Source organism: Eriocheir sinensis, unplaced genomic scaffold (genome assembly GCF_024679095.1).
Source record: "Eriocheir sinensis breed Jianghai 21 unplaced genomic scaffold, ASM2467909v1 Scaffold1118, whole genome shotgun sequence".
Lineage (NCBI taxonomy): Eukaryota > Metazoa > Arthropoda > Malacostraca > Decapoda > Varunidae > Eriocheir > Eriocheir sinensis.
This window is the reverse complement of record NW_026110428.1, coordinates 1-58024: the sequence shown is the minus strand read 5'-3', so window position 1 is coordinate 58024 and position 58024 is coordinate 1. Positions and strand designations below refer to the sequence as shown.

Below are 58024 nucleotides of genomic sequence, written 5' to 3'. Positions count from 1 at the left end.
CGTTTTGCTTCTGAACAGTAGATTACAAGTACAAATACTTTATAGACATATAAATATAAACATAAGACTCAAATAATGTTACAATTTCTATTACTAGTATACCAATTAGATTTACAATTACCTAATCCGAACCTAAAAAAATAACTGAATTGTAATTAGAATTACTCCAAGCCTCAGAGTCGGCTCCCTGCTCCCTGCTACGGGCTGGACACATGGATGGGCGAAACTTTTATTCTCTCTCTCAGTGCACGGCGATCAGGAGTGAAGCAGAGCAGCCATCGGCATGAGTGGATAGAACAGTTTGTCTGGGGAAGAGCATCGATGACAAGTAGAGATACAGAGAGTGGTACAAGTAAGGTTGTGTGCATAAGCCATAGCTACGCGTGGCTCCGGCGCTGAACTCCGTCGCGTTGACCCTTTGGTGGGAAAACCATCACCGCGGGACACCACCAGGCCGCGGTGACGTCCGGGATTACCATAATTTACTTTCCCAAGGTCTTCCCAGGTACGCATTGAACTACCAGCCCGCAAGGGATTATGGAGAGCTGGGTGAGCTGCACGCTGACTGACCCGGCCTGGATTCGAACCCGGGCCCACGGTTTCGTAACTTGGCACGCTATCCCGGAGGAGGTAGAAGAAAGCCCTGCGGAACGCCACTGCTTATTCAACTTAAAAGGGGAAAAAACTGGCCATCTAAAAAAACGACATCGGACCCTTTAACCCTTTTGGATCCGAAGGGGCACATATCTGGCCTCCCCTCACTTTTTATACCCCCTTTTTTTTCACTTTCCACTTGCTTCTTTTCACTCATTATTCATTATTGTTTTACACTGTTGATTCGGTACCAGTACTTAAGTGTTCGTGAGCGTTACCGTTGTTCGGATAAATGAGTACGACGCTAGGTGTTACAGGCGCGAAAATTTGAAAACGTCGGATCGGATAGGGTTAAGGGAGGAGCTGCTGCTGGGAGGGTGCTCAAAGGGGTAAGGGTCGGCAACAGGCGCGGGCGTGGCCGGGAGGGAGGGTCCATATCATCAAACGGATCGGACGCCCATGACGACTGTTTCCCAAGGCCACAGAGAAGATTAACCAGACTTTCATGGGTGATTTTCCAGTTTAGGTCGTGTAAAACTATCACTGGGATCACAAAGTAGTCCATGAAAATCCCGGCAACTACTACAAGGGGCTTTTGAAACAGACGAACTGAGACGCCGACTCGTTAAGAATGCTGGTCCAGGTGCAGGGACAGGCAGGTAGGCAGGGTAAGGGAGGGGCGCGGCGAGGGTCCCAGATGGTCCCAACCAGGCACAGTCCCACAATCACAATGAGAGTCTGGATGAGGAAAAATTGATGTTGGATTGGTTGCGGGGATGTTTCTGTTGATCTTGTCCTATTGTTTTCCTCCTCCTGTTCTGTTCTCCTTTTCTGCTTTCTTCTACTCCTGTTTTGTTCTCCTTTTCTGTTTTCTTCTACTCTTACTATTTTGTTCTCCTTTTCTGCTTTCTTCTACTCCTGTTCTGTTCTTCTTTACTATTTTCTTCTACTCCTTCTGTTCTTCTTTACTATTTTCTTCTACTCCTACTGTTTTGTTCTCCTTTTCTGCTTTCTTCTACTCCTACTGTTTTGTTCTCCTTTTCTGCTTTCCTCTACTCCTACTGTTCTGTTCTCCTTTTCTGCTTTCTTCTACTCCTACTGTTTTGTTCTCCTTTTCTGTTTTCTTCTACTCCTACTGTTTTGTTCTCCTTTTCTGTTTTCTTCTACTCCTACTGTTTTGTTCTCCTTTTCTGTTTTCTTCTACTCCTACTGTTTTGTTCTCCTTTTCTGCTTTCCTCTACTCCTACTGTTCTGTTCTCCTTTACTTCTCTCTTTTATTCGCACCATTTTGTTCTCCTTTTCTGCTTTCTTCTACTTCTACTGTTCTGTTCTCCTTCTTTCTTCTACTCCCACTGTTCTGTTCTCCTATTCTGCTCCGGCACCGTAGCAAGGCCGTCGAGAGGGGCCCCTTCGATGGCCTTGACGGTATAGGTGGGACGATACTAAATATTCAGGTGGCATTCTCGGATGTTAATGGTAAAGATAAAACAAACCCCTTCATCTCCACTCGAGGGCTCAGGGCAGCGCCAAATACTTGAAGTAGACTCTGTGTCGCCTTCCGCCTCCCGCTGGGCTCAGGAAGAAAGTGACTCATCTAAATCCCCAGAAAACACTGCCGAGAGAGAGAGAGAGAGAGAGAGAGAGAGAGAGAGAGAGAGAGAGAGAGAGAGAGAGAGAGCTTGAATAATGTCATCATCTGAAAATCCCCGGAGAGAGAGAGAGAATGCTTAGGAATAATGTGTCATCTGAAAATCCCCGGAAAATACTGCCGAGAGAGAGAGAGAGGCTATGTGCCGAGCCTATGGAAAGTAGCTAATGTGACGCCGATTTTTAAAAAGGGGGACAGGTCAGTTGCTTCAAACTATCGCCCAATTAGCTTAACATCGGTTATAGGGAAGATGCTGGAGTCCATAATAGCCAGGAACATTCAGGAGCATTTAGAAACATAGCTTAATTCACGACTCGCAGCATGGGTTCACAAAAGGTAGGTCATGCCTCACGAATCTCTTGTCCTTCTACAATAAAGTATTTGAGGCGGTTGACAGAGATGAAAATTATGATGTAATCTATCTTGATTTTAGTAAAGCGTTTGACAAAGTTCCTCACCAACGACTGTTGCTTAAATTACAGGCTCACGGAGTAGAGGGTAAAGTTTTGAACTGGGTCAAGGCGTGGCTTAGCAATAGGAAACAAAGAGTGCAAATCAATGGTAAAAGATCTGACTGGGGATGTGTTGAGTGGGGTCCCACAAGGTTCGGTATTAGGTCCACTTTTGTTTATTATTTATATCAATGACTTAGACACAGGAATTAGTAGTGATGTTAGTAAATTTGCAGATGATACCAAGATCGGTAGAGTAATTGAATCGGATCAGGACGCTAGTATTCTCCAAGGTGAACTCAACAGATTATATGACTGGGCGGATAAATGGCAGATGGAGTTCAATGTAGGAAGTGCAGTATTCTGAGTGTAGGTAGGAACAACCCTCACATAACTATTGCTTAAATGACACTCTCATAAGCAGGTCTGGGTGCGAGAGAGATTTAGGGTCTTAGTGAGCTCTGATCTCCGTCCAAGGGCACAATGCATTCAAGCTAGGAATCGAGCAAATAGGGTACTGGGATTTATTTCAAGGAACGTAAGCAACAGAAGCAACCGAAGTCTTCCTCAAACTATATTTTGCATTAGTTAGACCTCATCTTGACTATGCGGTTCAGTTCTGGTCACCTTACTATAGAATGGATATCAAAATGTTAGAATCGGTGAAGAGGAGGATGACTAAGATGATTCAGGGTTGAGAAACTTGCCTTACGAGGAAAGACTCAAACAGTTAAACTTGCATTCTCTAGAAAGCCGAAGGGTGCGTGGAGACATGATCGAGGTTTATAAATGGATGAAGGGCTTTAATAAGAGGGATATTCATAAGGTTTTGTTGGTAAGAGAACCGGGTAGGACACGAAGTAATGGGTTTAAACTGGATAAATTCAGATTCAACAGGGACATAGGCAAAAATTGGTTTACTAACAGGGTGGTGGATGAGTGGAATAGGCTTAGCAGTCATGTGGTGAGTGCCAATACAATTGTCACATTAAAAAATAAATTAGATAAATTCATGGACAGCGATATTAAGTGGGGTTAGATACACGGGAGCTTAGGTTCAAAGGAGCTGCCTTGTACAGGCCTACCGGCCTCATGCAGACTCCTGCGTTCTTATGTCCTTATGTTCTTATGAGAGAGAGAGAGAGAGAATGCTTAGGAATAATGTGTCATCTGAAAATCCCGGAAAATACTGCCGAGAGAGAGAGAATGCTTAGGAATAATGTGTCATCTGAAAATCCCCGGAAAATACTGCTTAGGAATAATGTGTCATCTGAAAATCCCCGGAGAGAGAGAGAGAGAGAAGTAAAAGTAGTAACGATCATATTCTCAAAACACTTCGGCGCCTAAGCACACACGCATATGACAAGGCTTTCGTAAGAGGGTCGGGCCTTTCCAGGGGCAGTTGTATGAGCCTGGTGGTAGTGTGATGAAGTCTTCGCGCCATGAATGTGAAGAAAAGACGCATCAGAACCCGATTACTCTCTTTTCGACCTTTGGAAATAATTAAGGTGAATGGTGGAAGCGTCTTATACTTCCGACGTAAATCCACAAGAACATGTTAGTTTAGTTTAGTTTAGTTTAGTCCAGTCCAGTCCAGTCCAGTCCAGTCCAGTCCAGTCCAGTCCAGTCCAGTCCAGTCCAGTCCAGTCCAGTCCAGTCCAGTCCAGTCCAGTCCAGTCCAGTCCAGTCCAGTCCAGTCCAGTCCAGTCCAGTCCAGTCAGTCAGTTTAGTTATTTCATTGTTTAAATATTACGTGTCACCATGATTTGTAGGTAGAGAAAAACGTGTAGGAGTTTATTTGTAAGTAGACTGTAGACAAAAAAGAGGATATAGGCTACATACGTTTGTTAATAAAAGAAAAATGAAGAATATAAATATAAAAAGGAGAATAGAATGAAAAACAAAAGAGAGTGCTTAGTTGTAAGTAGAAAGTTGGCAAAAGAAAATGCGTATAGCTACGTTTGTTTGTCACTAAAGAAAATGAAAGGTATAGAAGTTTTGTGTCTGAAAATGTAAAACTGAAAATAACAAACGAGGAGGAGGAAGAAGAAGAAGAAGACTATGAAGATGAAGAAGATGAAGAAAAATAAAGATGAAAAAAAGGAAAAAAAGGAAAAAGAAAAAAGAAGAAAAGATGAAAAAAAGGAAAAAAAGGAAAAAAGAAGATGATGAAGAAGAACAGATGAAAAAAAAGGAAAAATAAGAAAGAAAAATGAAGAAGAAAAAAAAGATAATTAAGAAGAAAAGAAGAAAAAAAGAGAAAAAAGAAAAGGTTTGGGAAACAGGAGGGTAGGATAGATGTTGCTCGTACTTAAAAACAAACCAGAAAAAAGCAGGTTAATTTAGGCATTGATATAAAAACAAAACAAAAACAAAAACAAAAACGAAAAAATCAAAGCGCGGTGCAGTTTGTAGCCATTAAGAAGAAACTCAAAAAAAGACAACAGGTTAGATTACTCTGAGCCCAAGCTGAGTAAAAAGAAAGTTGAGTGTTTGTTTGTTTATAGGAAAGAAGGCTTAGACGAGAAGGAACCATCCGCTATTCTGGGGCTAAGAATAAAGAAAAAAGAAAGTAAAGAAAATGATAATGAAAAAAATAATAATAATAATAAAAAAGAAAATAAAGAAAATAATAATGAAAAGAAGAAAGACAATAGTTAAGGAAAAGAAAGAAAAGACGCTAATCTGTGACTGAAAATAAAGAAAAAAGAAAGTAAAGGAAGAAAATAAAGAAAATGATCATGAAAAAAAGAAAGAAAATAGTAAAGGAAAGGAAAGAAAAGCCGCTAATCTGACTGAAAATAAAAAAAGAAAAAAAAAAGAACATAAGAAAATAATGAAAGAAAATAGAGAATGAAAGTAATAAAGAAAATAAAGATAGAAACTAATAAAGAAAAAGGAAATAATAAAGAAAATAAAGAATGAAAATAAAGAAGAAGAAAATTCAGAAAATAAAGAAAGAACATAGTAAAGAAAGAAAATAATAAATAAAAGAAAGAAAGAACATGATAAAGAAAATAATAAAGAAAATCAAGAAAATAACAAAGAAAAAGAAAAACAAAGAAAACAAAAAAGAAAATAAAGAAAAATTAAAATAAAGAAAAAGAAAATGATCAAGAAAATAGTAAAGAAAATAATAAAGACAACGTTAAAAGATATTGATTTACGAAGGTTATTTTACGTTGTACAGTAGAAACAAACCAACAAACAAACAAACAAACGATAAATAAATAAATAAATAGAAAAATATAACACCACAAACGAGAGAGAGAGAGGTGAATAGGCGCTGCGTAGTTGAAAAGCGGCCTCACAACACACACACACACACACACACACACACACACACACACACACACACACACACACATTCTTCGGGTCAGCCACCTTGCCTGTACTTCTTTTTTTTATGGTTCACCCAAGAATTACCTCCTCCTCCTCTTCCTCCCCCTCCTCCTCCTCCTCCTCCTCCTCTTCCTCTTCCTTCAACTTCTTATGCACCTGTTTCTCTCTTCTTCCTTATATGTTTTTGTTGTTGTTTTTGTTCCTCTTCTTCATCTCCTCTTTATCTTCTTTTTATCTCCTTTACTGTCCTCTTTTCTTACCTTATTCTTCCTCTTAACTTCGTTTGTCTTGTTCCTCTTATTCCTCTGTTCTGCCGCCTCTTCCTCTTTCTTCAGTTTCTTCTTCATTCTTCTTCTTTAACTTTATTTTACTTTCTTACTCTATTTTCTTGTTCCTCCTCTTCATTTCGTCTCCTCTTGGTCCCTTCTTTTATCCCTCCTCTGCCTCTTCCTCTTTCTTCCATTGCTTCTTCTTCATTCTTCTTCTTTTACTTTATTTTACTTTCTTAGACTATTTTCTTGTTCTTCCTCTTCATTTCCTTTTCTTGTTCCTCTTATTCTCCTCTCCTCTTATTCCTCTGTTCTTCCGCCTCTTCGTCTTCCTTTATTTGCTTCTTCTTTATTCATTCTTCTTTTTAACTTTATTTTCTTTTTTATGTTTTCTTTATTTTCTTTATTATTTTTCTTCTTTATTTTCATTCTTTATTTTCTTTATTATTTCCGTTAGTTTTCTTTTTCTTTATTATTTTCTATCTTTATTTTCTTTATTTATTTTCTTTATTACTTTCATTCTCTATTTTCTTTCATTATTTTCTTATTTTCTTTCTTATTTTTCTCTTTATTTTCATTTTATATTTTCAGTCACAGATTAGCGGCTTTTTTTTTCCTTTACTATTTTCTTTCTTCTTTTCATTATTCTTTTCATTCTTCTCTGTTTTCTTTCTCTTTTTCATTATTATTTTCTTCTTTTCTTTTTTTCATTATCATTTTCTTTATTTTCTTCCTTTACTTTTTTTCTTTATTTTTAGCCCCAGAATAGCGGATGGTTCCTTCTCGTCTAAGCCTTCTTTCCTATAAACAAACAAACACTCAACTTTCTTTTTACTCAGCTTGGGCTCAGAGTAATCTAACCTGTTGTCTTCTTTTTTTTTGCCTTCTCTATCTTCTTTTCATTTATCCCTTTGTTTCTTCTTCCTTATCCATTATTTTCCTTAATTGACCTTTCTCTCCTCTCTCTCCTTTCCTTCCCTGTTCCTCTTCCTCTCTTCTAGTTTTACCTTCTCTATCTCCTTTTCTTTTATTTCCATCTTCTTTTATCTCTTCTATTATCTCTGTCCCCTTTTCTTTTCTTCCTTTGTTTCTTCTTCCTCATCCATTCTTTTCCTTAATTGACCTTTCTCTCCTCTCTCTCCTTTCCTTCCCTGTTCCTCTTCCTCTCTTCTAGTTTTACCTTCTCTATCTCCTTTTCTTTTATTTCCATCTTCTTTTATCTCTTCTATTATCTCTGTCCCCTTTTCTTTTCTTCCTTTGTTTCTTCTTCCTCATCCATTCTTTTCCTTTATTTACCTTTCTCTCCTCTCTCTCCTTTCCTTCCCTGTTCCTCTTCCTCCCTTTTAGCTTTACCTTCTCTATCTTCTTTTCTTTCATTCCTTTGTTTCCTCCTCCTCATCCATTATTTTCCCTCTCCTTTCCTTCGCATCTGTTACCTTTCTTCTTCTCTCCTTTCACTCCTTTCTTTATTTCCTTCCTCTTCCTTACCCATTCTCCTTTATCAACCTTCCTCTCGTCTCCTCTTTCCTTCCCTCCTGTTATTCTCTTTCTCTTTCTTTCTCTTATCTATATTTACCTTAGTTCTCTTCCTTATCCATTATTTTCCTTACTTTATCTTTCTCTCGTCTCCTTTCCTCCCTTTTTTACTCTCTTTCTCTTTTCTCCTCTCTTCTATATTTACTTTTTCCTTTTTCTTTCATCCCTTTCTTTATTTCCTCTTCCTTAACTTTATCTTCATCTCTCCTCTCCTCTCCTCCTCTCTTACTCTCTCTTTCTTTTCTCCTTCCTTCCATCTCTACCTTTCTTCTCTTCATTTCATTCCTTTGTTTTCTCTTCCTTATCCATTCCTTCTTTCTTCTTTCCTTCCCTACTGTTACCTCTCTTCTCCTTTTCCTTCATCCCTTTGTTTCTTCTTTATCCAGTGTTTTCCTTAGTCAGCCTTCGTCTCCTGTCCCTTTTCCTTCCTACCTGTTACCTCTCTTCTCCTTTTCCTTCATCCCTTTGTTTCTTCTTTATCCAGTGTTTTCCTTAGTCAGCCTTCGTCTCCTCTCCCTTTTCCTTCCTACCTGTACTCTCCCTTTTCTTCCTCCTTCCTGTTCCTTTTTCCAACCCACCTGACGGGGAAGACCCAAAACGAACAGGTAACCAACCCGCTGCATACGAGTCACATTTATAACACACACACACACACACACACACACACACACACACACACACACACACTCTCTCTCTCTCTCTCTCTCTCTCTCTCTCTCTCTCTCTCTCTCTCTCTCTCTCTCTCTCTCTCTCTCTCTCTCTCTCTCTCTCTCTCTCAACTACGAAAGGCGAATGAAATGAAGAGCAGAAATTCAGAGATAGAAGAGAGGAGAGAAGAAAAAGAGAGTAAGAGAGGAGGAGAGGAGAGGAGAGATGAAGATAAGGTTAAGGAAGAGGAAATAAAGAAAGGGATGAAAGAAAAAAGAACCCACAAAGTTAGCAACATGAGCGGGTTTCATAGCTTAGAGCGAAGGGGATTCCCGGGGTATTTCGCAGGGCTTGGGGAGGAGGAAGAGTAAGAGGAGGAGGAGGAAAGGTTTGGGGGAATACAGAGGAGGGGAGAAAGGTGGTTACTTGTGGGGCAGGAGAAGAAGAAGAGGAAAGGAAGCAGGAGGAAGAAGAGGAGGAGGAGGAGGAGGAAAGGTTTGGGGGAATACTGAGGAGGGGAGGTGGTTGCTTATGGGGAAGAAGAAGAAGAATAGGAAAGTAAGGAGAAGGAGGAGGAGGCGGTAGAAGAGGAGTTACGTGATGAATATAGCTAAAAGGAGGTATCTAGGCGGGGGGGTAAAGAAGGAGGAGGAGGAGGAGGAGATGAATGAATAGACGGTGAAGGAAGAAGAGGAGGAGGATGGGCTGGGAAGAGCGAGAAGCGGTGGACGACGAAGAGGAGGAGGAGGAGGAGGAGGAGGAGGAGGAGGAGATGAATGGTAGAGGGTGAAGGAAGAGGAGGAGGAGGAGGATGGGCTGGGAAGAGCGAGAACCGGTGGACGACGAAGAGGAGGAGGAGGAGGAGGAGGAGGGGGAGGAAGAGGAGATGAATGGATAGACGGTGAAGGAAGAGGAGGAGGAGGATGGGCTGGGAAGAGCGAGAAGCGGTGGACGAGGAAGAGGAGGAGGAGGAGGAGGAGGAGGAGGGGGAGGAAGAGGAGATGAATGGATAGACGGTGAAGGAAGAGGAGGAGGAGGATGGGCTGGGAAGAGCAAGAAGCGGTGGACGACGAAGAGGAGGAGGAGGAGGAGGAGGAGGAGGAGGTGTCAAAACTATCTTACTTTCTCCTCCGATTTCATTCCTGTTTATTTCTCGTCTTCACTCAGCTTACAAATCCTTTCTATCATGACAACGATTTTTTTTCTGTTCCTCCGATTTTCTTCATTATTTTCCCTCGCTTTCATTCCTCGTTTACTTTCCTGTTTACTAATTTGCTTGTTTTCCTTTCGTTTTTACTCTTCGACTTTCATTTCCATTCTCGTTTACTACTTCCATCAGTGTGTGTGTGAGAGAGAGAGAGAGCTTGTGGGGGGGGAACGTGAACTCTTGCCTCCTAAATGTTTAAAAATGCTCGTAAAATGCTCGACGTAAATGTACTTTGAAGATGACAGAAACACTTCGGCGCAGCGAGGAAGAAAAAAAAAAAGTATCTCATCATTTATTTTATTTATGTTGTAAAGGAAGAAAGATACCGAAGAAAATAGAGAGAAAATACCAAAGAAAAAGCAAGAGAGAGAGAGAGAGAGAGAGAGAGAGAGAATTTTTTGTTAGGGTACAGTGAGTAGTTGGGTTTTTTTGTCCCCTCCCCTCTCTCTCTCTCTCTCTCTCTCTCTCTCTCTCTCTCTCTCTCTCTCTCTCTCTCTCTCTCTCTCTCTCTCTCTCTCTCTCTTTCATTGTACCACTCCTGGATAACGCGTCATCTCCTCCTCCTCCTCCTCCTCCTCCCCCTCCCCCTCTTCCTCCTCCTCCTCTTCCTCCTCCTCCTCCCCCTCCTCCTCCTCCTCCTCCTCCTAATACTAAGCTGCTAATGGTTGGGCTTTCAATCAATGTCATACACTTCCCTATTTCATCGTCCTCCTCCTCCTCCTCCTCTTCCTAGCTCCTCCTCCTTCTCCTCCTCCTCCTCCTCCTCCTCCTCCAAATCACAATAATCTCTCAGCATAACGTTACTGCATTGTCTTTTGAAGCTCAGTTACTTCATAAAAAGTGAGACAAAAAGCGAATCAGCTGCCCGGGCCCCATAAAACTCTTCTTGTTATGACGAGAGGAACTTTTTTTCATGCTTTTCTTCAGCTGCAACCTTTCGCTGATCGAGTTTCTCTTTGACCTCTTGACGCTCTTATATATATTCGGTTTTCATAGTTGCAGGTGGGAGAATATCGGTATGTTTGAGTGATGATATCGATGAGTGTGACCGTACGTTGCAATTAGCGGTCTTTCAGTTTTGGACATGTTGCAAGTTAAAGTCATTCGCTGGGAAGTTGAAGTTGATTTTTTATTTTGAGTTTGACTGAAGAAAAAGACGAAGAGCATGATGATGGAGGAGGAGGAGGAGAAGGAGATATATGAAGAAGAGCAAGAGGAGGAGGAGAGAGAGAGAGAGAGAGAGAGAGAGAGAGAGAGAGAAGAAGAAAAAGAAGAAGAAAAAGATGATGATAATTATGAGGAGGAGGAGGAGGAGGAGGAGGAGAAGAAGGAGGAGACATATGAAGAAGAGCAAGAGTTGGAGAGAGAGAGAGAGAGAAAAAAAAAATTGGAGTTTGAATAGCGGGCTTTTTTGTTCCCATTTCTTTTTGCCCTTGAACCGCTTTCTTTCCTATTAAAAAAAAAAAAAAGCATTCCTCGCTGCCCATATAGAAGAACTCGATGACTTGGAAAACCACTGACAGGCGTATACGATGGCAAGTAAACGTTAACTTCCTACCAGTGTATCAGGACGCCTCTCTTCCCGAAATTGACCTCTCTTTCGGCCGCCTCTTTTAATTCTTTTTTGGAGCAGCGAGTAGCGGGCTTTTATTATTGTTTCCTTTATTATGTGCGCTTGAGCTGTCTCCTTTGTTGTAAAAAAAAAAAGTAAAAATATTATCTTGGAAGTTAAATACCTCGCTCGCCGTAGAAAACTCGATCGCTCAGAAAACCGTTGATATTAGGCACCCCACAATAATGGCCTAACACGGGTACATACAAGATCTAAGTACACAAGTATATCTATAAGAGGTGTTAAGTAATTTTTTTTATAACAAAGGAGACAGCTCAAGGGCACACAAAAAAGGAAACAATAATAAAAAAAAAGTCCGCTACTCGCTGCTCCCAAAAAGAATCCAAAGAGGTGGCCGAAAGAGGGGTCAATTTCGGGAATGTTCCAATAGTAATGTATATTTTTAAGTAGTGTTAATGTAAGTGTAAGTATATATCATAGCATAAATGTGTGCTTAAATAGCAGGGTATATGTATAAGCTGTATAATTATTGTAAGTATATTTAATAATGGTATTTGTAATATTTTGTGTGGGTGAGAAACTAGCAAATAAAAAAGGAAGACGAAAACGAAGAAGGAAAAGAAGACGAAGAAGCAGAAGATGAAGAACAAGAAAAAGAAGAAAACAAAAACAAAAACATCAATAATAAGAAACAAAAACAATAATGGCTGTAAAAAATAAAAATAAGAATAAAAATAACAGCGCGAAAAACCTGTACTTTCCCGAATATCCGTGCACTGTACGCACATGCATGTAGAGTACAATCAAAGAAGAACAAGTTTTCTTAAAGAGTACAAATGAAATATATCTATTGGATGCAAGAAGCGAAAACTGCAAGGAAAGGTTGTGTGAAAAGCTGAAACCCGCACCGGACCTCGGAGCGCGCGGAACCCTGCTCTATCCAACCTCTTGCCGGTCCGCGCGTGACGTTCACTGCGCAGACTGGGCTCGCATATACATTAATTAGGTATGCCGCTCATATTCATTCCAAGAAACACGCCAGTCCTCGTCGACAGACCGGCTTGGTCGGCTCTGTCTGTCGGCAACGTGCAAAGGGGCGCAGTTGGCAAAGGCCCGTGCTCCCCCCTCTATAGGGAGGAAACAATCTTTGAACAACAACATTCGTCCCCACGCCGCGCGCCGACCTTGTATATCCATATCTTGGGTACAAACTGGTGGAGGGACCGGCTTTGGGTCTCAGGAGGAGGGAGTGGTCATGAAAAGTAGCCTGTTTTTTTGTGTTTGTTTATGTTTGGCCAACGAAACACGGCAGGGCTAATCAAAGTACATATGTGTTCATGTTTGTATTTATATTCATGCACGCTCTGGCAATATTTCTGCGGTGTCTGATTTACGCAATAGAGTGAAATTTCTTGCCTAATAAACACTCACATAAGCTCTGTCGCGACCGAGCGAGTGAGAGTGAGGAAGTGAGTCAGTGAGTGTGAGTGAGTGTGTCAGTGAGAAGGGTTTTAATGGAATGTACGAGTAATAATATAAGTTACGTTCCTATTAGATTCGTTCCCTTCTGGGAGGAAACGCTGACTCGTGTACTGCAACGGCCAGGACGGGTGTGTGGGCTGCTGCAGGAGGGGAGGGGCAGAAAAACAACACTATCCTACAACCAGAGCCATCTCTCTCTCTCTCTCTCTCTCTCTCTCTCTCTCTCTCTCTCTCTCTCTCTCTCTCTCTCTCTCTCTCTCCTTCCTCCTCCTCCTCCTCCTCCTCCTCCTCTTTTATCATCATAACCATCATCATCATCATACTCGTCTTCTTCCTCCTCCTCATCAGCAGCAGCAGCATCCACGGTGACGTTATTTAGCGCGACGCGCTACGAAAGTGATACCATCATTGAGGACGCATCCTTACCAAGAACGACTGAAGGGACTAAGCCTCTTCACGTTGGTAAAGAGACAATTGCTGGGAGACGTGATACAAGTCTTCAAGTATACCTGAACAAGTTCAGCAATGTCGATCACTCCAAACTCCTCACGCTACAAACTAACCTGAGCACAAGAAACAACGGTAAAACATTCCAAGGGAAGCGATGCAGTACGGATATCGGCAGGAGTTATTTCTCGAACAGAGTCGTCCGCCATTGGAACAGCCTTCCTGCAGAAGTGGTTAGCTCGGAGACAATCACCTCCTTAAGGAATCGCATTGATCCTCGCTTTACTACGTCAGGGATGAACTAAACATATCCACGAGTACGTTCAGAAGCTCTATATTCTTTTCCACGGGTCACTCCTGTGGCTGAAGGATTGATTAAATCACTGAAAGCAGGCAGCCTTTCAATGAACCGTGGGCTTCCTGCTGCCTGCTCGTCCTTGCATCCATGTTCCTCTTTCTCGTCATCATCATCATCTCCTCCTCCTCCTCTTCTCCTCCACCCCCGTAGCTTCAGAATATCTCTACCATACCTGTAATTAAGGTCAGGTGGTCGCTGTCTCGTGCACAGGACCATTGCTCGGTCAGGTAACTCATCGTCCGCCAGCAAAGCCACGTCGGCCCCTCTCCTCTTCGCCCTGACCTCCTGTAAGGCTTGCGTTCATTAGCAGGCGTGTTTTGCGTTCCCTGGTAATGATAATGTTCCCCCGGTAATGGCTGTAGCTTTCCTCCGTTTTTCTTAATTATGGTGTGTGGGGGACAGGGGAGGGGAGAGAGGGAGAGAGGCTGCTCGGTAGGAATATTTTTGGTGTTTTTTCTTTGCATTCACGATGTTGGGTTATGTTTGTGTGTTGGAAGTTAGCAAAATGAGACGTCTTTCTTTTCTTCTTCCTTCATCTTCCTTCTATTTCCTCTTCCATCCTCTTCCTTCTCTTCCTTCAGCAAAATGAGACTCCCTTTCTTCCTCTTTTTTCTCTTCTTCCTTCCTCTTCCTTCTCTCTCTTCTTTTTCCTCTTCCTTCTCTTCCTTTAGCAACCTTTTCTACCTCTCCCTTCCTCTTCCTTCTTCTTCTCTTCCTTCTCCTTCCTTCCTCTTCCTTCCTTTTCCTTCTTCTGTTCCTTCTCTTCCTTCACCAACCTTTCCTTTTCCTTATCCTTCTTCTCTTCCATACCCTCTTCTTTCTCTTCCTTCTTTTCCTTCCTCTTCCTTATTTTCCTTCTCTTCCCTCTACTCTTCCCTCCTCTTCCTCTTCCTCTTCCTTCTCCTCTTCCTTCTCTTCCTTCAGCATCCCTTCCTTCCTCGTCCTTCCTCTTCCTTCTTTTCCTTCCTCTTCCTTATCTTCCCTCTACTCTTCCCTCCGCCTCCTCTTCCTTCTCTTCCTTCTCTTCTTTCACATCCCTTCCTTCCTCTTCCTTTCTCTTCCTTCAGCTGTCCTTCCTTCCTTCTTTCTTTCAGCTTTCCTCTTTGCTTCCTTTCCTTCCTTTCTCTTTATCCTCCTTCCTTCCCCTTTCGTCACTTCTTTACAACTTTGGCAGGTCTTAAAAAGTGCCCTGCAACGCCTCTCTAAAATTTAACGATTCCTGTTATGTATTTTAGAAGAAGATTAAGATATATAAAAGATAGACAGAAGATCAAACATCCCCTACATTGAAAAACATGAATAACCTCCTACTTTTCCTCTTCTCTTCTCTCTCCTGACCTTTTTATACATTTCGAACGCTGATTAAAAAGAGAGAGAGAGAGAGAGAGAGAGAGAGAGAGAGGAAGGGAAAATTGTATGAAGAGGAGAGGGGAGATATATTTTTTCCTGCGTCTTATTTTCCTCTTTTCCCTCTTTTCCATTGGCTTTGATTTCCGCCCCTTTACGTTGTCCTTGCCCGCCCGTTGGTGCTCACAGAGGGGAAATTTTGCAGGGATAGGAGAGAAATGGAAGAGTTGGGGATTGAAAGAAAGAAAACGGGGTGAGGAGCTGTGAGGGATGCTGCTTTGTTTTGTTTTCGTTTCTAATTCATTTATTCTCTCTCTCTCTCTCTCTCTCTCTCTCTCTCTCTCTCTCTCTCTCTCTCTCTCTCTCTCACTAATGCGTTTTATACTTGGAAGATCAATTTTCTAGTGTATTTAGCAATCTGTTTTCCTTATCCTCTCCTCCTCCTACTACTACTACATAAACTACATAAATGACTACTACTACTATAAATTATACTTTTTCTTTTTTCCATCTTTTTCTCTGCCTTCCATTCTACTACTACTACTACCACGAGGAACTGGCGGATTGGGGGGTTTCTGCGGGGGTCTCTCCTCCCGTACCACGCTGCCACATCTCTTGTCTCCAATTGTGGGATTAGAGTCAAGGTGTTAAGTGGACCACCATTAGCCTCCCTTCATGTCCTCCTCCTCCTCCTCCTCCTCCTCCTCTCTCTTCCGAAACAAAAGATCCTGCCTATCAAATCTATTAACCTTTTATAACGACCTCTTCACTGTTTATGACGTAACCAAATCACTGGACGTAGTCTATCTTGATTTCCAGAAAGCGTTTGATAAAGTCCCGCATCATAAATTACTTTACAAATTAAAACAAATAGGTATTGACGGTCAGGTAAACCAATGGATCGCGAATTGGTTGAGCAACAGACAACAAAGAGTAGTGATTGACGGATTTAACTCAGAGTGGGCGCCTGTCACTAGTGGCGTCCCTCAGGGCTCGGTTCTTGGCCCAGTGCTCTTCATTATTTACATCAACGACGTGGATGTTGGACTCAATAACCGCATTAGTAAATTTGCAGACGACACAAAGATTGGTAACTCGGTTCTCACTGACGAAGACAGGCAAAGCCTCCAAGAGGATTTGCACAAAATTTCAGCTTGGTCGGATAGATGGGAGATGCCCTTTAACGTAGACATGTGCCAGGTCCTTCAAGTTGGAACGAGGAATAAAAAGTTTGATTACGAAATGCGCGGCGTAAAACTCAAAAGCGTTCAATGCGTCAAGGACTTGGGGTCAAAATCGCGTCAAACCTCAAATTCTCACAGCAATGCATCGATGCAGCAAATAAAGCGAACAGAATGTTGGGCTTCATTAAAAGAAACTTTTATTTAAGAATAAAGATGTAATACTCCCGCTCTACAACAGTTTAGTCAGACCCACTTGGAATATGCGGTACAGTTTTGGTCTCCCCACCATGCAAAGGATATTGCTAAATTAGAAGGTGTTCAGCGTCGGGCAGCGAAAATTATCCCTTCCTTGCGCAACAAATCCTACGAAGAAAGGCTTTCTACCCTTAACATGTTCTCTCTTGAGAAACGTCGCCTCCGAGGAAAACTGATCGAATGTTTTAAAATACTTAATGGTTTCACGAATGTAGACAGATCAACATTGTTTATGATCGATGACACTTTGCGCACGAGGAACAATGGCGTAAAACTCAGATGTAGACAAGTAAATTCAGACTGCACCAAATTTTTCTTCACCAACGTTGTAGTGCGAGAATGGAATAAGCTCCCATCATCAGTGGTCCAGTGAAACACGATTGACTCCTTCAAAAATAAGCTCGACCGTCACTTCCTTCAACTTAATATCAACTAGAGTAGAAATGCAACGTTTTGGAGTCTTCTGATTAATGTAAAATCACTTAGGTTTAAGGACAGACCACCAAGTCTGGACCATGGGGTCTGTGTGGTCTGATTTTCTATGTAAATCTATGTAAATCTCTCTCTCTCTCTCTCTTATATATCATCTAGAGTAGAAATGCAACGTTTTGGAGCCTTCTGATTAATGTAAAATCACTTAGGTTTAAGGACAGACCACCAAGTCTGGACCATGGGGTCTGTGTGGTCTGATTTTCTATGTAAATTCTCTCTCTCTCTCTCTCTCTCTCTCTCTCTCTCTCTCTCTCTCTCTCTCTCTCTCTCTCTCTCTCTCTCTCTCTCTCTCTCTCTCTCTCTCTCTCTCTCTCTCTCTCTCTCTCTCTCTCTCTCTCTCTCTCTCTCTCTCTCTCTCTCTCTCTCTCTCTCTCTCTCTGTCTCTCTCTCTCTCTCTCTCTCTCTCTCTCTCTCTCTCTCTCTCTCTCTCTCTCTCTCTCTCTCTCTCTCTCTCTCTCTCTCTCTCTCTCTCTCTCTCTCTCTCTCTCTCTCTCTCTCTCTCTCTTCTTCGGGGACGAGAATACAGGCTGTCTTGGTGACCTGTTCGTCATGCACTCATGATCCAGTTTGGCGCAGACTCTTTCAGTAGTTCTTTCACTAACATTAGTGGCTCTTGCTGTTCTTGCAGTTACTCTTGTGAGTGGCATAATAAATCCTCTGTTGTTTTTTTCGTCTAAAAAGTACTTGTTTACATTGTAAATGAGTTCTTTCTCGCGACGTGGAGAGGCAGGGAGAGGGAGGGAGGGGAGAGGCAGAGGCGGGAGCGGGCCACCCATGGGCCCACCTGCTGACCCTTCCATGACCTTGAGAGAAGTGACCTGGGCTCTGGATGTGTAGAATGACAACGTTGGAACACAACGTTGTCAAGTGTCGTGGTATTTATACAAAATATTTGTTATCTTAAAAACGAAACAATCTTAACGCTATATGAGCTTATTGGATTATCCAATTATTTAATTAAATTAATTTAAAGGTAGTAAATACTACTACTACTACTACTACTACTACTACTACTACTACTACTACTACTACTACTACTACTACTACTACTACTTCTACTACTACTACTACTACTACTACTACTATTTTAATTTCTCATGTCTTCCATTCTCCTTTTCCTCCTGTCCGAATTCTGAGAGCAAATTAAAATACGTTGAGAGTAGTTTGGCATGGAAAGGTCTTCAATACCGCTTCCTAATGACATTCTATTTTCTCTTCTTCCTCCTCCTCGCCTTTCTTCCCCTCCCCCTCCTCCTCCTCCCCCTCCTCCTCCTCCTCCTCCTCCTCCTCCTTCTCTTTCTTCATCCTGTCTCCCTCCTGTTCTTCCTCCTCGTGATTCTTTTTCTCTTCATTTGTTTTTTCTTCCTCCTCCATATTTTTCTTCTTTCTCTTCATTCGTCTTTCTTGTCCTCCTCCTCTTCTTTTGTCTTTCATTTTTTTTCTTCTTTTTCTTGTTTTTTTCCTCCACCACCTTACCCCTCGTTTTTCTTCTTTTCCTTGTCTTCCATATTTTATTTCCTTCCTTCTAACTTTTGTCTTCCTTCTTTTCCTTCCTTACTTCACATCTTTCCTCCTTCACCCCCTTATTCCTCCTCCTTCTCCTCCTTCTCCTCTTGTTTGTCTCCCATCTTCTTTCTTTCCTTCGTCCTTTCCCTTTCCTTTGTCTTCCATCTTCTTTCTTTCCTTACCTTCCATTTTTCCTCCTCCACCTCCTCCTTGCTCCTCCTCCTTTTCTTTGTCTTTTATCTTCTTAATTAATGCACTTCCCTCACTTCACCTGTCTTATTAAAGTGCTCATTATCTTCCTCAGGTGCCGCCGCCCTCACCTTCGCCACGAGCCAGGTAAGAGAGTCCAGTCTCATCAATAATTTCCAAAGGCCGAAAACAAGAGCAGTCGGGTTGTAATGAGTATTTTTTTCACGCTCATGGTGCAGAGAAAGAGTCAGACCATCAAAAGGGTCATAATACTACCCCTGGATATGCCCCAAACTCCTACGAAAGCCTTGTCAAATGTGTGTGCTCGGGCGGCGGTGTTTCAGAATGTTGCCCTACGCCGCGTCACACTTCCCGCGACCCCCAAACACTTTCCACAGGTGATATTGTCGTGATTTTTGTGACGTGTGGTGTCGGCGGATGGACGAAGGCCGTGATGGATTTAAGATTATCTGATGCATATTTAGCGACACGTTATCCGAAGTTTAGCATTTAAATAAGAGAGGGAGGGAGATAAGATATAAATAGAGAGAGAGAGAGAGAGAGAGAGATGGGGGTTTAGGGAATGGTTTCAATGTATATATATAAAACCTATTATTTACTTCAAACGGGGAGGGGGAGGGACCTTGGCCAAAGTGGGACTGTTGACCGCCAGCAAGCACCCTCCCATTAAAGCAAACTCATTATAGTTGATATCTGGGTACTGCCAGGACCTTCACACACCACACACCCCTCCCTCGATCAAAGGGGGCAGTAACCGCTCCTTGTCAGCGAAAAAATCTCGTCTATCGGAACGGTGTGTGTATGTGTGTTTGCTTGTCTGTTTTGAAGAGAAAGAAGGAAAGTGGCGGATCAGTCTACAAACAGTTCCTTAATTGGCGTCATGAATCCAAGCCAAACAGCGTACCGAGTTCAACATTGGAGCCTTTTCGTTATCGTTCCGCGTAAGGGATTCGAATCAGCGTTGCCAAATTATCGTACTTATCGCATATCATTTTCGTAGTTTCTGACCAATAACTATAGCAAAAAAAAAAAAAACATCAATAAATAGAGGTTTTAACGCTAACTTCAATTTTATATCGTTATTTGTGTAGGTAGGAGAGTTTGAGGCTGAAAAGTAATAAATACGAAGTAATGAATACGATAATCTGGCAACGCTGGTTCGAATGCTCTTGAAGGGAAAGGCGGACGAGTACTTAGCGGGCTTTTCTTGCTTTTGTTTTCGCTATTTGTTTTTTATTTTTATTTTTGCCCTTGAGCTGCTTTCTCTGCTGCTAAAAGATACATACATAAAAGCTAACTAACTAATGGGGAGCATACACCCGGGGACACGTCGCTTCACTCACTCGCCGCCTCAACTCCCGACCAAAGTCTATATATACCAAGTCAAGTCACTCTGCCTTCAAAACTGCGAGTCTGCGACCAGCACGCGCAGGGGGTGGTTTGGGGCGGAGCAGCGGGATGACGTCACTTGAAGCCAGTTAACGGGTGACTTAAGTTGCGGCCATATGTGCACTTTGGATGTGCATTCTAGCCTTCTTTCATCGCGCACTCATGCAAGCCACTGACGGAAAAGTATGCCTTTTTATTGTGCTATTGCGTGACTATAACTCCATTGCCTACAAACGGCGGTGTGGGGTGTGAGAGGGGTCATGTTGAAGTGATTGATTTAAATTAGTACGCCTTTCTTCGTTTTCTCTAAATCCCTGTTTCTACATTCTCTAGTTTGGCTCCAAGCAACGTCACGCATAAGCCACGCCTCGGCCGTGTCTCCCACAAAGCTGCGTATGACTTGACTTGGTGTATACAGACTTTGCTCCCGACGGTCTCCCCGAGCAAGCCTCCACGTAGCTGCCCTGTCCATCCCAAGTCCCTCAGGATCGATCGACTTGCCCCATCCATGACTTACGTGGGCGTCCCCTTGGCCTCCTCCACTAGGGTTGTTTCGTACCACCGTTGCCAGATTATCGTACTCAGAGCATAGTATTTACCGGTTTCTGACGCCTAACTATTGCCAAGAGACATTAGGAATTAACAATTTTAACGATAATTATAAGTGAATCTCCTTATTGGGGTCCACGAGACAGTTTTTGGGTCGGAAGTCGGTAAATATAAGAGGCTGAGTACGACAATCTGGCAACGTTGTCTCGTACAGAAGCAACCCTCACGCAGGATCGATGTTCGGGAGGCGTGCCACGTGCCCTTAAACAGCCCAATAGTGAAACCAAATTGTCGCGTCCGTTTTGGCGTTGGCTCCCGGGGGTCCATTTCTCCCCTCTGCTCTGCCACACAGTCACAACACCTATTTTTTTCCTCTCATATGTTACCTATAGCTTACATATGAGAGGAAGAGATAGGTGTTGGGGCTGTGTGGCTGAAGAGGAAGAAACAGAACCCGCAGAATATGAACTCATATGACATATTGGAAGACTATAGGCGTGTTTGATTTTATGATTTTATTCTTATCCTTTTATCGTTATTCTGAGCCGTGTTTCCCAGAGTTGCTATTTCACTGGTCGTTATGTTGGTGTGCTCTAGATATTAGTTAATGCCGCGCCTGCGTCCATGCTCACAGTGTTGTTATTCGAAGGTTTGAGACTGGAGAGTGATATTGTTTTGCAGTTTGAAAGATGAAAGAGATAATTAATTGATCTCTCTCTCTCTCTCTCTCTCTCTCTCTCTCTCTCTCTCTCTCTCTCTCTCTCTCTCTCTCTCTCTCTCTCTCTCTCTCTCTCTCTCTCTCTCTCTCACACGCCGGCACGTAAAAAAAAAAGTGTAATTACTGCCCGCATTCAGTTAATTGAAATTTGATGTAAAAGTCAGCGAATTGAAACAAACCAGCGCGCCATTTGTTAATTTGTTTCCCCTCCCGCGGTGGTCTGATGTAATCGAAATTTGTGTTTGTGGGAGCGTCAATTTTTTAGCCTCTGCGTTCGTCCCGTGTTAATAGAAATAAAATAAAAAGGCGAATGGTTAATTTATTGCGTGGAAAAATGTACCGAAGCTTATGTGAAGGAGAAAAAAATGGCCATAACAGTAAAGTCGAGGTCAATATATACAAGAAGACATGATAGTAGAATGGGAAAAGAAAGATGAATAGTTAATTTATTGAGTAGAAAAATAGTACTGGAACTCATGGTGAAGAAGAAGAAGAGTGGCCATGAAAGTGAAGTCGAGAAGGTCAATATATACAAGAAGACATGATAGAAGATTGAAATTATAATGGAAGGAAAGAAAAGGCGAATAGTTAATTTATTGCGTGGAAAAATAGTACTGGAACTCAAGGTGAAGAAGAAGAAAAGTGGCCATTACAGTGAAGTCGAGAAGGTCAATATTACAAGAAGACATAATAGAAGACTGAAATTATAATGGAAGGAAAAAAAAGGCGAATAGTTAATTTATTGTGTGGGAAAATAGTACTGGAACTCATGGTGAAGAAGAAGAGTGCCCATGAAAGTGAAGTCGAGAAGGTCAATATATACAAGAAGACATGATAGAAGACTGAAATAATAATGCAAAGGAAAAAAAAAGACATAGTTAATTTATTGCGTGGAAAAATAGTACTGGAACTCATGGCGAAGAAGATGAAAAGTGTCCATGAAAGTGAAGTCGAGAAGGTTAATATATACAAAAAGACATGATAGAAGACTGAAATAATAATGCAAAGGAAAAAAAAAGACATAGTTAATTTATTGCGTGGAAAAATAGTACTGGAACTCATGGCGAAGAAGATGAAAAGTGGCCATGAAAGTGAAGTCGAGAAGGTCAATATATACAAGAAGACATAATAGAAGATTGAAATTATAATGCAAAGGAAAAAAAAAAAAGACGAATAGTTAATTTATTGCGTGGGAAAATAGTACTGGAACTCATGGTGAAGAAGAAGAAGAGTGGCCATGAAAGTGAAGTCGAGAAGGTCAATATATATACAAGAAGACATAATAGAAGATTGAAATTATAATGGAAGGAAAGAAAAGGCGAATAGTTAATTTATTGCGTGGGAAAATAGTACTGGAACTCATGGTGAAGAAGAAGAAGAGTGGCCATAGTCATTATATACAAGAAGACATGATAGAAGATTGAAATTATAAGGGAAGGGAAAAAAAGGCGAATAGATAATTTATTGCGTGGGAAAATGTACCGAAGCTTATGTGAAGAAGAAAATAAGTGGCCATAACAGTGAAGTCAAGAAGGTCAATATATACAAGAAGACATGATAGAAGACTGTGTGTGTGTGTGTGTGTGTGTGTGTGTGTGTGTGTGTGTGTGTGTGTGTGTGTCCTTTCCTCCAGGTGTTTTATCGTAGTCACTGCTAAAATATTGTCAACCTTTTTTATTGTTATTTTAACGGAAGGGTAAGTTTAGACTAAATATTGCTCCTTTGAATCAATTTTTTTTTTTTTTTTTTTTTAGTTTTCGGTTTTAATCCATTTCACATTCCTTTTTTTTTCTTTTTCTTTTACTTTTTTTTCAATTCGTCTCTTCGTCTCCGTTTCATTCCCGCAAGCAGACTGATTGCCCCCCACCCGTCCAACACACGAGGAATTAATTCCCCGCTCTCTCTCTCTCTCTCTCTCTCTCTCTCTCTCTCTCTCTCTCTCTCTCTCTCTCTCTCTCTCTCTCTCTCTCTCTCTCTCTCTCTCTCTCTCTCTCTCTCTCTCTCTCTCTCTCTCTCTCTCTCTCTCTCTCTCTCTTCCCCCTCCTCCTCCTTTCCTCTTCCTCCTCCTTTCCTCCTCCTCCTCCTCCTTTCCTCCTCCTCCTCCTCCTCCTCCTCCCACCCTCCTCTCCCCCCTCCTCCTCCTCCTCCTCCTCCTCCTCCTCCTCTCCCTCCTCCTCCTCCTCCTCCTCCTCCTCTCCCTCTTCCTCCTCCTCCTCCTCCTCCTCCTCCTCCCACCCTCCTCCTCCTCCTCCTCCCACCCTCCCCTCCCTTACTGTTCCATTCTTTCTGTCCCCAGAAATTCACTTCCCATAAATATATTGTTGAGCTGGAAGCTTCCCAGGGTCTATGGGCCTCTGGAAGGCTCAGGAGGAGTGAGCAGGGGCGGAGAGCCAGGCCCGCCACGCCTCATGACCAGGCGCCAGGCGGGAAGTGTTGCCAACTCGCACATATTTTTGCTACATGTTCTTGTATAATCTAAAATATACTGTAACGTTCTAGACTGTACTGTTATATATATATATATATATATATATATATATATATATATGTATATATATATATATATATATATATATATATATATATATATATATATATATATATATATATATATATATATAGGAGAAGAGGGCGAGAGGAGACAGTCCCAGTCATAGTAAGCTAGTGGCCAGTGAAGAGTCGAGTGAAGTATACTACTAAGGAAGAATATTAAACTACAGAAGCTGTGCAAGGTGTTTACATATCTCCCTCCCACGGAGTCTCCTGACGGCGACACGGAACCCAAGTAACACGTCCGGCATAACATTGGTGTCAGGAGTGTAGCCATTTGTTTTTTCGCCATGGAGACTCGTTCCCAAGCTGCCCAGAGGGACGACATGTTGACTGAACTTTTGGAAGCCTTGAGACTACAAGGGGAGAAACAAGAAAGAGCACAGCAACAACAAGAAGGAACACTCCAAGAACTCAAAGAACAACAAGAGAGAGCACAGCAACAACAAGAAGGAACACTCCAAGAACTCAAAGAACAACAAGAAAGAGCACAGCAACAACAAGAAGGAACACTCCAAGAACTCAAAGAACAGCTAGAAGATCGCTTCACAGGATTACAGCTACAGCTAAAAGCAGTACAAGATGGAAGTGATTCAGTGCGAAGAGAAATGACTGATGTGACCACGAACTTGGGACAACGCCTGATAGAAGTGGAGAAAGAACACACAAATCTTCAACAAGAGATGGAGGTGGTACGGGAGACGACACACAAAGAAATATTAGAAGTAAGTGACAGAGTGAAGGCCCTTGAAGACTGCTTGGCTGGAAACGGACAGCCAGTGCTTGCAGGGGCTAGTTGTACCCAAGATGCTTCTCCTACGCAAGTCCGGTTTAAATTAGACCATTTTTGTGCAAGATCATATAGGTTTTGTACGTGTTGATATGTTGTGATCTACCCCTATGCAGATAAAGAATATTACTGAAGTTGATCCAAACATTTCAAATCTCCAGAATTATCTTTCAATATAAGACGTGAGCATCAGTAGCGGGCGTGGGATTGCCTTTGTAACGACTCCCACTTTTTTTTTATTCTTGATTCTTGATTTTTGTTGATTGGTGTTGTTGTCTTTTAGTTTTGTTCAGTTTTCTTTTTTCTTTTGTTCCATATCGTTGTAATATAATTTTTTTCTATTTTCAATTTCTTCCCGAGTTAATGGTTGAAACACTAGTATGTCTGCTATTAAGTTGTCTCTGCTTTGATTTTCTGAGGTCTGTATAAAGTTTTGGTTTTGTCTTATTTCTTTATATTCTTCACAGTCCAGCAGAAAATGTTCTAATGTTTCTACTTCTGCTCCACAGCACGGACACTCCTCACTCTTCCTCGGAAACCTCACTAACTTTTGCTAGTCTTTATTTTTTGAAGTCATTGAAGCAGTTTTTGTGATTGGTTATTTTGACTCCTAGGTATGTTATACTTTGAGTTACTAGAATATTTTCAATACTATTTTTTTGTTCTTTTTTGTTATATATAAGTATGTTGCTTTTTTCTTTATTTATTATTAATCCATGTCTTTCTGCTATTTGCTGTATATTTTGTATACTTTCAGCTGCTTCTTCTATTGAGTGTGATAGTAGTGGGCTGTCATCTGCATAATATAGAATAGGTATTTTAAAGTGTTCATTTTTAAAACCTATATCCATCATTTCTAGTTCTGTAATTATTTCATAGGTTAAGATTGTGAACAGGAACGTTGAGGCATTGCATCCTTGCCTTATACCATTTGTTATATTTATTGTTGTCTGTTTAGTTCCGTTTAGAAATATGTTAGTGAGGTCATCTGTATATATGTTTGCTACAAGATTGATAATTTTGGGGTGGACTTTGTAATTCATCAACGCTGTAATAAGTATCTTTCTGTTTACTGAATCAAAAGCTTTTTTTTAAATCAAGTGAGGTCACAATCAGTTCTTTTTTCATTTTGTAACTCTGATTAATGCAATATTTTAGTATGTATAAATTGTCTGTGATTCTTCTGTCTTCTGTGAGACCTGATTGCAGTTCACTGATATTGTCCGTGTCTTTCATGTGTTTTTCCAGCTTTTGTTTGAGGATTCCCATAAAAATTTTGTATGAAGTGTTTGTTAAGGCTATGGGCCTTAGGTCAGCGGCAGTGGGTTTGGGCTTTTTCTGGATTAATATAGTGTTAGATGTTTTCCAATTATCACGTATCTCTCCTTCTTCTATTATATTATTGAAACAGTTTGTAAGTTGTGTCACATACAGGTCACTGTTTTCTAGAATTTTGTAAAGATCTGTTTTTAGCCCGTCTGGTCCTGGAGCTTTTTTTTATACGTAACTGTCGTTTAACTTCTTCTTTTGATATATAGACATCTGTCTCCTTCATAGGCGGTATGTCTGTTTCTTTGCACTGTACGACCATGTCTAAATGTTCCCTTAACTTGATATCCACTTTCCACTCTGTCCACTCGTCTCCATCTTTAACTTTGATGTAATCATTTATTTTATTTTGTAACACTACCAGCTCGTTTTCATACTGTCGTTGTCTTTCGTTATTCCATGCCTCTTCAATCTTGTTTTCTCTGGCTCTGTATACAGTTTTCCAAAAGTCTTCTAATTGTTTTGGTTGTTCAGATATATCCAGTTTTCTTCCGTCATGATCATATAACAACATATCCTTTTTTACAATAGTTTCTCCTTTTAGTTTCTTTATGTCATCCCATATCATGGTAGTTTTGTTTTGTCCATTCCTGATCTCATTTGTAATTTTCTTTTCATTTACTGAAATTGCATCCCGCACCATGTGCTTAACTTTAGTTTTTTGTGTTTGGTAAAAGTTGTTGTTTCTTTCTTTTTCTTCAATATTTTGTGTTTTTCTTACTTCCTTGGTTAGGTCCTTCTTTTACTTATTTCCCTTTTTATTTCTTGTGTTATCCAGACTGGTTCTATATCTTTTGCATTTTGTTTTATTCTTCTTTGTATTTGTCTGCCCAAGAATTTATTGCATGCTTCTTTCATGGTATTTTCTAGTTCTTCCAGAGAGACTGCATTTTTTCTTTTTAATACATTCTCTCTCTCTCTCTCTCTCTCTCTCTCTCTCTCTCTCTCTCTCTCTCTCTCTCTCTCTCTCTCTCTCTCTCTCTCTCTCTTGACGTGGAGTTCTTGAACGCATGGGACAGTTTCTATGGACAAAGTGAGCTCTTCCACAGGGACGGATTACACCTTTCTCCCATCGGGGCAGCCAGATTCGGAAGGCTCCTCAACGACCCAGTACGTGTCATCCGAGCAAAAACAGCCACGTCCTCCACCCGCCCGTGTAAATAGACGCCGTGCATCGCAACAAGCCCGTAACCGTGATCCACAAGTACCACCACCTCTATAACCAAGCCTCTGGATAACTTAAAAATCCTTAGTTTCAATGCGCGTAGCCTAAGAAACAAATTTGATGAACTGAGATGTCTTGCTCTAACAGAAAATTTTGACATAATTGCTATAACCGAAACATTTATCGACACCACAAATATTGATTTAAGTTCCGAATACAACATAGATGGCTACAGACTCTTCAACAAAGATCGTGTAAACCGTAGAGGCGGTGGCGTCGCCCTTTATGTCAAAAGCTATTTGCAACCCACTGACAAAACACCGGGAAACAGTAACGTTGAACATTTGTGCGTGCGAGTAAACATTGCAAAAGTCAGTTTAAATATATCTGTCACCTACAGACCTCCCGGGCAATCACTCGATGACGACCTTGAAATGTACTGCGTCTTAAGGCAGTCATAACAACGACTCACTGATATTAGGAGACTTTAACCTCCCCCATATCGACTGGGCGACACTGTCAGGTACAGAAGGCGAGTCCCATAGAATGATCGAATTTCTAGAAGAAAATTATCTAAGCCAAATGGTTTCTGAGCCAACTCGACAAAATAATATACTCGACCTTGTTATAACGACCCAAGATAACCTAGTCAGTAGTGTCACGGTAGGAGAACACCTCGGTTCTTGCGATCATAAATTAGTGCGCGTCGACATTAGAGCTCAATCATCAGTGACTGAAAATAAAGTAAAGGTGCCCAATTTCAAAAGAGCTAACTTCGTAGAAATCCGACAAAAACTAACAGAAATACAACTATCAGATGACGGCAACGTAGATGAAGCCTGGCTAAGCCTTAAAATCACTTACTCACTCAGCAGAACACATTCGTCCCCTTGTGCGAGAAGCGAATTAACACTAATTAAAGCCCACCGTGGTTTAATAGCGAAATTAAACAATCAGTCAATGAAAGAAAATTGTTTTACAGGTTAAAGAAAGAACAAAGCACGCCCGAAAACATTAGACTTTATAATGATGCCAGGCGACGAGTAAAAAGACTAGTGGGTCAGGCAAAGCGTAGATACGAAGAAAATATTGCAGCCAACTGTAAAATAATCAAAATCTTTCTTCAGTTACATAAACAACAGAAAGGCGATCAAAAGTGGTATTGGACCTTTAACAAACAGCGACGGTGCACTAGTGACTGACAGCCAACATTGCAAACCTCTTAAACAATTACTTTTCCTCGGTGTTTAATACTAACAGTCTTCCTCTCGCTACCACCAACACCAGTACTATTGTAAATCTCGAGCATGCATTGCCTAATTTTGAAATAACAACCGATTAAGTCCTTAAAGCTCTCCATTCACTTAAAACAAATAAAGTCCCGGACCCGACAAAGTATATCCTATACTGCTTAAAGAGACAAGCGAAATACTCTCCTCCCTCACTACCGTATTCAATATGTCCTTGCGACAAGGCATCGTCCTTCGGATTGGAAAAAGGCTAACGTGACACCGATTTTTAGAAAGGAGACAAAAAATACCAGGTAACTACCAACCCATTAGTCTAACTTCAATTATAGGTAAGCTACTTGAGAGCATAATTAGAGACAAAATTGAGTTACCTCGAAAGCCACTCATTAATTGGAGATTCACAACATGTCTTCCGTAACAAAAGATCCTGCCTGTCAAACCTACTGACCTTTTATAACGATCTCTTCTCAATTTATGACGTAACCAAATCAGTGGACGTAGTCTATCTTGATTTCAGAAAGCGTTTGATAAAGTCCCACATCGCAAATTACTTTATAAATTAAAGCAAATAGGCATTGACGGTCAAGTAAACCAATGGATCGCGAATTGGTTGAGCAACAGACAACAAAGGTTGTGATTGACGGATTTAACTCAGAGTGGGCGCCGGTCACTAGTGGCGTCCCTCAGGGCTCAGTTCTTGGCCAGTGCTCTTCATTATTTACATCAACGACGTGGATGTTGGACTCAATAATCGCATTAGTAAATTTGCAGACGACACAAGATTGGTAACTCGGTTCTCACTGACGAAGACAGGCAAAGCCTCCAAGAGGATTTGCACAAAATTTCAACGGTCGGATAAATGGATGCCCTTTAACGTAGACAAGTGCCAGGTCCTTCAAGTTGGAACAAAAAATAAGAAGTTCGATTACGAAATACTCGGCGTTAAACTCACAAGCGTTCAATGCGTTAAGGACCTGGGGATTAAAATCGCGTCAAACCTCAAATTCTCACATCAATGCAGCGATGCAGCAAATAAAGCGAACAGAATGTTGGGCTTCATTAAAAGAAACTTTTTATTCAAGAATAAAGATGTAATACTTCCGCTCTACAATAGCTTAGTCAGACCCCACTTGGAATATGCGGTACAGTTTTGGTCTCCCCACCATGCATAGGACATTGCTAAATTAGAAGGTGTTCAGCGTCGAGCAACAAAATGATCCTTCCTTGCGCAACAAATCCTACGAAGAAAGGTTTTCCACCCTTAACATGTTCTCTCTTGAGAAACGTCGCCTCCGAGGAAAACTGATCGAATGTTTTAAAATACTTAATGGTTTCACGAATGTTGTCACTTTGCTTTATCCTAATAGTTAGCCCTCCACCTTTACTATCATCACTATCTCTGTATGAATGTATATGCTGAATGTTATTTGTGATATTGACCTTGAGATATTTTTGTTGTGTTTCTGTGACACACATGATTGTGTTATTTGAAAAAAGTTCTTCCAGTTCCAGTTGTTTTGGTTGTGTCAGTCCTTGTATGTTTATCAGTTTTATCTATAATTCTCTTTTTATCTTTTCCTTATTGTTATTTGTTTTACTGTGTTTATAACTTGTCAGTATTGTTGGTGTTGGTTAATTTATCTGTATTTATGATTTTACCTTTCTTTTGTACTAATAGTTGTATAATCACACTCTGTCCTGCCTGGGGGTTGGGATGGCATGTTCCTCCCTTCTCCCTTGTTGTTTACCTGCAACAATAAACTATCAATCAATCAATCATCATCCATCGGCCTCCTTCTCTTTTACGCTGTAGTTCCTCTCTCAGTTTCTTATTTTCTTCTCTCTCCTTTCTTGTCATGTCCGGGGCTATACCAACTTTCCTATTTTCTTGGTTAGAGTCTTCTCTCAGCTAGTCTCTCTGCATTTTTTATTATCTCCCATTTTGCTCTGCCTTCTTTCAACTTTCTTATAGTTGGTCTGGGTTTGTTTAGGTCTGGCCTCCCTTCCCTGTAAATTTCCTCCTCTTCCCTAGTCTTCAATGGCCTTGCATAACCTTGGGAAAGCCATAATAATAGTGTGATGGGGTTCCGTTGTAAAGGCAGACGCTCGTGCAGGTCATCGCGGCGCTCACTTCAACTTGGGTTCCCTGCTGGACACTTCTCCCACCTCGGCCATGGCTACCAGTCCGCCTTGTGTTGTGTGCCGCTCGAGGAAAGACCTACATCCACAATATATATTCCATCGCTTTCCCAAAGATGATGAAAGGTAGGCCTGCGCGGCTGATCTAGGGTTATTGTTGCTTGGAGGAACTCCCGGTGGTCATCATGTCTGCCTCGATGGGTCGTGATCGGGGCATCTTGTGTATGCTGGAGTGCAGCTTCCAGGGCTTCAGTCATAATGCTCCCTGCTCTTGCCTGGCATCCTAGTGATTCCATGACCATGAATTATCCTCCCCTAGACAAACTCTTTATGGAGCGCTTTATCACTCTGGGTCTTCACCAGTGGGTAAAGAGCCCGACATTTGTGTCCTCCGGCAACACCCCAGACCAGCGAGAATGATAGGGTGGGTGATGTGGAGGTCTTGCCTAACTTTCCCAGCTGTGGCCATTATCCCTTAATTCTACAGTATTACTTTGAAAATAGTGTTGAGGTCAATCTTGTCCATCATGTTAAGTACTCCTGGCATAGAGGTAAATATAACAAGATAAATGAGTCTCTACAAGATACTGATTGGGATTTTGAATTTTATGATATATCTGTAGATGATATGCTTTCAAGACTAAAGTTTATTCTTACAAACCTTATTGCTAAGTATGTTCCAGTCTCTCAAGATCGCCCCAGCCAGTTCCGTCAACACCCTCCCAACTCCCTAAAGACTACCAGGAAAAATGCCTGGTTGGCTTATAAGCTTAATAGATCAACCTATGGCAGACACTCCCATCAGGCTGTTCTTGCCCTGGAGCAATTTAATGGGATAAACCAGAGCTTCCGTAATTATTATGTTGCCCAACAAATAACTTATGAGAGATCCCTCATTCACAAGATAAAGGAATCACCCAAACTATTACACCAATACATAAGGAGCAAAAACATTGGTGCACCATCAGTGGGTCCACTTAAGCTAGACAATGGAGAATTGACTGCGGACTGTGGTGCAGTGGCTGAGATATTTGCCTCTAGTTTCAGTCTAGTGTGTGCTACCCAGGATCCAAGTACTCCCTTTCCCCATCAACGCTCACTTGCAACCATTGATAATGTAACTATATCTCTAGAGGAAGTTAGGATGAGACTTGCTTCACTGGATGTCAATTCAAGCATGGGCCCTGATTGTCTACATCCTTGTCTCCTTAAGTTTTGTCCCAATCTGGCTACCCCTCTTCAATTAATTTTCAAGCAGTCCTTACTCCAGGGTAGGTTGCCTGTTGAGTGGAAGAAATCCAACATTGTGCCCATATTTAAGAAGGGATCCAGACATATTCCTCTCAATTATAGGCCAATTAGCCTTACTTCAGTATGTTGTGAGACTTTAGAAAGGATTATAGCTAAAGACCTATTTGAGTTCCTAGAAGTTAACCAGATCTTGTCTGCTGACCAGTTTGGGTTCCGTCGTGGCAGAACTGTCGACGATCAGCTTCTACTGGTATACCATGATGTAACCTCTTGGCTTGACCTGGGTGTTGTCGTTGATGTTGTCTTGTTTGACTTTAGCAAGGCCTTTGATGTTGTTTGTCCCACCATTCTTATAGACAAACTAAGATATCTGGGTGTGGATGGTCGGCTGCTTGACTGGATCTCTGACTTTCTGATGGGCAGAATCATGCAAGTGTCAATATCGGGTGCCTCTAGCTCATCTAGACTGATCCGTAGTGGAGTTCCACAAGGTTCTGTACTGGGCCCACTCCTGTTCCTTATATATGTCAACCACCTACCTTCACATGTTAAATCTAAGTGTAAATTCTTTGCGGACGACTTCAAGCTGTATATGAAGATACGGCACAATGCCACTTACCCTTTGGCTGAAGATCTCAGTTCTCTCCAAAGAGATATTAATAGTGTCTCCAGGGTGGCTAGCTCGTGGGGGCTAAACTTTAACCCATCCAAGCGTGTAGTGCTACGATGCCAGCGTGGCTCTACTGACTGGACAGCTGTGGGCTCTCTTCAGCACTACCACCTAGATAACTCTGATCTGTCCTTGGCTGACACCCATAGAGACCTGGGAGTTCTAGTCAACAACACCCTCAAGTTTCATGCACATATAAGAACAACAGTTAATAAAGCTGCAGGATTAGCCAATAACATACTCATATCTACTCTCTGTCACTCCAGTGACTTTGTTAGCCATCCTCAAGTCACACAAGACCTTTACTAGAGTTTGGGTCAACAGTTTGGAACACTGGATACCTGGGTGACCTGCGGCTGCTGGAGTCAGTGCAGCACCGCTGGACCAACCACATAGATGGCCTGGCTGAACTAAGTTTTGCTGATCGTCTCAAGGCTCTTAACCTATACTCTGTACAAGGTAGACTTTTGAGAGCAGACCTCATTAAATGTTGGAAAATCTTTCATGATCAGTGTGCCATTTCTCCGTCTGATCTATTTACTATCTCCCCAGTCACTACTACCAGAGGCCACAGATTCAAATTAGCCAAACCACACACCTCCACTGAGTGTAGACGCAGATTCTTCAGTGTTAGGTGCACTGATCACTGGAACTCCCTCCCAGACAGCATTGTTAGCACTGGCATAATCCAGGCATTTAAATGGGGCCTTCACCTCTCCCTTGAACAGTCACTGTTCTCATATATGGAATAATTACCTGCCTCTGTCAAAACTCATCCCATTATTAACATTGTTCTCATATCTATACACCTTGCTTAACACCTAGCTTGGCTGAGCTTGGCGTCGTATGGTGGGCAAGATGACGCTCCCCCTGGCTATGCCCCTATTGATTGATTGATTGATTGATATTTTGTCCAGAAATGAGCAGTTAGCATCTCGAAATTAGTAGGCTACACTTTCGTCAATATTACCCACTACTACTAATTCTTAATACCCAGCCAATAACAACAATCCAAACAAAGCACCCAAAGAAGAACCAAATCACTTGACAAATTAATCAAACTCGTATAAGATCTGACCAAGGTGCTTGCCATTATCTGTTGTTTTTAAGTAAAACGTTGCAGGATAAGACCGACATGAACTTAACACTTATAGTCCTCTGTTAAGTTGTCTAAAGCACAGATACAAAGTTGATAACAGCAATTATGCTCATATGTTTCTGCACTTTACAAGTTTTATACACCTATTTGCCAACTGTGAAGCAAAAGTATATTGTTTTTAAAATGGGAGAAAAAATGTTCTTTGAGCTACATAAACCTCATCCCAGGAAGACAAGTGTTGGTACATTTTTATGGTCAGAGTGTTTATATTTGCAGGCCAATAAATATTAATTTCCAGGCTATATTAATGTTAGGATAGGTAAGTTAGGTTAGTTTACATGAAGTTAGGTTATGAATGTATCCTGATTCTATTAAATTCTCCAAACTTGGGGGCTGGCATCTACTTGGGATTTGTTCTTACCTTTTTTTCAGCCTTTGGCCAGCCCTGTGTCATTTAAATAAAAATGTAATACATATTCAAACTGGTCTTAGGTGCTCTAAATATACCCACAATCTTAATAATAGTGTATTAAAATGTATTTTTCTAATTCACATGCATCAACCTTATTGCCTCACATCATCACAGGTGTCAGAAATGGAAGGATGTTCTACGCATTCCTTCCATTCAGAAGCGGAAGTCTCGTAAACTGAGAGAGAGCTCCAGGATCTGCAGCCTCCACTTCTCTCCAAAGAACTACCTGTCACCAACAAGACTAAAGTATAATGCCTACCCTGACCAAAACCTCACAGGTAAGATGTGGGCTAATTAACCTGGTTGCAGCTGGGATCATGTTTCTTAATGGTCCCTCCAAGTGAGAAAAATGAGAAAAAAACACCCCTCACACAAACCATTTTATGATATATATCAAAGGATTTGTGATCAGATTATGTAGCTTTTTTGTTTTTTTTTTTTTTTTTTTCATGGCACAAATTTGACCCGTCGCTGCTACCGGGTTAAGGTTAATGTTGGGGTACACATACATCACAATTTTTTTCTATGTTGGTAGATTATGACTAAATGAGTAATTTTGTGCTATGAATCATCATTGTCGTTTAACGTCCATATTTTCCCTTTCAAGGTGGGGTTGGACGGGCGATGACTCTCCTCCACATCTGTCAGTCTTGTGCCATATATTCCTCTGTTTCCAATATATTTGTATCCTCCATCACACATCTGCTCCACTTTTTCTTAGGCCTTCCCACTGGCCTTCGTCCCTCAACTCTCATCTCCACCTCATTTAACACCCCCCCCCCCTCCTCTGCCCTTTTCACATGTCCAAACCATCTTCTTTCTGGACAGCATGTGGGTAGTCTTAGGCCACTTGGCGGTGACTGAAAAATCCCAGGTGGTAGCGTGGGTTTTCGAACCGATGTCCATGGCATGGTGAATGTGTTGCCCGCACTCTAACCTCTCAGCCACTGCCTACCCTTTCTTCCTTTCTTCGACTAATGTAGTTAGCAGAGTTAAGAAGACCAGAGGAAATATGTGGTATTTAGAAAAAAGGAACCTGTATTGAAGCATCATTGAACCCGCAGATTCTTGTGCCATGATAATCAAGGTAGATTAAGTTAAACCATGAGGAAGTATGGTAATTCTGGCTACCTACAGACTAAGAGGATACATTTGATAAGGTTTTGATAATTTTTAGTTATAGGGGTAGGATATGAGGTTAGATTAGGTGTGGAGCAGATATTAAACTTATTTTATGATTTTTGCAAGGAGGAAATAAGTTGCAGTATGCTAAAAAAATCACATTCATACAAATATTTTCATTTGGTTTTAAACAAACAAGTACTCTTTTCATTTCAGAAACTTCTGTTTTAGAAACTCAGGCTGAGAACTCAGCTGACATTACAATAGGTAAATATATGATTTAATATCCAGTATTTACACATGGAAACTTCTACCTTATAAATGGATTTCATATAATGTACTTACAAGTATTGTCCATTTCATGGTTTCTGAGTAATTCATGTTTGATTTTTGGTTGTCAAGTAGGCTTATGCAAAATATTAACAATTGCTGTGTATATATGTTCAGGGAAATGATGATTTCTTTGTGTAATATTTTTGGCAATGTATATTCTTGAATATGATGTTTATTATTTTGTGCTTCTTAGATTTGGTCTTAGAGGTGGACACCAGCAACAACTCCTGCCATGATATTGAAGCCATGATTGGTGGTGTGGATGATGCATTTGGTATGTAGTACATCTGTGATGAAACTATGTAAATACTAGTTTTCTAATTCATGCATATGCCTGTGAAACTTCAATTAGCTTTATTTACACATTGAAATCAGAAACATGGTTTGATGTGGCATGTTTCAATCTACAGTAATGTTTGAATGGGTGAATACATGTAATGATGCAGGTTACATACATTTCAGTTACATTGGAGGGGGATCCTGCTGTGCAGACCCATTTGCTGTCAGATGTAGCGCCCCCAAATGGTGTGTGCCCTTGTGATGTTTTTACTTTGGTGTTTTTCATACTGTCCAAAAGTAGTAATTGTTGCCATGTTCAAGAGGCTTATTATCATGTTCTTGTATTCATATGACTGTGAAGGTCTTTGCCTGCTGTCTCACTTGCCTTTGTACATTAAGTTGCCAGATGTCTCCTTAATTAATAATAACATGTCTGCTGATTTGGGGTGGCTAGCACCTGCAGAACTCCATCTGTCCCATAGGGCGGTGTAGCATCCCACGGTTTAATGAATCTCATACTTATTTAGTTTGCCTTTTGTCCACTGCATGAATGACGTTCACATTTTACTCCATTGTGTTTTATCAGATGTTTTAATAAAGTTTGAACTTTCACCTGAAGATCAGCCAACCCAGGTATGGTGTGGCTGATCTTCAGGTGTGACAGTCTGGGGTGCAGCATTCTCTCTCTCTCTCTCTCTCTCTCTCTCTCTCTCTCACACATAGATTTTTTTGGCCACGAGCATCCTGGTTTGTAGGTTCTTGCCTCAGGGCTGAATTTGCCGTGGTTGTAGCAGAGCTGCTCGGTGAACTTCTTGGTCCCTTGCTGGTTTGATCGTGGCCGCGGGGCGTGGTACTGTTGCGCCAGTGGTTGTCGGGTTTTCTGTGGTAGGCGGTGTGCTGCTGCGACATCGACCTCTTCATCCTGGAATGATGGTGGGGTGTCAGAAGGCACGGTGTTGATGCAGCAGATTGAAGCCGTGAGTGCATCAACTAGGCGGTCTGCCTGTTGTTGCGGGTCATCCTCGTCGATTTCCTCCGCTTTGGGAATGGCAGTGTGGATGGATTCAGGGAGGCAGAGGAGCCACAGTGCCTGAAGCAGGTCTAGATGTCGAGACGTCCCATCGGTGATTGGAGGGAGGTTTGCCAGGGCTCGCATCTCGAGGAGGTCGTCAGAAGATTTCTGGTCGCCAAGAGGTTGTTGCGAGAGCTGGAGGAGCCGTGACACTCGCGCTGCTGGGGAAGACGTAAAACACTTAAGTAGGAAGGTTTTCAGGGCGTCATATTTGATGGCGGTGTCGCCCTTGTTTTCCAACCATTCCGAGATGTGCGGAAAAAGTTCGTCTGGGAGAGTGCCAAGACATGGTTTACTCACTTTTGAGGCAGAATTGTACCTCTGCTTGCCAGAACCAGATATGTGTGTCGATCGTAGAGAAGGTCGGTAACTTGACTTGTGCGGCTGCGGCTGGATGGGGGTCTGCGAGAGTGTTGGACGGAGAGTTGGTGGAGAGCGTGTCCTTTGTGACAAGAGGTGAGGGGGCAGCTTGCATCACTCTGGGGTCACCAATATAGCGGATGCTACTTCAGGCAGTCCAACTTCTCAGTTCAGGGGAGGAAGAACCAAACACTGTGATGGTCTGACAGCAACTGATTTATTAGTGAGGTATACAGCTTTTTATAGGGTGCTACAGGATCAGCATGGATCTATACTACTACCACACTAAACATGCGGTTGTGGGCGGAGCAAGCGTACGGGATCCCTTGTACAGCCTCACCGCGTGTCTCCCAGCCCGCGATGTAGAAATGTTCTAATTTAAGTAAAACCATGGCAAATGTGATCAGCAAATATGCATACACATTTAATCTTAGTATTATAATGTATGGAAGAACAGTTAACTTATTATGGATAAGATATTTGTAAGCATACAAAGAAATGTGGCATACATTTTACAGTGTTGCTAAAAAAATGCTATACCTATTATTGAGTTTCCCTTACGTTTTGGGATGGGTAAGGAGTTTCACAATTATATTTAGATTGTATCGTGAAGGAATGTACGTTAAAATAAGCTGACATAAGTATGAAAAAAAAACATTAAAAAATCCTCATGGCGGTAACACTCCCGGCCAACACCCAGACACGCCCACCATCCACACAAGTGGAGAGGTCAGGTGACTCCACTCAGGTCATTCGGCGTCCTTGACCAGACACGATCGATATGGCTGCTCCACCAACACCCTCCTAGCATCTACATAGCCAAACCAAACAAGTTATCTTCAATGTCTGCCAGTATTTTGAACAGAAGCAGAATGGAAGCACTCTTGAAGCCCTGTCAAAGGTTACTCGTCACACAGCTGTAGCAACTCATGTCAGCGAAAGAACTGTGGAAAATATTAACAAAGAAGCAAGAGAAAATGTAGAGAATCGCGCTCCCAAGTTTACATCTCCCAAAAAAAGGCAGCGATCAAAACCCATCATGGACTTCTTTGGAGGAGGAGGAGGAGGAGGAGGGAGTGTACAAGGGAGGAATTAAGAAAGAGAGAGAGAGAGATGGGGTTGAAACGTGGCAACGCCGTACTGCCGCTTATTCCCTAGAGGCCTACGTCACAGCTGCACGTTTGGGCTGGTAGTAGTATAGTGTTTAGACTCCGCGTCCCGCACATCGTGATTGGGTTTGTAGCGAAGCCCGCTGCAGCACTATATAGCCAGCCACTTGGCAACACGAGGGAAGAGGAACTCCACACACATACACATATATCATTTTTTTCTCACTATTTTTGTTATTTTCAGTTAGAATTGATTGTTACTGTCGAGTACAAATTCACACAAGACACACTTACATTATTACACAATAATAACATTGAAAGTCAAATAAGACACCGTATCATATCCAACCTACATCCTAAAAACAATCGTACAATATCCAGGATGAAATAACTCGTGTGCTGGCTAAAGCGAGCCAGGACGCAGTGTACGCGTCCTCGGATATGGTACAGAGTGCTCAAGGACGCAGTAAGCACATCCTCGTGTTGAAGGAGTTAAGATATTTAGATGTTGCTATTAAATTGTAACATTAGTTATCTAATGATCTATGCAGTTTAGTTTTTCATTCTGTATGTGAGCATTATCAGCCTAAAAAGCATTATTTCTTTCACAATTAGTTTTCTTCCCTAAAACATGTCTGTCAACTTCTGTCAACTAAAGTGTTTTTGGTTCCTTATTACAGGTGCGCCTGCAGCAAGGTTTGACAGGAACAGTCCTGACTGGGCTCCCTCCTTGAACCTTGGGCATTCCAAGTTTATATCAGTTGAGCCCCAAGTAATGGAGTCCATGCTTCGATATGAGCGGGCATTGAAGAGAAAAAGACAGCCTCCAGACTCCCAGCCTGCAGAGGACCTGACGCAACTAAGTAAGCAAGAACTTTGGTAATGCCTTTTTTCTTATAGAAGTGGAGGCAACGCGATAACTGATTTTAATCAGTACTCCACCAGAGGTTTTTTTGGTCTTTAGGCCAACATCTTAAGTCAGAATGCACCACTGTTCCGATGTGAAAATAAAAGGCCAAATGTTTGCCAGTTGGTGTAGCTCTGCCACTTCAAAATAGTACATATGCCTTCATAATATGGTCAAAGAATAAAAATATGCTCTTTAATCATAATGTAAAGGTAGACGTGTTTAGAAACTATCTTGTGTATCTCAGTGTAAGAGTAAGTGTAGAGATGTCATGTAAGTACGTATGTCCTTAAAGGAGGGCTGTTATGTAAGTGTAGAGCCATCAGAGGGGGTCTGTGAGGGAGGACCAGCATGATCAGTGTAGGGCCATCGGGGAGGCCACCACCACCATGGTACGTGTGGGGTCGTTAGGGACAGCTAACTTAATCATATTTGATATTCCAGGTACATGTGTTACAGATTTGGAGGAAGCTTTTGCCTCTGCCCCTGCTGCCTCCTCCAGTGTGTTGGCTGCCCATACTTCTGCCTGCCACAGTGAGACCAGTGGCTCTAACCCTGCCCACCGTGATGTGGCGAGTGCCCCTGCCTGCCATGGGGTGACAGAAGACCCTGACTCGGTTCATCTCACCTCATCAAGTGCATCACAGACAGATCTCACTTCTGACATGATAAGGGTGTTGCAGGATGAGTTCAATGAGGCAACTGTAGAAAAAGTTAACTTAAAGGGAAAGATCAATGAAATGGAATTAAATGAAAACTCTTTCAAAGATGATGATGAGCGTGTAAGATTTTACACTGGACTACACAGCTACTGTGACTTAATGGAACTGTTCACCTTCATTAAGAGTTATATCTGCTCAGATGGTCGGAATATGCTAACATCCTTTCAGATGATGATTTTGACACTTATGAAACTTCGCCATAATTTCCCTATGCAAGACTTAGCATACAGATTTTGTGTCTCTATAACTACTTGCTCAAACGTTTTTCTGAAGGTGTTGGATATTTTGTATGTTAGGATAGGCTGGATGGTTAGATGGCCATCCAGAGAGGAACTGCAGAAGACAATGCCACTGACTTTTAGAGAACATTATGGAGAAAAAATTACAGTGATTCTGAGCTGCATTGAAATATCTGTGAATTGCCCGAAATATTTGCAGGCCAAAACAGGGTCTTCATATAAGACAGTCAAATTTTTAATTGGAGTATCTCCTCAAGGAAGTATCTCATTCATTTCTAAGGCTTGGAATGGTAACAGAAGTGAGAAATACATCACAGAAAACTGTGGATTTTTAGATAACATTCTGCCTGGGGATTATATAATGGCAGATGAGTTTGACATTGCTGATTCTGTTGCTGCTAGGGATGCCACTCTTGTTGCTCCTGCTGATATGAGAGGAAAGAACCAGTACCAAAGTAAGAAAGATGTCATGAGCATCAGGAATACAGCTAATGTGCAGATACATGCCAAGAGAGTCATGGGTGTAGTCCTTCAGAAATTCAACATATTACGTGAACCTCTCCCTATGCTATATGTAAGTAAAAAAGATTGTCAGAACTTAACTACAATTGACAAGATAGCTGTAGTGTGCTGTGCCTTAACAAATATGTGCCCTTCTGTTGTAAGTTTTCAGTAATCAGATGCAAAAAGACTGGGAACAGGCTATGCCATTCTTGAGCCCCTCTGTATTACTGTAGCTCTAAGGAAAACTGTGTACCTGTTTGTTGACAGTCAGTGTGCCTTGTATGCACTCCTGTCTTCCTCTCCCTCTGACTGTGATATTGTCAATAAGTGCCTCAGTGCCCTTAGCCTGCTGGGTGCCCTCACATGTTAAATTGTGTTGCCCCATAATGAAAAGGGAGACAGACTTGCTCATCTTGCCTCTGATGTTCTACCAGGTAACTGTACACCCAGGTGCTGAGTACACTTATAATTATGTTAAAAGTAGACTTAGTTTTCTTCTTAGTGACTGTCACCTCTCAGCTTGTCTTGAGCTCTCATGATGTCACTGCCTCCAGCATTCACTATGCCCAGGTATTGGGTCTCTGCACCCACACTTATGGTAGACACAGTGCATCCTATGATCTTGTTGTGATATGTCTGAAGCTGGGCTATAGGTATTACTGGAAGGTCAGTGGGACTGCCCCTGCACCTTGCAGCTTGTGTGTCAGGCCAAGGGGTCACACGCTCCATCATTATGATAAAAAAGGTATATAAAAATCATGATTCCTATTACAGTTTTATTCCTATCGTAATAAATGCACCATCTCAATAATAAATAAATTGTTTGAAATGAGATCACAAGTTTGACTAATAAGTTTAGCTTTGTATAAATCTTTCAAGGTCCCTATAAGGTCACAGCCATCAATGTTGACGCTATAATAAAAAATGCACAAGCTCAGTTGGTGAGAAAAATGCCTTAAAAATGAGATCACAAGTGTGAATAACAACTTCAATATATTGCACAAATCTTTGTTTCCGAGACCAGAATGGGGAAGCGCTTACACTCATATTCCCTGAGTTGGCTTGTTGGGAGTGGAGATTGACTGGCTATCTGCTTACATACCTACAATATGATTCACTGAAAGAGTAACAGTTTCAAGCATCTGTCATTTCTTTACATTCTCACCAATACCCACTCCTCAGATTATGGAGATTAGATGATGTCAATTTACGACTGCAGTGATGAAAAATACGTTAACCCGGTAGCAGCGACGGGCGAAATTTGCGGCTTTACCGTGCAGCAGCGACGGGCCAAATTAGTGGCATGATATAAACCCCCCAATAAGATGATACATAATCTGATCACAAATGCTTTGATATGTATTATGAAATGGTTTGTGTGAGGAGTGATTTTTTCTCATTTTTCTCGCTTAGAGGGACCATTAAGAAACGTGATCCCCGCTGCTACCGGGTTAAGGACTATTGTGGATTCTGCCAGGAGTTCAATGTCTGCACGTGATGCTCCTAAAAATAGATCATGTCAAGGGTTAAGGTACCGTTCACAGCACACAAGGGCAACAGTGGACGTCCAGCACATTTGTCCTTGTGTGTGCTCACCATGATACCTCTCACTCCCTCCCTTCTCTTCCCTTTGTCTTTCTCTTTTCATCTAAGAAACTCCTCCCTCATCCTCCCATCTTTCCTGTGTACTCATATTTCTCTCTCTCTCTCTCTCTCTCTCTCTCTCTCTCTCTCTCTCTCTCTCTCTCTCTCTCTCTCTCTCTCTCTCTCTCTCTCTCTCTCTCTCTCAGGTGGGTGCACAGTACAGGTCAAAGCAAATTAACACGGCAGGTACATAGGCAGGTGTTTACTGGCATTACCTGGAGATAATTAGTGGAGGAGAGGTTGTTTGTTCCCTTCACTACCCCCCCCCCCCTGTTCTCTCTCCACAAAAACGATTCAATGCGTTCTTCATGACATCTGTGCTCTTATAGTGGTTATCATGCCTAGCTACGAATACTATCTTTCATTATCTATTATTTTTATTTAATGTGTACCCGAGCAAAAAACGGCTTCTTGTCAGACCAAGGGACCAGACCGAGACCAAGGCCAGCTGGGGCTCAGTGAACAAACAAAAACAACAGTACACAAGTTTTGGACAATAAGAGAAAAAAGAATGAAAGAAAAAGGAAAACAATAGACACAGACAGTAGACACATCAGGGAGTGCCGTTACAAAGGCAAAACTCCCGACCGACTACTACTACTACTACTACTACTTGACACAGACGCACAGGAGCAGCAGAACAAGAAGGTCGCTGTTGGTGCCCAGACAGTTAAAAGTTAAGCTGCCATGGCCGCGTCGATACAAGAACGATTGAAGCTGAAGCAGTACCAAGTGGACACATGGACCACTCGGGAGCAGCTGTCTTGCTTCAGCCGTCATGCGCAACGTTACCAGATTGTCGTACTAGGCATACTTTTTTGTCTGCTTGAGGCTTAAAACTGTCGAGCCTACACTGATAACGATATAAATTTACAGTTAGAGTTCAGATGGTTAATTATCGATGTTTTTCTGCAATTGTTATGGATCAGACACAGGAAAATACGATGTTCTGAGTACGATAATCTGGTAATGCGCAGTGGTGACCAGAACTTGCTGTCAGGAGGAATAAGATTGATTGATAGTTTATTGTTGCAGGTAAACAACAAGGGAGAAGGGAGGAACATGCCATCCCAACCCCCAGGCAGGACAGTGTGATTATACAACTATTAATAGATGCTTACCAATGAGACAAGTCGGCCACCAGACCAGACACCAGACTGGAGAGACGAGTGGACGAGTGATTGAGGCAGTGAAAGAGTTCTTGGAGGGCATGTGGCGTGCAAGATGTAGGGAATGATATCTTGCCCCGAGAACATAGACTTTCCTCATGTTTTGTTTTCGCAGGAGCTGCCGATACAAAGGCCTGTCAGGGGAGAAATCCCGAGCCACCTGTGACATCAAGATCAAGACCAGCTGATCACCCGGAGCCATCACTCAGCCGGGCACCAAATCTTCCCTTTTTCCCGCGTTTCCAGGCCGAGGAAGTGCAATAGAGAGTGTGGCCTGATGAAGGAAGGTCTGAAGGTGACGTGATGGAGCGGAGCAGCACGTGACGACGCCCAGGTAATGTATAAACGTGTGATACATGTGTCCCGTCCCCGGTGGTTGGCTGCCCGTGTGTCATCCAGTAGAGTTCAGCGGTGTCGTTTTGAACATGTATTATTTGCTTGTCTTTGTTGTGTGACGCTTGTTGGTGTAGAGACTTTTGTGATGCCTGGAGGGAAGGGAAAGGAAGAGGAGAAAGGGAGGATAAGAGAGAAAGACTTAGAGAGACGGAGAAAGATATAAAGAGAGACAGAGAAAGACTTAAAGAGAGACAGAGAAAGACTTAAAGAGAGACAGAGAAAGACTTAGAGAGAGACAGAGAAAGACTTGAAGAGACAGATTAGAGAGACAGAAAGACTTAAAGAGAGACAGAGAAAGACTTAAAGAGAGACAGAGAAAGACTTAAAGAGAGACAGAGAAAGACTTAGAGAGAGACAGAGAAAGACTTGAAGAGACAGATTAGAGAGACAGAAAGACTTAAAGAGAGACAGAGAAAGACTTAAAGAGAGACAGAGAAAGACTTAGAGAGAGACAGAGAAAGACTTAAGAGAGACAGAGAAAGACTTAAAGAGACAGAGAAAGACTTAAGAGAGACAGAGAAAGACTTAAAGAGACAGAGAAAGACATAAAGAGAGATAGAGAAAGACATAAAGAGAGACAGAGAAAGACTTAAAGAGACAGAAAGACTTAAAGAGAGAGAGACAGAAAGACTTAAGAGAGATAGAGAAAGACATAAAGAGAGACAGAGAAAGACTTAAAGAGAGACAGAGAAAGACTTAAAGAGAGACAGAGAAAGACTTAGAGAGAGACAGAGAAAGACATAAAGAGAGACAGAGAAAGACTTAAAGAGAGACAGAGAAAGACTTAAAGAGACAGAGAAAGACTTAAAGAGAGTCATAGAAAGACTTGAGGAGAGACAGAGAAAGACTTAAAGAGACAGAGAAAGACTTAAAGAGAGACAGAGAAAGACTTAGAGACAGAGAAAGACTTAAGAGAGACAGAGAAAGACTTAAAGAGACAGAGAAAGACATAAAGAGACAGAGAAAGACATAAAGAGAGATAGAGAAAGACATAAAGAGAGACAGAGAAAGACTTAAAGAGAGACAGAGAAAGACTTAAAGAGAGACAGAGAAATACTTAGAGACAGAGAAAGACATAAAGAGACAGAGAAAGACTTAAGAGAGACAGAGAAAGACTTAAAGAGAGACAGAGAAAGACTTAAAGAGAGACAGAAAGACATAAAGAGAGATAGAGAAAGACATAAAGAGAGACAGAGAAAGACTTAAAGAGAGACAGAGAAAGACTTAGAGAGAGACAGAGAAAGACATAAAGAGAGACAGAAAAAGACATAAAGAGAGACAGAGAAAGACTTAAAGAGACAGAGAAAGACTTAAAGAGACAGAGAAAGACTTAAAGAGAGACAGAGAAAGACTTAAAGAGAGACAGAAAGACTTAAAGAGAGACAGAGAAAGACTTAGAGAGAGACAGAGAAAGACTTAAAGAGAGACAGAGAAAGATATAAAGAGAGACAGAGAAAGACATAAAGAGAGACAGAGAAAGACATAAAGAGACAGAGAAAGACTTAAAGAGAGACAGAGAAAGACATAAAGAGAGACAGAGAAAGACATAAAGAGAGACAGAGAAAGACTTAAAGAGAGACAGTGAAAGACAGATAAGAGAGACAGAGAAAGACATAAAGAGAGACAGAGAAAGACTTAAAGAGAGACAGTGAAAGACAGATAAGAGAGACAGAGAAAGACATAAAGAGAGACAGAGAAAGACTTAAGAGACAGAGAAAGACTTAAGAGAGACAGAGAAAGACATAGAGAGACAGAGAAAGACTTAAAGAGAGACAGAAAGACTTAAAGAGAGACAGAGAAAGACTTAAAGAGAGACAGAGAAAGACTTAGAGAGAGACAGAGAAAGACTTAAAGAGAGTCATAGAAAGACTTAAGGAGAGACAGAGAAAGACTTAAAGAGAGACAGAGAAAGACTTAAAGAGAGACCGAGAAAGACTTGAGACAGAGAAAGACTTAAAGAGACAGAAAGACTTAAGGAGAGACAGAGAAAGACTTAAAGAGAGACAGAGAAAGACTTAAAGAGAGACAGAGAAAGACTTAGAGACAGAGAAAGACTTAGAGACAGAGAAAGACTTAAAGAGAGACAGAAAGACTTAAGAGAGACAGAGAAAGACTTAAAGAGAGACAGAGAAAGAATTAAGAGAGACAGAGAAAGACATAAAGAGAGACAGAGAAAGACTTAGAGACAGAGAAAGACTTAAAGAGAGACAGAGAAAGACTTAGAGAGACAGAAAGACTTAAGAGAGACAGAAAGACATAAAGAGAGAGAGAAAGACTTAGAGACAGAGAAAGACTTAAAGAGACAGAGAAAGACTTAAGAGAGACAGAGAAAGACTTAAGAGAGACAGAGAAAGACATAAAGAGACAGAGAAAGACATAAAGAGAGACAGAGAAAGACATAAAGAGAGACAGAGAAAGACATAAAGATAGACAGAGAAAGACTTAGAGAGACAGAGAAAGACTTAAAGAGAGACAGAGACAGACTTAAGAGAGACAGAGAAAGACATAAAGAGAGACAGAGAAAGACTTAAAGAAAGACAGAGAAAGACTTAAAAGAGAGACAGAGAAAGACTTAGAGAGACAGAGAAAGACTTAAAGAAAGACAGAGAAAGACTTAAAAGAGAGACAGAGAAAGACTTAGAGAGACAGAGAAAGACTTAAAGAAAGACAGAGAAAGACTTAAAAGAGAGACAGATAAGAGACAAAGAAAGACAGATAAGAGACAAAGAAAGACAGATAAGAGAGAGAGAGAAAGACAGATAAGTGACATAGAAGGAGAGAGAAAGATAATAATAATTACATTTGTCTAGTCAGCAATGCATCTGCCTGGTGCGCTCCCACCGCTGGAGGGCGTCCAAGTCTTTTTGTAGCAGTCTGCAGTCGTCGGTAGTCTTTACTGCTCTAAACAGCAAACTATCGTCGGCAAATAGTCTAGTGGAAGAGTTAGGCGTTGAGAGTGTTAATGTTCAGGAGGAAATGAAGGGGGCCTAGAACGGTGCCTTGTGGGACACCTGAAGAAACAGGGACAGTGTCAGATGAAGATCCGTCAAGAAGAACACGTTGAGTGTGAGTAAGAAATGCAGTGATCCAGTGAAGAATAGGTCCTGAAATATCATAGTATATCAACTTAAATGTCAGTCTTTTGTGCGGGACTTTGTCAAAGGATTTGGCAAAATCTAAAACAATAGTGTCAACTTGTTTAATGTCACGTCAGTTGAGTAGCCTTGCAATGTCATGAAATGTAGTAATGAGTTGCGATTCACATGAGCATTTGGGTCGAAAGCCGTGTTGTGAGTCAGTAAGGATGTTGTTTGTGTCAAGGTGATTCATTATGTGTTTGAAAATTTTACATGGAATCGATGGTAGTTAGATGGGGCGATAATTGGCTGGGTCAGTCCAGTCACCTGTCTTAAATAAAGGATTAATATTTGCCAAAAGCCAGTCAGAGGGTAATGAGGTGAATGCTAGGGATTGGGTGAATATGGCCTGAAGGATGGGGGCAAAGGATTTATGGATGAAGGCGGGAATGTTGTCGGGGCCAGTGGATTTAGTTGTGTCAAGTCCGTCCAGTAATTTCTGTATTCCGTTAGTTGTAATGTCAAGGGGGGTATCGGGGGGAAGGGACTGTGTGTCATGTTTGGTGTCAGGTTGTGTTCTTGTGTGTACACCGATTGGAACTGTGTGTTGAGTATTTGTGCTTTGTGTTGTGGGCTGGTTACTAATGTGTTAGTGTTGTCCTTCAGTGATCTAATCGTGTTAGTGTCGTGTTTGCGTGTTTTAAAGAATTTGAAAAAGTTTCTTTTGTTATTTCTTACGTTGTCTGCGAGATAAGTTGCTATGTGTTTGCGTTCCGCTACTTATATATTTTTGGCAAATGTCTTTTGGTGTTTTTGTAGGCGGTCCAATTATCTGTTGTGTTGTACGTCTGCGCGCGTCTGTAGAGTCTTTGTTTCTTGCGACATTGTCTGCGTAGATCCCTGGAAAACCAGGGAAGTGTGTACCTACTAGAAAGTGTGTTTTTGTGGTATGTGTCTGTTCATTGAGGCGTGTATGGTGTGTATCAGGTTGTTCCAGTTGGTGGAAGGAAGTCTTATGTGTGGGTCTGTCACAAAAAAGTCAGTGCTGAAAGCAGTTAGGTCTTGTTTGATCATGTCTAAGTCAGCCCTTGAATAAAGGAATATCTGTCTGGGTCTCTGTTTGTCTAATCAGTCAGAGGTCAGCATCAACGATGAGTATGTCGTGGTCACTAAGTCCTGGAACAACCTGAGTGTTTGTTATGTTAAGAATGTTGTTGGTGAGAAAAAGGACAAGTGTGTGTGCTGTGGTTAAAGGGCCACCGTGGAGTACTGTTTGTGAGAGTGAAAATGTATTTATGATGTGGTGATTGGTGGCGATGATGACACCGCCGTCTTTTCCGAGGTCTGTCGGGCGGTCTTTACGGAAAACTGTCATACTAAAGGGGGAGGGAAAAGCTCACTACTGTCAACATCAGAAGTCAACCAAGTCTCAGTCCCTACCATTATGTCAGGATTGTGTGTGGTAATTAAGTGGTGCAATTGGGCTATTTTATTTTTTATGGTACGAAAGTTTATTGTTAGTAATCGGAGGGAAGTGTAATTATGACGTGGTGGTAGTGGAAGTGAAGAGAGAGATAAAGATGGTGAAGATACATAAGAAATGGGAGGGGGTGAAGAAGTAGAGAAGGGAGGTGAAACCGGAGGTGATGAACAAGGGGAAGAAAAGGAAATAGGGACTGGGGAAAGTGAAAGAGTAGGATTGGGGGAGGGTGATAGGGCAGACCTGGGTGTGTTAGTAGCTGGGGTGAGAGGTGAGTGATGGGTCAAGTTTGGCGTACGGAGGGAACGCACCTGTCTGTGGGCATTGATGGGGCTAGGTGTGAAAAATGGACTGAATCATGGTTGGTTTCCTTAACATTTCCTGTTCTTGGTAGAAACTTTTTGTGTGTGTGTGTGCATGTGTGCGTGCGTGCATGCCATTTATTACAAATATCCCCTTTTTACTCTTCAAAGCAGGAGTAAGTTTTTATGCCTATATATATATTTTACATCATATTTCACTTAAAAGTCTTCCTTCTTTCTTTTATTCCAGATTAACATTTTCTCTTAAGTACATCTACAGGTGAAGTCTAATGCCATCAGTATTGTATTCTGAATTAAATCAATATTTGCGGTCAATGAATGAATTTTCCGAGAATATATGATCATATACTTAGTAAAACTGGTCATTTTTAAACTTCTTAGCAGAGTGGCACAACATCAACATTTATTTGTTATAAAGTAAAATTAAAGTTTCAATTTGTTGTAAATGCCAAGTAAATTTATGCTTCAGTCCTTTCTTAGTTTGTTCATCCACATTCCTTGCTTAAGATACCTGAATTTCACATTGTGTATCATTTCAGTTATTATCTCAATAATTTTTTTTAATACTTTATACTTCATATGGTGGGAGTTTTTCCATCTAACAACTAAATGGGAAGTCATTCTTGATGTCAAAATATTAAAAGAATGCTATGTTTTGTAAAAAATATATTTGGTATAACAAACAAATCTTTACATCACTTAACAAAATTATACACTTTGAAAACATCAACAATATATCTTTGTACTGACTACATTAGATGAAAGTGTGTTTTCAAAAAGAGCAGCAGCTTCTGGAAGGTGTCACTGTTCCTGGAAGTAAAATAAATTCATTAGAGGAACAATGATGCAAATCATCTGCTTTTACTTGAAATCATGAACAGTGTGTATGTTCAATCCAACAAGCAATCATTACTGATTACTCTTTTATTTCTTTCCTTATGTTAATACTCTGTTCTTGTTGATTTTCTTGTATAACATTTTTGTCATCATTGTGCAGACTTTGGCAGCAGTGGCAATGGCTCCCCGAGGACCTGACACCAAGCCGAAGTCCCCTAAGGAAGATGCACCACAGAAGCACTCTCAAGGTAATTTACAATTTAGTCTACACTCAACTGAAGTTAGAATGATGTGTGTGTGTGTGTGTGTGTGTGTGTGTGTATATATATATATATATATATATATATATATATATATATATATATATATATATATATATATATATATATATATATATATATATATATATATATATATATATATATATATATATATATATATATATATATATATATATATATATATATATATATATATATAAGTAAATAGTGAAGTTTACAAACTCCGAAAAAAACAATTTAAAGGGACAAGTCACACTCACAGACTGCCTGCTGAGAGGCAACTAAGCCAGGGGGATTCATCACTTCAAATCCAACAGCACGAAAGAGTTGACAAATAGTTAATTTGATAGGTCTAGCTTGGATCTTTGACACGATTCTGAAGGATACTTTATCTTTGGCGAATTTTTAGTTTTTTTGATGCGATTCCAGTCAAAAGCTCATTTAGATGATTCCGTTTTGCCGCAAATTGCATCGTGGTGTGTGAAAGGGTTGATAGTATTGGTACTACTACTGTAGTAAATATTACTACTGGCACCACTGTAATTATACAAACTTCAATGTAGGTGAACAAGGAAGGCAACCATCTGCCGTTGCAAGCTGTGATTTTGGTGTGCAGTTAACACTGAAGTGTCACACAGCAGGCTGGACCACAGAATTATTGACAAGATTAAGAAGTATGGTCACGACTTCCTTGTGATGGTGTCAGAATACACAGCAACACACGAGAACCGCTCGATACTGTGGAGCCTGCTGGGCGGGAACTGCTCCATCTAATAACACTGCTCAAGAAGCAAGAGAGGTATGCCCAATGGGCACTGCCTGACAGTCTGGACAGCACTTAAGTAATACCTCTGTTGGACAGCTATTTCCACAGAACCACTTGACTAAGAACAAGCTCAGGAACAAGATCAAGTACAGAAGTTAAGAATACATTTAAGCATTTCTGTTCATCCAGAAAGATTAACACTTGCTGAAAGAGGTCAAGGAAGGCTGCCACTCTTTAACAAAGGATATTTACTCAAAATACGGTGAGTGATGAATACGTTGGTATACGTAATTCATAAAAGGCAACTTAAATGCCACCACTGGCACTGACAGAGATGGCCATGAGTTGTTTTGGTCCCCATGGCTCTGGTACCTGGAACACCAACACCTCTCTCCTTCTGAATTATGCAAGATCCGGGAGATTGAGAACTGCAGGTTCTTGATACCAGAGCTGCAATGCTGAATTGCGTCAAAAAAAAAAATAATAATAATAATAATAAAGTATCTTTCAGAATCGCGTCAAAATTTTTTTGCGGCAAAGATCCAAGCTAGACCTATAAAATAAACTAATTGTCAACTCTCTCGTGTTGTTGAATTTGAAGTGATAATTGCCCGTGGTTTAGTTGGCTTGTGAGTGTGACTTGTCCCTTTAAATTGTTTTTTTTGGAGTTTGTAAACTTCACTATTTACTTACATTTCTTATATATATATATATATATATATATATATATATATATATATATATATATATATATATATATATATATATATATATATATCTTGACTGAAAGACTTGACATGTGGTCATGAGTGTGAAGTGACTGCTACATATCAGTTCAATGTGCTTGCTTTTAGAGAACCTGTAGAGCTATGGGATAAATTCAAATGATAAATATTTGAAGCTGCAAAGGAGTGCATTGCAGGACCTCAAGATCTAGGAGTGCCTCGGGGCAGGTGCTGGAGAATATCAGAATAGTTGCCCTGCCAGACTTCCTAGGAATTGGGACCAATATAGATTCTGTGACATAGGACTAGAACTCTTGAGAAGAGACAAGGAGAGAGGTATGTCAGGAGTCTCACTTATGACACTGAGGATCATTTTGATGCAAGTGAGTTCCAACCTGCTTACTGAGCCCTGAAGAAGCTCTGAGCCTCCCTCTCAAGTGAGTGTTAACCCAGCATAAGGCTGACTGGAGTCAGACATTGATGGGAAGAAGGAGCTTGCTGGGCTGAGTGCTTTGAGCAGTTGTAAATGGCAAACCCTCTGAGCAAGCATTTTTCAGCTGCTGGGTTAAAAGAAGCTCATGTTGATCCACCTATTGATGAAGATCCATCCTTTCTTCATGAGGTCAGAGAGGCTGTGGCAGGGTTGAGGGGTGGAAAAGCAGCTGGTTTTATAACATCAGTGTAGAGCTGCTCAAAGCTGGAGGTGAAGCCATGACCCACAGGATGCATGTAGTCTTGACTGTCATAAGGCAGTCTGTGCCATTCCTCCCTGACTGAAAGGGTGATGGTTGTCCCTATCTGGAATAGGATAGGGGACCTTCAGGACTGCAACAACTACTGTGGTAATACACTGGTCAGTGTGCCAGGCAAGGTGCTTGCCTGTCTATTACTTATATAGATTTGCAGTCAGCTTCTGAAGCTGGAGGTACCTGAACAGTCCAGGCTCACACCTGGTAAGTTGACAACTCCATATCCAAGCATTTCACACGTTCCTGGTATGCCAGAGGGAGTTTTAGCAAGGGATGCTTGTAGCCTATGTGGATCTCAAGGAGGTGCATGATTCAGCACATCACAAAGCACTCAGGGATATCCTGTGACTTCATGAGATTCCTGCAAAGATCATTTATTGTCTAGTCTGTACTCTAAGTTGTTGGTTTTATTGACTGACCTCATCGACACCTGCTCTAGAGCTCCCACAAGGATGGCCACAGCAGAAGAGTTTCCATCTTTTCTGCCGTGGCTATCCCCTAGTGAAACTCTAAAATGAAATCGATGAAATGATGATGATGTCTGTACTCTACCTCCTTCCTGCATCCATGGAAGAGAAGCTGGACAACCCCTCCCCTCACTCTCAATCCTACAATACAGGTCAGTCAATAAACCAACAATCCTTACAGGAATCCAGTGGAGTCACAGGTGATCATGTGTCTCACAGTGCACTGAATCAAATCTCTTCTCGAGTGACATGAGCTGGAATCAGTCACATTGAAACTCATGTTGGCAATCCACCAGTACACAAAGGGCTAGGATACGGTCAGTTGTTGACTTTACAGGCAACCCTGGACTGCTCAGATGTCTGCAGCTTCAGCAGCTGGTTGCAAATCTCCATGAGCAACAGATGAGCAAACATCTTGCCTGGCACACTGTGCAATGTAATACCACAGTAGTTGTTGCAGTCCTGATGGTCCCCTTTCCATTCCATATAGGGATAACTGGTTCCCTTTTTCAGTCAGGAGGAATGGTACCAGATTGCCATATGGCAGTCATGAGTCTCATGACCACAGCCTCCCACAGATCATGGCCTCACCTCCAGCTTTGAGCAGCTCCACACTGATGTTGGAAACACCAGCTGCCTTTCCACCCCTCAACCTTGCCATAGCCTCTGCCTTCATTAAGAGAGGCTGGGCTTTTGTCAATGGCTGGATCAGCATCTGCAATTTATATTCCAGCTACTGGAAACTGCTCACTCAAGAGGGTCTGCCGTGTACAACTGTTGAAATTGCTCAGCCTATCTATGTCTAATACAAGGCAATCTTCTACTGTTTGGATAGTGTTCACCTGAGAGGGAGACTCAGAGAGGAGCTTCTTCAGCGCCCAGTTAGGTCAGAGATCATTTGCAATGAAATGGCCCTCAGTATCATTAGTGAGGTTTCTGACATACCTCTTGTTTCTCCTCAAGAGGCTCTTAGTCTTACTATCAAACCCCTATATTGGTCCAGGTTCCCCAGCAAGCCTGGCACCACAACTCTTCGATATTCTCCAACGTCTCCTGCAAGAAACTACTAGATCTCAAGCACTCTCCAATGCACTTGTTTGCAGCAGGAGTTTCACATTTGAAGGCGTCATTACAGTTCTACAGGGCCCTCAAGGGTGCCCAGCACATTGAGCCCATTTGAGACTGTCAATGCATACTCATGAACACCTGCCAAATCTTTGTCTCTTGAGATGAAACACAACATGGGTACACCTTAAGATTCTTCTAGACCTGACAAGAAGCGTGAGTGTTGAAACAAAAAAACTTAACAGTCGCAAGGAACCCAGATGATGTTCTTAATAAGCATTTTATTCTACTGTGAATTATATATTAATGATTGTTTCATTCTATGAAAATATTAAATGAATAAAAACTTGATCTTAACTACAAGCAGCTGTTCAGCTGATACATGAAATCAAACAAGGATGAAGCGTCAGCAGTGGTGATGTAGCGGTCACCATTGTTCTTTTCAACATTCCAGATGGCTAGACACAGCATCAGCGGCAGGCAAGAACGCCAATATTGTGAGTGTGAGAACATAAGATAGAGCGTGGGAGAAACTGACCAATAGGGACAGAAAGATACGGTGCCTGGGCCAACATCACGCTGTGTATCTTTCCACCCCTGTTGTTCAATTTCTCCTGCACTCATACAAATCTCCTCACATTCTTGAAATATAGGAGTTCTTGCCCACTGCCGATGTTGTGTCCACCTGGCCATATGGAAAGTTGAAAATCAAAATGGCAGAGGCTTCATGAAGCAAGGTGGCCTGACGTCTAGACCTTGCCACACCTCCACATGAAAACTGGCGCAGAAAACTCTAGGTTTTCATCAATGGAGAATTTTTAGGGTCACAAAATTGGTGTATTGCAAAATCAGTACACTCAAAACTAGAGGGAGAACTCTATTATTACTACTACTACTACTACTAGGCATGTGTTTTCATGACCCACCTATCAAGAGGTTTGCAAATGTCACGGTGAGTTGTCTCAACCTCATGGAACTCCCCAACTCCTGGATCTGCAACAACAATAATAATAATAGTAATGTTGGGATACTAAAGAGATGGAAGTGAGGTATAAGGAGGTGTAATATGGAAATGAGGTATAAGGAGGTGAGTTGAAGCCTGACTAGTATTGCAAAAGTGTTTATTCAGACAAGGAGCTTCAGAGGCATCAAGTCTCAGTAACATGCACACAAGGGTGGTCCCGTTTGCTGCCTAATGGACACAAGCACTCCGGCCCTGCACCGCCTCTGTTTGATGCTCATGCTGCTGTTACTTTTATTTCCGTTTTCTGGTTCAGTTAAGATTAACCCGGTAACAGCGGGGATCATGTTTCTTAATGGTCCCTCTAAGCGAGAAAATGAAAAAAAATTATCACTCACACAAATCATTTCATAACATATATCAAAGCATTCGTGATCAGTTTATGTATCATCTATTTTGGGGGGTTTAAATTATGGCACAAATTTGGCCCGTCACTGCTACATGGTAGAGCCACAAACTTGGCCCGTCACTGCTTCGGGTTAAATAAGATCTGCAATAGCAGGACTGAAATTGCTTAACACGGTAGCAGCGGGACAAATTTGTGGCTTTACCGTAGCAGTGACGGGCCAAATTTTCACCATGATATAAACCCCAAAAAAATAGATGATACATAAACATCACAAATGCTTTGATATATATTATGAAATGGCACATGAGTGATGATTTTTTCTCATTTCTTTCTTAGAGGGACCTTTAAGAAACATGATCCACAGTTACCGAGTTAAAGGTACTAACTGAAGTTTACAATGTTTCACACTTTCAGTATATTTCTTGCAGCCCACTGTTTGTATCAGTAGTAATATGTGTCTCTAAGTTCTGTGTTCCTACTTGCTGGTATCCCCAATGCTGAACATTATTGGTTGTAATCAGTTATGATATGGCATCTTGTTCTTCATGAAAAGTTTGTTAAATTGTTTTTTTAGTCATTCAAATTCTCAAGACACTACAGTCCTATCCTTACAAATGCCTAAGTATGCCTTTAGTATGACTGTTTCCTCTCCTGGTGGTACGGGTGGCATCACTAAAACAACAGCTACCAAGGGGTTGAGTGGAGGTGCATTATGTGGGAGCCAAAGATGTACTGCTTGGGGTGGCAAAGTAGTCTCTCATTGGGTCTTAACCTGAAGAAATGCTACCAATGTCTCCTTTGGGCCAGGTATAACTCAAAGAGAAAATGTACCTCTAAGTTTGTGGAAATATGAAAATATATATACATACAAAAAATATTTTGGCTATTTTCCTATCCATTCCTGTCAACTTCTATTCCCTTGCTTTTCACACATGACTCTGAGGAGTACACTGAAGTATGAGTAACATTTACACATCTGCAACAAGCCTTCTACCTGGTGCATGAGTCACTGGAAATTCTTAGCCACCTTCATGATGAAAGCATTTGAGGGCAACAAATTTCAAAGTTCCAAGAAAATAAACAACATGAAGGACAAAAAAATAGAGAATATGCATATTGACATTTAACAAAAACTTTGCTCATAAAGGCTAAAAAGATAGAGGCAATAACTGATTTATCCCATTTCCATGAGGCAGCACATCACACTCCGTGAAGCTGAGCTCTCTAAAGATGCTTAAAATAAAATTCATGGGCTAGAACAGAGAACATTGATTATCTGAAATTTCAAGATGCCCTAATGATAATTTGTGAGTGAGAATAAAATTTCCTGAGCTGAACCTGTTTGTTACACCATCTCTACACCATTGAAGTCATATGTTATATTTTTTTACTTTTCTTATTAACTATCATTGTTTTGTAGTAAGAAGAAATGTAGCACTCTTAAAGCAGCTTCTCCTCACCTTACCAACCTGCTTGGTGTGGCAGGACAAAGGTGGCTCCCAGCCCCCGGCACCACGCAAGGCTGTCGGCTGGGACTCAAGCAAGGACAGGACGGCCACTTGCTTCTCTTTCACCAGACTCAAGAAGGACTCATGGATAACTTTCAGCAGTGGATTGTCTGAGGAAAATAAGTTACTAAATCAAACAAGCTGCTAAAATAATGTTTTTAAATTACCATTTCTTCTATCAGAAGATAAGAGCCATTATATAATGTGGCAGTTTGTTGGAGATATGAAAGGTTGTGCGTGAAGGGGAAGCGCTTTCTGTAATATCTGACACAGCTCCATGCCTTGGAACAGGATGGACAAGCTCTTAATATGAAGATACCAACTGGGCAGGAGAAAATAATAATTCATGAAAACAAGCAATGCCCAACCATGAAGAGATATGAAGCTCCAATTATTTTTTAGTGATGGTCAGACTGGATGTTAAATGTAGAAAAGAGCTTAGTGTTTACTTTGAAGTATAGCAGATAGTTATGAAACACTGTCAAGATGATGAAACTTGCAATTAAGTTTTGAGGCATTGAAGGTTTTGAAAGGTTTATTCTGGCCCACACACTGGAACAACAGGTCAATGAAGTTAATCACTCTGCAGTACCTAACCTGGGGATTAATACCTTGACTCCTGCTGAGATAATCATCTGAGCAAATGATGTTGAAAATACAGAATAGTTAATGGTGGCAAGTAGATGAAACTATCACTTGAAAAGATCATAAATTAATATGAGAAACAGTAGTAGATGATAGTATTACAAAGCCATGGAACACCATATATAGACTTTAAAGAACAATGTTTCTGCTTCAGCAACAACATGAATCAGCCAGAATGGAAACTTGAGATGAAAGTGGAGAGAAAGATAAGAATTTGCTTGGTAATTGGTTTAGAGGCAAGAGTTTAAGCTAACTCTGGTGCACTATGTTTGGTGAAGTGTTTGCCAGTGCCAGAGGCACCTCCAGCGTCAACCAGGCCTGAGCCTCACCACTGCTCTCATCTCCTGAACCTCCCGGGTTGGAGGCTGCAGCAGGTGGCTGAGGGGCCAGGTGGTGGTGGTGGTGGCCAGCTGGCATGAGGCCGTGGTGGGGGCCCGGGCCTGAAAGAACCTGCAGCTGCCGTTTGCTCTGCCAAGCCTCCAGCACTACTCTAGACCATATATTACTGCCAATAATTTTCATGTTTTTCATCATCTAAAAACATTCTGCCATCCATGCCTTATTATTTTTTATATTTTAGATAAAATTCATTGTTTTCCTCTTAAAAAAAAAGGCAAACTAAAGGTTGCTCATCACCTTACCTCTACAACCTTGTCTGGGTACAAAGCTCAGTCAGTCATTTTGGTTTACTAAACCATGTAGAAGAGTATGTTACCAAACTTTGATTGTCTTCTTTTACAGAAAAGGAAGAAGAAGCTTTAGGGCAAAAATTGGTGAGAAAAACTTTGATCACTGCTATAAAGTGTACAGACAAGTGGCTAAAAAGAAAAGATCTATTTGGGTGGAGAGGCATCTCAATGGCTCTCTTCAAGAGGTCCTAAAGTCGTAGGAAGAGGAGAAATACAGATGAAGAGGAATTGTTCCAGTGTTTTATCGGTAAAATGGGATGAAGAA

General features: G+C 41.3%; 1 protein-coding gene and 2 long non-coding RNA genes across 3 annotated transcripts; 2 read left to right on the top strand and 1 right to left on the bottom strand.

The window, feature by feature from the left end:
• Window positions 1-18641: 18641 nt before the first annotated feature.
• Window positions 18642-41402, top strand: LOC126989267 (uncharacterized). Its single transcript, XM_050847910.1, has 7 exons — window positions 18642-18676; window positions 34036-34199; window positions 35260-35310; window positions 35570-35650; window positions 35839-35901; window positions 38877-39059; window positions 39548-41402. Exons 4-7 carry the CDS (start codon window positions 35623-35625, stop codon window positions 40738-40740), a joined length of 1467 nt encoding a protein of 488 aa, XP_050703867.1. The 5' UTR covers window positions 18642-18676; window positions 34036-34199; window positions 35260-35310; window positions 35570-35622; the 3' UTR covers window positions 40741-41402.
• Window positions 41403-43505: 2103 nt separating this feature from the next.
• Window positions 43506-51013, top strand: LOC126989264 (uncharacterized). The gene is made up of 3 exons (XR_007743139.1): window positions 43506-43715; window positions 49655-49742; window positions 50339-51013. It is a non-coding gene; the product is annotated as an uncharacterized LOC126989264 (long non-coding RNA).
• Window positions 49317-55001, bottom strand: LOC126989265 (uncharacterized). Its single transcript, XR_007743140.1, has 2 exons — window positions 54474-55001; window positions 49317-49467 (listed from the first exon to the last, which is right to left on the bottom strand). It is a non-coding gene; the product is annotated as an uncharacterized LOC126989265 (long non-coding RNA).
• Window positions 55002-58024: the final 3023 nt, after the last annotated feature.

What these genes read in the sequence shown, in the direction of transcription:
- LOC126989267 (XM_050847910.1), top strand. Translation starts at nt 35,623, where the DNA reads ATGATTGGTGGTGTGGATGATGCATTTG. An exon ending in TGGTGTGGATGATGCATTTG is followed by an intron (nt 35,651 to 35,838) that starts GTATGTAGTACA and finishes CATACATTTCAG; the next exon opens with TTACATTGGAGGGGGATCCT. An exon ending in AGAGGACCTGACGCAACTAA is followed by an intron (nt 39,060 to 39,547) that starts GTAAGCAAGAAC and finishes TTGATATTCCAG; the next exon opens with GTACATGTGTTACAGATTTG.